This window comes from Ursus americanus, chromosome 25 (assembly GCF_024610735.1).
Source record: "Ursus americanus isolate L20-20 chromosome 25, mUrsAme1.1.p, whole genome shotgun sequence".
Lineage (NCBI taxonomy): Eukaryota > Metazoa > Chordata > Mammalia > Carnivora > Ursidae > Ursus > Ursus americanus.
Genome location: NC_142151.1, coordinates 17983047 through 18055135, shown reverse-complemented (window position 1 = coordinate 18055135; position 72089 = coordinate 17983047). Strand labels below are relative to the sequence as shown.

Below are 72089 nucleotides of genomic sequence, written 5' to 3'. Positions count from 1 at the left end.
ATTATTAGGGTAACAGAGACCAAGTCTTTGCTTAGATAAATAAAAAAACAAGTCTATCAGAGACAGAAGATTTCTTTGTACTGCAAGTTATAATAATACTTTGATTTTACACATCTCATCATCTAGTAAAATGAAAATTTAGCAATTAATCCCAGTTTGATTGTGTAATCAATATTGTCAGCCAACAATTAATACATGACATTTGGGACACCTACCGTATGTTTTGTGCTATGTTCATTATAGGACTGTAATTTGTTTTGAAAATTTATTTCTGTAACATTTTCAGTTTTGTTATATGGTACTAGAGCTGATTAAAAAAATCAGCTTCAACAAATATAGGAATAAGAATCCTTTAGCTTTGAGAAGAGGTATATTAAAACCAAGATATAGCAAGGTACAGAGGAAAATACATTGTAATTATGTATCAAATTGTAGCTTAAATTCTAGGTTCTACTTACTAAGATATTTCTCTGGGTGGCATACTTAAAATCCCCTCTGAGCCTCAGATTGCACGCCTACACACTGGGACAAATATGATCTATTATGCTTATTTATGGGTTGTTAAAATAAGCAGAAATATTTTATTTTGTGGTTTCTTTTTTTTTTAGAATTTCCAAAATATCTAAGGCATTTTGCCTTAAGAAACCATCCAGAAAACCAAATGTGGAAGTCTATGTAAATAGCTTTTTCTCTTCTCTAGAGATCAAAGTGGGTTTTTTCAGAAAATCACATCTCAATTTGCAATCCCCGTCATGAAAACAAGCTTCACTCTGCACTGAAAGGATATTGATAAGACGAACTGCTTTTCCCATCAGTTCTGCTGCTTTTCTCATGTTAGATTTGTCGAGCCAGCTCACTCCTGGACACCCCCAAGGATGTCTCAAACCTAACATGTCCAAAACTGAAGGCATTCGCTCCTTCCACCTGCTTCTCATAGTGAAATTAAACAACAGTAAATACTCAGGTAATGACAGTGCTATCGACTTAATCATTTTAAGTCCGAACTTGGTACTCATCTTCGGGTTTACTCTCTCTTTCTCATACCACCTCCCCAGACATACAATCACCAAATCCTGCTGATTTTAAAACTTTCATTGGTTAAGTATTTCTCAAAACAGTATTCCTTTGATCTCATTGCCACTCTAACTCAGACCCTTTGAGAGTGCGAAATAGCATTATAACAGGTGCGGTTTCTACTTACTTAGCTTCCCTTAGATCCTTTATTTCTCTACTTCCAAAAAATATTTTATAATACTTTTCAGAATGGAGCATTTAATAATAATACATTACTCTCTGACTTAAAAATTCTTTTTTAAAAGATATTTTTAATTTTTAAGTAATCTCTGCACCCAACGTGAGGCTTGAATTTATAAGCCCAAGATTGAAAGTCCCATGCCGTACTAACTGAGCCAACCAGACATCCCTCCTACTTTAAAATTCCTAGAACTATTGATGTCCTATGACATGGTGCTTAGCATGCCACATAAGGCCACCATAATTTCACTTCGTCTTGTGAATGAGCACCAATTTCCACCATTTCTACTCATTTTTTTGCTCTCAAGTAATACAGAGGTACTTCACTGCCCAGTAGCTGTCACCCACTTCTACCTTCAGTTCAAGCTGTTCTCTCTGTCTGTCCCCTTCTCTACTAGTATTCTATGGCTTCTGTAAAAAGTTACCACAAAGGTTGTGGCATAAAACCACATACAAGTATCTCCTACAGTTCCCCAGGTCAGAAATTCAAAACCTGTTTCACTGGGTTGAAATCAATGTGTCAGGAAAGCCCTGATCCCTCAGAATCACTAGGGAGAGAATCCATTCCTTGCTTCTTCCTGCTTCTGGTGGCTTCCAGCTTTCCTTGGCTTGTTGCCACATCAGTCCAGTTTCTGTCTCTGTGGTTACGTTGTCTTCTCTTTTGTGTCAAACACTTCTCTACTTCCTTCTTACAAGGATGCTTGTGGTCCCACTTAGGACCCACTCCAATAATCTAGGATAATCTCCTCACCTCAAGACTCTTAATTTAATTACATTTGCAAATGCTTTTTTTCCTATATAATTTAACATTTACAGGCTCCAGATTAATTAGAACTTGCTATCTTAAGGGGCCATTATTCTGCCTATTACATCTACCTGTAGAATTTAGCTAGGTTTCTCTTATCTGGTCCCCCATGGCACCCTGTGCTTACCTCAATTTACACTTGATATATAAATATTAAATATTCCTCATGAAAATGAAAACTTTTTTTTAAAGATTTTATTTATTTATTTGAGAGAGAGAGACAGCCAGGGAGAGAGGGAACACAGGCAGGGGGAGTGGGAGAGGAAGAAGCAGGCTCCCAGCGGAAGAGCCTGACATGGGGCTCGATCCCAGAACTCCGGGATCACGCCCTGAGCCGAAGGCAGACGCTTAACAACTGAGCCACCCAGGCACCCCTGAAAATGAAAACTTTTCAAAGGATGGATGATTTTATTAATTTTTCTTTCTTACTGCCAATGCCTTCTCATGATGTCTGACCAACCCATAGTAGGCTCTCAATGTGTATTTCTTGATCTATTGAAATGAAGACAGCTCTGCTCTTTTATTTTCAAAGTAGATGACTTACTCCATGGGAAAGAACAAGAAAGATCATATATGCTTATCTCACTGTCCAAAGCTCTCACAGCCAGTGTGGCTTGGTTCCTGACCCTGTCTAATGAAATAATGCAAATAAAAATACTTCACTTTTCAAATGCAGCCTTATTAATTCATTTTCTTAGGATAAAAATTCCAAGAGAAAACTGCTAATGGGGTTATATGGAGAGTACTGACTCAGAATTATATGGAACACATTAAAAAGTAATTATGTCCACATCTGTTTATTTATTAATGTGAAACGTGATCTAATCACCACCATTAATTCTTACATCTATAAATAAAACAAAATAAAGGTATACTTTGTTCAGAACAAACAACAAATGAAGAGTTAGGGCACATGACAGATACATGCTAAGGTGATTCCCCCGTGAGTCTCATCTTATGTAAGTGCAAGCATAATTTGCTTCTAACTACTAGAATATGGCACATATGGTGGAATATCAGTCCTATTATTATGTTACAAGATAAATATATATAAGAAACACACAAACACAAAGATCAGTATCTATCATCTATCTATCTATCTGCAGGGGCATATGGACAAAGCCAAGTGACAAGGAATTACGCGGTCATCCAAGAACAGAGAAAGGTCCTGGCTGATAACCACCACCACTATCAGCACCAGCACCAAACAGAGGAATCAGAATTCTACAGCCCCAGAGAGATCGGAAATAGCTTTTTTACCAGTAGGGCTTCAGAGAACGTCGCAGCCCCAGCTGACACCTGGATGGCGGTCCGGTGAGATCCTGAATCAGAAAATCCAGTTGAGCAGTGCTGCCTGGATCTGATCTATTGAAGTTCGGAGATAATAACTATGTGTTGTTTTAAGTCATCAGTTTGGGGTAATTTGTTACTCAGCAATAGCAAACTAATGTAGGACATAGCTTTTTTTGTAATACAGAATTGGCAGAAGTATAAGAAAGTCATTGCAGAATCTTACAGTAGTAAGAACCATAGAAGAAAATACTTGATATAAAGCAAAACTGGAAAAAAAAAGTATATTTACTTTAAACAAGAAAGGAAATAGAAGGATATCTTTAAAATTACGCACAGCTTTATGCTTGTGAATATAAAGGGATAGTGCTCTAATGACTCAACTTTTGAAAAAATAACCAAGGAGATGAGGTAAGAAAAAAAAAAACAGTCAAATATAAACATGTATCATAAACCTGTTGGAATAACATCATTGAGGCCAGAGCACAGGTATCAGAATTTTGCAAAAAAAGGTTGAAAAGGGAAAATCTGTTTCACATAAGAACAAATGAGCAGGGAAAGGAGGGTTGATGGTGGTGTGTTATAGTGGGAAGACTGCAGGCTTTAGGCCAACCTGCTTCACTGCTTACTCTTAGTGTAACCCTGAGCAAATTACATTTTGAAATATGCTATCAGAGAAAATAAAATTTATTCTTGGAAATTGCATTAGGGTTCTCCACAGAAATAGAAGCAATAGGACATGATATCCACCTATCTATCAAGAAATGTACATATGAATATATATATATACACACATTATGTGTATGTATACAGTTATATATAATATATAATTATACATTATATAAATAATAGATAATATATAAAACAATATATAATATATAATTATATAAAAATAATATATAATATATAAAGAAATGTGTGTATATATACAAATAATGTACAACTAGTACAGACATTATAAAAAATTGGCTTATATGATATGAGGCTGAGAAGTCGTAAGATCCATAGTCAGTGAGCTGGAGATGCAGGAAAATCAAGGGTGTAGTTCCAGTCCAAGCCCAAAGGCCTGAGAACCAGAACTGATGGCATAATTTCCAGTCCAAAGGCTAGCACAGTTGAGACCCAAGAGGAGCCAAAGAGCTGATGTTTCATTTATGATTCAGGTTTATGTGAACAGAAGTGAAGCCCAGCTATTCCAGGCTACCCCCCAAAACCTCCCACACATGATTCATCATGCTCTTTCCCTCTCCACTGCCCCAGGGCAGGATGTTTGGAAACCAGGCATTGAAGATGTTGGACGAGAATGGTTTCACTGATCAGGAACACATATTTAGTATTTTATGTGAGCAGGAAATATATTTTCTTCTTTTTGAACCATTACATGTTTTGAAGTCTATTTATAACAGTCTTTCAGAGGAATCATACTTTTTATTCATTCAATTCCATTTAATGGTAGGATTCAGCTTGAATTCTGAAAATTTAATTTTGGAATATTTATTTCTAAAGGGTAATGAAAGGAGTTGAGAAAATAAGAGTTATGTATCCTTCTCACATCTGCATTGCTCAGCCTTTTAAACTCCTCTTTCTGCAGAATGTGCACTCACTGAAGGAAACCATACATTGCTCACTCAAGCTTCCTGTTAGAGCAGCTGCGTTACAGAGGAGGACTGTTTTTGAGGACCATAGTCACTTTTGTTCTACTGACCAACTGCAAGAGATTAGGAAAGTGCTAAGAGCTAACTAAAATTTTAGTCTACTTGCAAACTTCTAACAAAAAGCTAAAGTAGTTTCAAAGAAAACTACCAGTGTCCATAGGAAGACCGACAGACAATTTTAGAGAAGAGGAAAAGGGCGAATAGCTGAGTTGTAATTATTATTAGCTACTGTGTTTCAACGATTGTAAATGTAGCAGGAAACTAAAACCTTATGAAACAATAAACACCTCAAGAATAATTTAAAAGAGTAAAATAAATATCAAATCGTTTACCTTGAAAAGATAATTGCAATTATAAGTATACATGCTGAGAAAAATTAGCAGAGGCATTCAATTATTTTGTCTCACACATGCTTTGAAAACCTTTGCAAATTGGTGAGGTATTCATTATTTTTCTTTAAAAAAAAACAGGCCCATGTAATTTAGTCAATTACTAACATTACATATTGAATAAAATTTTTCTTTAGAATATGATACTGAAATGAAAGATTATCTTTCAAAACTTGTTCTAAAAGTGATTAGAATTATAAAGGCATAACTGTCATAGGTCAATTCCATTAATGATGTCAACTGAGTTTTTAAATTGTTTGGGAATGATATAAGCCTCTTTACCTTGTTTAATTAAAATTCATGCAAACATATTTGGTAAAAATCATGTATTTATTATGTATTACAGTATAACTTAGAACAATACTGGTTCATAAAGGTGAAGTTAATTATGATAGGGATTATATATTCAAGCTCTACTGAAGAATGTATCAAACTTTATCTTTTTCTTTAAATTGAAATTAATGTGTACAATATTTCAATACAATAGCAGCAAATAAGAAAGCACTCTTAAAAATTGTGTGTGTGTGTGTATTTTTATATATATACTCAAGGTATAATCTATGAAATAAGCTATAAAGGAGAAGTTAAAGATATAGAAAAGGCCATAGGAGAGAAGACGTCATTCATTACAAATCAATCTTGTAATTTCAAAATCTGATTAATGTGAGTTTCAACCAGGAAGAAGCCATAAGATAGAGTTGAATAAATTGTTAAAGGAATAATACAAGAACAATTCCTAGAACTAGAAGCAGGGATCTCTAGATTGAGAAGGCCAAATGAGTCACAGCACAATGAATGAAAACAATGACATGCACCAGAAAATAACGTTGTAAAGTTTTAGAACACTGCTGATAGAGAAAAGCATCTGGAAGCTCCTAAAGGCAGCCAGAAATAAAGGAAGCAAGCAAGCAAGCAGGAGAGAGAGACACATTCACACCAAGAGGAAGGCGGCTGGGGCACAAAGGGGAGGAGAGGGAGAAGGAGAAATAAACTTGGGATAGTTGCACTTTGTAGACTAGGTTGGCGTTCAGTATTCAGATTGATTTGTTAAATTTTTAAGCACAGACACTCGAGAGGCTATAAGCCAAGAACTATCACCATAAATAGGTGTAGACTCTAAAAATAGTCTTCCCAGACCAAATAATGTGGGAGTAGTTTTGATACATAGCAATCTGTTTCACATACGTGTTCAGATAAATAGCCAATCCATCAAAAAGGAATCACACATAACAAAAAAAAATCTCTGTGGGCAAATGTAATGAGCAAACTGCTAGAATATAAATTGATGAACTAAGCAATTATTAGTTCTAAGATACGTATATCATAGCCCAAAAAATATTGAATAGAAGCTTGTGTATGCTAGCCACTATTCATATTAATAGAGGTTTTGTAACAATTGCAATAGCTTCAACATTTGGTTAGGTAAATGTCTGGGTTTGAATAATTTCTTTGCAAGAGATTTGGAGGATTTGTGATTGCAGAGAAGTTGCTTCTAATCTCTGGCTGAGAATGCTATCTGTGCTATTTATGTCATGATACATGGCATAAAGTGCTTTTGGAACAGAAGAGAGATAGAGCTTAGCAATCAAATGTTCTTTTTTTCTGTTAAGTTTCCCCCTAGATTGCTTACCTAACCCTAACATAATGTGGAAACACCTGAACACTCTCGATGTAGTTTAAATCTGTTAGCTGTTTGAAAACATGTGCTTTGTGAGATTAGAATACCATTTTCTTCTTTAAAAAAAAGGCTACTCTTTCATGAAAAATTTGCATATTATCACATAAAGTATCCAGAAGTAATTCCATTTTAAAAACATTTGTTTTCTGCTAGAACTTTATTTCCTTCAGTAACATGGTGTATAATTTGAGGTGAAAAAAACCCTCAATTCTGATTAAAAGAAACCATTTGTATCTAGACACTTACTTCACAATTAATACATCTACAAATTCCTATACCTTGGTCAATAATCCCTTGGGACTAACATAACCAACAATTAAAGATCAATTATGAAGTCATTAGATTGTTTACTTTGGTATATATTTTTCTTTATGTCTTTGGATTTTTTTTCTTAACAAGACTTTTCCCTCCCTACACTTTTTTGGAAGATTATCATATATATGTCAAAGACTATGTAAACTTTCCATAGTTTAACTTTCACACTAAGATTTTTATTATTCATAACTTATTTTTCTGCATGGTATGAGGTACACACATAACTTATTATTCTACGATTTTTTTCTAATAGCATCAACACAATTTAAAGATAACATGTATCAAAAATGTTCTATTCATAATACAATAAATTTCTGTGTTTTCAGTTTCTATACTCAAAAATCTATTCTATTAATGAGCACATCAATCCCATTCTAATAAAATAGTATTTAATGATTTTTTTAGTATTATTTGGTTCATGAAAGGTATTTTGTCACTCTTTTACCTAAAAATTTCTCAATTATTCTTGCATATTTTCTTTTCCCAATAGACTTTCTACATTCAATTGAACCATCTTTGTTGGTATCTTAATTGTTATTGCGTTTTACTTTTAGATTAATTTGGTAATAATGACATTAGGTGTTTGTATTTATGTTTGTTCATGTATTCAAATCTTATTTTATAAACTTCAGTAAACAGAGAATTCACCATAGAAATATTATACATTTCTCTTTTTATTTCTCTTTTTTCCTTTCTTTATGAAAAGGGCTGGGTTTCTATTATATTAGAAGTTAATAATGTACCTACCTGAAGTTTCTCAGAGGATTAAATACAGTGTACCTGGAAAACATTTAAAAATTACCTGTTATACACTGTGTTAAACATGTGTTAGTTGTTATTTTTATCATTTGGAATGACTGTTTTTCTGTTTATCTTTTACCTGGCCATTTTACTGAATGGTCTTATGTATGCTAATAATGTAGATATTATGTTAAGGAAAAATACCATTTGTAGATCCTAGCAGTTTGTCTTCCCTTTTTCATATGTGCTATTTCTTCCCCTCATTGTGTTGAAGACTACCAATTCTATGCTAAACTTAACTTAAAAAGTAAAAATACCTTTTAAAGAAGAATATTGAGTAATAATTTTATAGGTATTTATTTTTCTGATATTTGGATTTTAAAAAAATATAACCTTAGTCAATTAAGAAATCCCCCATATCTGGATTACAAAATATTTTGTTTGTTTACTTTTTAAAGATTTTATTTATTTATTTATTTGAGAGAGAGCGAGAGAGCACATGTGGGGGGGTAGAGGAGGAGAGGGAGAAGGACAAGCAGACTCCATGCTGAGTGGGAGCCTGCCATGGGGGCTCTATCCGTCAACCCTGAGATCATGACCTGAACCAAAATCAAGAGGCCAACTCTTGGGACTCCTGGTGGCACAGTCTGTTAAGCAGTTGACTCTTGATTTTAGCTCAGGTCATGATCCCAGGATCATGATCCCAGGGTTGTGGGATCAAGCCCCATGTTGAGCCCCATGTGGGCTCAGTGCTCAATGGGGAGTCTGCTCGAGATTCTGTCCCTCTCCCTTTGCTCCTCCCCCCCCATGTGTGTGCTTACTCTCTCTCAAAATAAATAAATAAGTCTTAAAAAAAAAAAAAAGACTTGGATGCTTAACTGACTAAGACACCCAGGTGGCCCTGTTTGTTTGTTTATTTTAAGTGGCTGTTAAATTTCATGAAATGCTTTTGGGAGCATGTTATTCATACATGTTTTCTCCTTTATCTTGGTAATGCATTGGAAAATTCTACCAAATTCTACCAAATTTCCCATTGTTCAATTAACTTGTCTTTCTTCAAATAAATTCTACTAGCTCATGACGTTTGGCTCTTTAAATAACTTTTCTGGATTTGATTTGCTAATATACTTAGGACCTGGGGATCTATATTAATAAATAACATTGTATTTCTATGTATTTCTTTGTTTACTCTTTGTCTATGTACACCATTCATGTCTGGTTTAGATTATGATAGACACAGAAAATGAGATGGGAAGTAGCCCATCTTTTCAAGGTTCTAGAGTAGTATAATGGAGCAAAGATATCCTTTCTCCTTAGAGATTTTTCTAATCACTCCACCCTTCTGAATCTGAAACTTTTTATGGAGAAACTCTGCATCTATTCTAACAGAAATTACAGGGAAATGAGATTAGCTGAGAAGGGCTGGTTAACCTGACCTCAGAGACACAAAAATTAAACAGATAAAATTATAGCATGAATGAACACCTGCTATGTAATTAGTTGCTTATTTTTTAATATTTAATGTCCATCTCCTATGAGCAGAATCTACAAGTACTTTGTTAACTAATATTTTTCTAGCACTGAAAATAGTGCCAATCCCATAGTAGACACTCAATAAATTTTTTTCATTCAATAAATGAATAAAGTAATAAACTAATTTTGTTTTGGTTATGAATAAATATTTATTTAGGAAAAAGTGAGAGGATTCTAGGTAGTATAAATAATATGTCATCAGAATATTAATATTTTAGCACACTTTACCTGAGGCCAAAAAAATATATAGACACTCTGTTTCTTAGAAAAGTATGTACATAATTATATTCTCTCCATCCAGGTTTATAACTTCATTCTATTCCAACACTAGGCTGCTTTTTTACTAGATTTATTTTTGGACTTCAATGGAAGTAGGGAGGAGGAGGATATGGTATAAGAATGCAGGTATTTTGATAACCATCTATACAGTGTTTCCAATATCATGCATACTGTGAAGTTAAATTTTTCCTTCCAATCGGTAGATATACTAAACTCCCTAAAGACAGCTATCAGAACTTCCTTAAGAAGAGAAGAATAGAATCTCTTGAAATAGAGGGAAAAACATTCCATAGTATAAGTCACCTGGTAAACTTCCTTTTCCAAAAAGGTTTTATTTATTTATATGAGAGTGAGAGAGCATTAGTGGGGGGTGGGGGGTGGGGGGTGGGTAGAGGGAGATGGAGAAGCAGGCTCCCCACTGAGCAGAGAACCTGAGCCAAAGGCAAACGCTTAACCTACTGAGCCACCTAGGTGCTCTGATAAACTTCCTTAGTAAAAAAATGATTACTTGTAACTTTTAATATAGGTGCATGGGTTAAAGGGAGAACATAGCTTATTTTTAATTTTTTTTATAATTTGTAATGAAAGGAAAAATTTGTTTCAGCTGTTACTTTGTTGATCTCACAATACATTCTCTTGCCTTTTCTTTCTTTACAGAGTGTATTTCTTCTTTTGGAATAGACACATCTCCCTAATCCCCAATCACTCTTTCTTTCCTCTGTTGGGTCCTGCTCATGTTTCAACCTTTACCTACTATTTGAAGACCTTTCCATCCACTGCTCTGTTTTCCCCAGCCTTTGGTTAGAGCCTTATTTTAGCCATGATCATGTTTATTGTAATTATAATTGTTTCAATTTTCATCTTAGTAGACTGTAGATTCATTAAGGCAGAAAAAGTATTTATTTAATTGTTGACCTAGTAAACCCAACATGGCTTCAATAAAAAGTGGCGTTACTCAATGTTTGTTAAATAAATGCATTTTTAAAAGCGTGTTATACATGTGCTCCACCCAGCTTAGAAATGGCACTTCTTTACCTGGGCCTCAACATTTAGTAGACAAGATTGAATTCTTGTATTTGTTGTTGTACTCTTTTCTCAACCCTCTAATTTATACATATACAAATGGGGAAAGAGGAAGGGAAGAAGGTAATACGGGGATTTGTAGTAGGGAAAATGGTTAAAAGTATGAAAGACTCATCATTTTGCATATTAAATTTGCCTCTTTATGTCATAGCAGGAGTGAATTATATCACAATACCCCTTCCAAATTTTTTTTTTTGAATTTCCTTTTTTCCTAATTATAAAGTACTACAGAAGGAAACATGGTAGGTTTCTGTTTATTGCTTTTTAAGCAACATGAAGCTGCTTGGTTTATTTTTTTCTCGGAAACCCTACTGCTGTCTATTGGCATAAAATTTAAAAGAGAGAGAGAGAGAGAGAGAGATTGCTTATTAAGAAAGACATCGTAACACCCTTTGTGTCTATATATCTCATTGAGAGCCTCACGTGACTCAAAAACATGGGCTGGGTATTTTTGTGCCCTGCTGTCAACCCTAAACTAATACATCTGAGGTAGCCATCCTCTTCCTTCTCTCATTTCTTTTCATGACTGAGTTAACTTATTCCCTTTGTCTTTCACAGAAGAAGCCCAAGAAGATATAGGCTCAGGTATTAACAGAAAAATCAAAACTGATCCAATCTAAGTAGATTTACAGGAATGTATACCCATCATCTAAAAACTTTCTTAATGAAATCATTTTTCTAGGTCTAGGGAAAGGTAAATTCTATGTACATAAAAATAGAGGATTGGGAGCTAAGCTTTCTTAGCTTAGTTAAGAAACTCTTCTGCAGAATTCCTGTGAAATTCTTAGCTATTGACTTAAGAAGACTTTATTTCTAAATAGTAACTGCAGTGCTTTGTTTTTTTTTAATGGAATATGTTTAAAAAGACTCCAGGAAAACATTTTAAAAGTTATTATTGGATGGTGGGAGTATGGGGCGGAGTTGGCCTTAGAGAAATGATAGCAGCATTAATAAAAAGTATTTTAAAAAGCACATGCTGGATCAAGTCAGTATAGCTCCAGAAGACAGGAGCAGAAAGACAAGATGAATGATGTGAAGCTTGCTGTCTTGGGTGGTGAAGGAACAGGCAAATCTGGTGAGTGGTGTTGTTTCCTATGGAGGGGTTCAGAATGGAAGAAGAGTGAGAAATATACTGACCTAATACATAGATATAGCTATATAATTATGTGTATTATTTTTCATTAGGAGTTTTCATTTTTATGAGTAAATAATGGAATTAACTGTATATTTATAGAATTTATAGACAGTTTGAGAAAGATAATTGAAGTATTAATTTATACGTTGTTTAAAATTCATAGGAATAATAGTAAATCCCTCCATCTCTGTCCCACTTACTTCTCACTTTTCTGCTCTGAGACTAAGGATGGAGAAAAGGTCATGGAGACCTGTGGGTATTTTTAAAAGATTTTTATTTTATTTATTTATTTATTTATTTATTTATTTATTGAGAGGGCATGAGCAGGGGGAGGGGCAGAGGGAGAGGGAAAAGGACAAGCAGAGTCTCTGCTGAGTGTGGAGCCCAGCGCAAGGCTCAATCCCAGGACCCCGAGATCATGACCTGTGCTGAAGTCAGACGCTTAGCAAATTGACCCACCCAGGCACCCCTGTGGATTATTTTTTAAATGCAACATTATAGAGGTGAAAAACCTTAGGATGGGCATGGCTTTATAGATACCTGGAGACTGAGCAACAGGTGCCCTGATTTTGGAAGCCATGGTTTTGTTTTATTTTACTGGATTTTGTTTTTGGTTCCATTATGATAGTCAGGATAGAGCCACCTGACCTTCCTGAACCATACACCGGGCCAGACCCAGGAGCTGCAACAAGATAAACTGACACTAGAGGTCCTTTTTCTGGTTTCCTGGATTTTGAAGTTCCAGTATCCTCACAAACAACGATAAATGCTTGATCTGTCCTTGTCACTATTAGCACGCAGCACCTTGGAGCCAGATTTAATCCAATAAAGAATATAAAGGGATGTTCTAGTTCTTGAATTTCAGACTTACTGAGAACTGCTTTGGTTACATAAGTAAGCTGCCTTACCTGTTTGCATTCATGAATTAATTGCGTAGTGATTTGAAAAGGCAGATCACTTTCTTTCTAGTCTTTTAATCTCTATGGTTGGATAGTGAAAATCTTGCTATTACTTAGACTAGAATTTAATAAAGCTTTAGGGTCTACATTAATGCTTGGTAATTTTTGAGCTGAAAGATAAAACCTTATGTACATAGCTAAGTTGTCTGTGTCCTAAAACAGAAAAGAACCTAAGTCCAGTATGTTTGTTTTGCAGCCCTTACAGTAAGGTTTCTTACCAAGCGATTCATTGGAGAATATGCCTCTAATTTTGGTAAGTCATCACTTGAGACTTTTTTCACCTTTAAAATGTCAGCATTTTAACTAAACCACAATTAAGATCACTGAGGCATTTTGATAGAATTTTCCATTGTTGCACTTTTAAGCAACTTATTTATTCAGATTCTGGTTGGAAATGCCAAAATAGGTACTTGAATTGAATGTTCTTTTGTGATAAAATGCACCTAACTTGATGTTAAGTGAGATGGATTAGAAAGTCTGTTTGTTTCAGGCTAGAATTAGAAGAATATTAAAACTGAGATTCCTCCCCCCAATATTGTAAAACATGTGAGTATGAATAATTTTGTGAACTGTAAAACAGTTCTGAAATTAAATAAACATCTGTTGAAAGATAAGGACAAATTAATTATAAAAGCACTAGAGCTACAAAATAAAGTTTATTTTAATTGTAAAACTGTGTGAAAATAACAGGAAAATTATGTCTTGATTAAAGATCATATCATAATTATCTAGGTTGCTTATCTAAGTTTCAGAGAAATTCTAGAACATGTGCCAGAGCACTTTAATAATCTTTGAATCATTTTACTAACTCTGCTCTAAATTTATTTTGATCAAAATTAGCATGACATATGGGAAATACCACAGTGGGGCATTAATAAAAAGTGAGGAATTTTGCCAGAGTTTTGAGTATATTTTTGGCTCAGCAATTAATCAATATAATGGTACTAATATCTCACCTGACTTAAGGCATGAGGGAAAAGTGTTTTTGCTTTTTGAGTTTTAAACAAGAACAGATTATATATATATATATATATATATATATATATATATATATATATGAATTGGGAAAAAGGGAATGATTTTGATTTTTTTGTTCAATAATTCCTAGAGTAATAAATAGGAAGTTATCATTGCAAGTGTGTTTTTCCATGAGAAATAATTCCCTCCACCAAAAAAATTTTTTAGTCTTCATTCATGAGGTAGCATTATTAGAGAATTTTAAAGGTAACTTTAAAGTTTTGTACTGCTTTCTACATGTATCTAATATACTATTTCAGTCCATATGACATTGTGAACATTTTACGGAAAGTGCTTGGAAACTGATCAAAGAAAGGAGAAATACATAGAAAGAGAAATTCCTATTGTTTCATTTCTCAGGTCAAAAACCTCAGTCAGAAATGTCAATATAACACAAAATAGGAGGCATGAAAAAATGTTCCAGAATGACAAAACAAAGCAAAACATAACAGAAATAAAACCACACCCAAAAATAACAGCAGCAGCAGCAACAACAAAAAGTCCCGTTAATCTTTTATAAGATACAGTTATGTAAACAAATTAAGTGGACACATTTCTGGCTGGTACATTTCCATTAAAAAAAGTAAGACTCAGAGACATTTTGAAAAGACAACCAAATGAGCAAAAGGTCATCCTTGTATGAGGACAAACTAGCAAAAAATGACTCCATCTTGTAAATGAAGACCTGAAAGGGAAAATAGTAATTCTAAAAAGTTAAGAGTTAGTGACCCCTGCTGGCAGTTTTTGAATTTAGAGTAGATATTTTTAATCTGGAACTTATATGGTTCACAGTCAGTAGTAAACCTATGAAGTTAGAAGGAACTGTCTGAAAATGTATTTTAACGTTTAATGAAACAATAACAAATTTCATTAAATGTAACCTAAGCAGATTTTAAAATTCATCCCTAACCCCCTGAAGTTAGTTCCCCAAATGCTTGCTACATCTTTTTAACTACGGAATGGGGCATGATTTTTTGTCAGTGTGCCATTTTGGAGAGAAGTAACTCTTTTATTAAATCCTGGAGGAAAAGTTACAGAAAGGTAGTCCTTTATGCATTTAACAAATATTTATTGAGCACCTACAATGTCCCAGGTACTCTTCTAGGTAGAGAAGCTATAGCAGTGAAAAAGAAGAGAATTATCCAAGCTGTCGTAAGATTTATATTCTGGAAGGAAGGGTCAATTAAAAAAATTAAGTATACGTTATGTCACATGATGATAAATGCTATGAAGAAAAAGGAAACAGCGTGGGGGAATGGCACTAATATGGTATGTGGCCATTTAAAATTGGGTAGTTAAGGTTGACTTTGTTGAGAAGGTGGAGGGGATGAAAACTGAGCCATGAAGATATCTGGAGGATTACATGCAAGGCAGGAGGAACAATTACCACAATTCTGAGGCAGGAACTTTCTGAAAAAGTTGAGGAATGGTATGGAGGATGGTGTAGCTCGAGTGCAAAGAATTTGAGGGAGAATAGTCAGAGAAGTCATGGGAGACTAGACAATGAGGGCCATTCTTAGGTATTTTAAAGGCTTTGCTTTATGCAAGTGAGATGGGGAGTCACTGGAGAGATTTGATCAGACAAGTGATATGATTCGGGTACAAGGTTCACTTTGGCTCCCGTGTTGAGAATAGAGTAGGCACAAGAAGGGAGTTAGGAGAGGGGTAAAGCAGAGAGATGAGTTAGGAGGTTTTGTAATAAAACAAAAAATAATGATGTATTCATAATGGAGATGATGAGACACAGACAAATTCAAAATATACTTTAAAGATAGAGTAAAAAAGAATTTTTAATAGGATAAATATGGGAGGTAAGAGAAAGATAGGACCAAGGATGACTTAGGGCATTTAACCTGATCAACTGGAGTTCTGGGTATGTCATTTAACGAAATGGAAAATTGTGGAAGATACGGTCTTTTCAGGGAGATCTGGGATTCAGTTTTAAGCGTGTTCAGGGTGAGATGAGATGTCTATTCTGTATCTAAAGGGATATGTGCAATAGCAGGAGTTGTTTGCATCTGAAGTTCAAGGAAGAGGTCTGGGCTACAGATATAAATTGGGTTCATCAGCAATAATTGTTCTATAAAACTCAGGATGAGATTAGCAAGGGAGCATAGATAGAGAGGAGATCCATAAACTGGACCCATGTCTGGAGAGTGAGAAGACATAGTGGGACAAATAAAAAAGATTAATACAGAGCAACAAGGAATAAAGAAAAAAACCAGGGGAGTATGTTGCCTTGAAAACCATATGAAGGAAGCATTTTAAGGAGGCAGGAGTGATTGACTATATTAACGTTACTAGGGCATGTAAGATCAAGATATAGAATTAGCCATTAAATTTAAAACCATAACCTTGATAAGAACAGTTTATTTAAGTTATTGGAGCTAAAGCCCGACTGGAGTAATTTAAAGAACTTGGGGGAGAGAAATTGAACACGGCAGGGTTATATACTTACTAAAAGGTCAACAGAGAAATGGGGCAATAGTTCAAGAGGTTGGGGGCTCTAAAGGATTGTCGTTAGACATTCAGCTGTTAGTAATGATATAGTAAAGAAGAACAATTTATGATTCAGAAGAGAGAGGTAGAGTTGGTGGGGTCATGTCTTTCAGTAGATCAGAGTAAATGGTAACTAGTTCATAATGAATGGATTGGCCTTAGATAGAAACACAGATAACCCATCCATAGTTATAGGATGGAAGGTAAGTATAAGCACAAGAGAATGTAGTAGTGGTGGTGAAGTTTATTTGTAAGAAATATATATATATACATATATATGTATATATATAATATATGTTATATATACATATATATAATATATATAACAATATATTTATATGTTATATATATAAATGCATGTATTTGACCACTAGCGTTTTAAAAAAGCCACTGTACTATTCTTCTAGAAGATAACCAGTTGAATTTTCAAGACTGTGATCCAAATATGAGTTCATTTCTTTTTTGTTCTGGTGTATTTCCTTACTGACAACGAATATATGCATATTTTGCAGAATCTATCTATAGTAAGCATTTGTATTTGGAAGGGAAGCAACTGAATCTAGAAGTATATGACCCCTGTTCTCAAGTAAGTAAAAAAAAATATATGCTTTTATTTTATTTTTTCAATCATGATTTGAAGAAGATTGGAGACGAGTAAATGAAAATAAAGTTGCCCGTCTTAAAACTGAAATTTATTCTCAATTTTAATTAAAGTTTTAAGAGATGATTTTTAATATTATACATTCCATTATCTAGCTTCTCTGTGAAGTTATAACAAAAATTATCACAGTACAAATATCTTTAAAATAACAATATTAGGCTGCATTTATATTTCTAGGCGGTCACAGTATAGCTATTAGCAGTTAATGGTTTAGGGGCACCTGGGTGGCTCAGTCAGTTAAGTGTCTGCCTTCAGCTCAGGTCATGATCCTGGGACCCTGAGCATGGGCTCCTTGTTCAGCGGGGAGTCTGCTTTTCCCTCTCCCTCTGCAACTCTCCCTGCTTGTGCTCTCGCCTCTCTCTCTCAAATAAATAAAATCTTTTTAAAAAAAGAAGTTAATAGTTTAATGGTTTAAGGCAGTTTATATTCAGTTTATATTTTCACTAAGTTGCATTTGTAACTAATCACTGTCAATAAACCATAAGTAAGGTAGATGTTTAGTACAAACTCCTGTGTCTATTCAAAGACAAAAAAGTTAAAATAGGATTATCTAAATAAGAGAAGGAATGGCCAGCTGTTCAAGACCTCAAAACAACTCCAGGAGATAGATTCATTTAGCAATGTAAAATATCCCTCAAATGTTTTTAGCTAAACCTTATCAGTGGTTCTTTTTTTTCCTAATTTAAATCTAGTACCAAAAATCAATAGATAACCCTTTTACTAATATTGATAGAAAATATTTTCTCTTTTCAGAACAAATACGTGAATGTTATTTCAAAGGGCAACTATTAGAGCTTATCCAACTTCCAAAAAATTAAAGATATTTTCTTAGAGAAAAGTTGCAAATGAGAGAGATAATAAAACTTTATTATACTTCCTCTTTATTTTAAACATTTAATCACTTTTAATTAAAGAAAGAGTGATAAGGAAGAGAGAACCAAGGAAACCACATTTTAGAAAATATCAGTCTTTGGCTTATTAACGTCTCTTTTAGGTGAAATGGGTTTTCCATTAATTAATTGTCTAGATTATGCAGGTGGACTATCCCGCCGGTTTCAAAGTGCTTGATTTATTTTCAGCCACAGAAAGCAAAATTTTCCCTCACAAGTGAGCTGCACTGGGCAGATGGGTTCGTTATTGTGTATGACATCAGTGACAGGTCGTCATTTGCTTTTGCAAAAGCACTGATCTACAGAATTCGGGAGCCACAAACCAGTCATTGTAAAAGGTAAGATATTCTTCACTCCTCTCTCCTTTCTTTTGAGTAAATCATCATATGGCTATAAGCATCATTAGGAAGAGTTTAATACAGCCTTCCAATTACAAAATTTAACAGCCCTGAACAATTCACCTTCCATTCCACAGGAGTTACACATGTAGTAAAAGGAATAAGATGAGAATACTTTATATCCCGGCTGACATAAACAGTTACTTGCTCTGAGTAAATGGCTATTTTACAAGACAGCTTCTATTGTTAACACGACACTCACTTGCAAAATAATGGCCCTCTGTACACAAGACAGGTCAGTTTCCAACCTTTCTTTTCATTCCCACAAAAATATTAAGGATACTAAATAAATCCAAATTTATTACATTTGGCATCCAATTCCTAGTCATTGGGTTGTTCAATCTATCAAAGCAAAATAGACTGAATAATCAGACCATTACAAATTCTAAGTATGCGGATACAGTTTTCTCTGTTTCATCTCATAAAATAAAGCGCTGATCAATGATTTCCCATTGTTAATTGTTCTGACATGCGTAACTATGAAGGAAGACATAGCCGTGCCTTAAACCATTCGTGTATTAGTAGATACGTTTAACCATATGAATTTCCCATTTAGCTTTCCTTATTTTTTTTTTGGTTTTAGCCTTTTGCATTTAAAATATTTATGTTTGTTCAACATGCTGATAGAAAGGATTCTTTGTGCTCTTGATTAGATTTGTTCTTAGAGTCTGAAATAACATTCTTAATCTGAGAATCAAGAAACATAGTATTAGTATTGAAAATTCATATATGTGTTTTTATATCTATTTTAAATGCCCACTATCAAGAAAGCATGGATAATAATTGATAGAGGGTATTTCCCTGGAGTCAGTTGGCGTACATTCTTGTTGATATCTGATTGACCTTACGTACCACTTTAATCTCTAGACCTAATTTTTCTGATTATAAAACTGATAGAAATATGCTAGGAGAAAAGGATGTGATTTTTACTAAGGTACCTCACAGCTCTGACTTCCTCTAATATTACAGATTTTTTTTTTGAACTCCATTGTTTTAACCATTAAATGCCTCATATTTAAACAGCATGACTTAGGTAAGGGATAGTAATAAACTTCCTTTACTATTCCTCCAAATCGAAAGAATCACTTAAGAATACTCAAATGCATAAAATGAAAACACCTATTCTTGACATTTTCAGGCAATTTTCTTAATGTACTAAGTAATTTTTCGAGTATTTCCAGTTCTAAATCTGTAGATAGACTAAAATAGCGAAAAATGTTACTGTTTTATAAAATTGCATCTGATATTTGTGACTCAGTCTGCAAAATATTTCACTTACCCTTTCCCATGAATCCTTTACAATAATTTTCTGACCTATACAGAAAAAAGATATTAATACCCTCAAAAGTCTAACACATGCAGTGCTTTTTCCCCTCACCACTCACACCATCATGTGAATAAAGCCAACTTTGAACAGAATATGAAGACAGTATCTCTTCAGATAGAGTTGAAGACTGCATTTATCCATTTTTTTCCCCTGAAGTAGATAACTTGGCAGAGTTCCGTGACATTTGAGGACTAGTTGTCTTACTATATCCTTCAAATGAAATTCTGTTTTAGAAATGTGTCACTATAACCAAGGAGAATATATTGATATTTGCTGAAGACATTATCTTAACAAAGAAATATATTTCTTCAATAAATAGAAAAATCATACAAGGTCATGAGATCATAACATTTTTCTCTAGAGTATGGTATAATGGATATTAACAAAGAACAAGCAGCAGGAGTATTGAGTAATATTTACCTATGAAAATTATATTTAAATTGTTCATTACAGTAACTATTCTGTAAAGAAATGTTAGTTAGTCCTTCTCTTTCAATTGATAAGGAAATGAAAAATAATACTCGGTAAGCATCTTTTGTTGCCTGTCACTGTGCTAGGTATTTTTATATCCATCATTTAATTTAATGTCTAGGAGAATTCTGTGTAATGAGTGCTATTTTGCCATTGTTTTACATGTAGGAAAATTGAAAGTGGGAAAAGTAACAATCATGCCTTATTAGTAAACAGAGCCATAATTCAAGAATAGGTTTGTATCAATGCAGATCTTATGCTTTAAGAGTCTTGCTGCTTCTGTGTCACACGCTAAGTTCTATCCAAAATAATCTTTGTAAGTAAATGGGAGTATGTGTCAGACACATACATATGACTATAAGGAACACACACACACACACACACACACACACACACACAGACAGTATTTTTTGGGGGGGTCCATAATTCATTTTGATATAAGCCTACTTGATGAGAAAAAAAAAGATGTGAAATAATCTTGCTAGAGCTGTGTTCTGTGTTTCAGAGCTATGGAATCAGCTGTGCTTTTGGTTGGTAACAAGCAAGATCTCTGTCATGTACGAGAGGTTGGCTGGGAAGAAGGGCAAAAGCTGGCAGTGGATAACCGATGCCAGTTCTGTGAATTGTCCGCAGCAGAGCAGTCTCTGGAGGTAGAAGTGATGTTTATCAGAATTATCAAGGACATCCTGACAAACTTCAGACTCAAAGAAAAGAGAAGACCCAGTGGATCTAAATCAATGGCTAAATTGATCAATAATGTGTTTGGAAAGAGACGGAAATCTGTTTAGCAGACGTGTAATCCTAGGGGATGTATTATGTCAGAGAGTTTCAAATATTCACATGATAATTAAATTTACCCTTTGTATGCGGTTTTTTAAAAAAATAATTCTCTTAGAGATATGAAATGACTGAACATAAGCCACAGCTGTGTTTTCAAATACATATAGTTTGCTTTTTGTTTGTTTGTGTCTTGTACACTCTACTTCACACTAAACCTTTTTCTTTCTTACACGGAACAGCACCACTGTAACTTCCCGGTGCGTTGCTCGCCAGTTTGCCTTGCCAAATAAACTCTGCTTAATAATTTTATTAAACCACCATTCCATAGGCCACAGTTGACGTTTATTTTATTTCTTTTGAATGAAATATGCAGTTATATTTCATACAGTTAATATGTCATAGTGCTGAATTTATAAATTTGTGAAAGTTCACGATTTAGTAGAAATGCATGAATTTAATTTTAAAAATGCCTTTACAGTAAGTCAGTGAGTTCTTGATATTGCTTACATCTTGATATTAGTTATTACTCACACTACTTATTTTACTTTTAACTTAGGCCTTAAGAAGTTAAATTTCTTGCCTGTAGGTGTAGTCTGTATTTGGTCTGATGATGAAAAATTCTGCCTCTCCTTGTATGCTTTGCTAAGGAGGCTAATTATTGCAGAGAAATTAAGTTATACAGCTTTTCATATAAAAAAAGATTAGTTGTTTTTAGTTCATATAGAGAGCCATACATCACAGGGAAAGGGCAAGTAAATGCTAAATGTATAACCTTGAAGACCTTCTTGCCCGGAAAGAAATATTGTATTAGATAAACATCCGGGGCCTTCTCAGATTTCTCTGAGTACAGTTCCTTTCAGAAATCAACTGTTTAACCTCTGGACTTCAGGATCACTGCTGCTGGCCTCGTTGCATTTCAAGTCATGGTCCTAGACCTCACTTGAGCCAAATCACTGATAATCAAGGTTAGGTCTCCGAGAAGTTAAACTGAGAGTACAAGCAATGCTAATATATTGGTTAACATGTATTGGCAAGAACTTGGGGGCCAAGGTGGAAGAAGATCTTGAGTAGAGGGTGGTAGGCAAATGGGAGATGGGTGACACAGAACACTAGGCTGCAAAGGGGAGAATTCGTTGACATGGCATTACTCACCATGAGCTGTGATTCCACATTATAGGGGCGACACCTAGAGCTCATCCATGTAGCTTTGTTGTTCCTTAGGAGCCTGGCCTTGATACACTAGAGTAAAAGAGTAGTGGAAATAATAAAACATTGTGTGGTAGAATACAAAATAGTTCAGAACATTCATAAAGATAGGGGGGTTAAAATTGATATGGTAGATTGGCCCAAGAACCTGCCATCTTACTGTGTTGCTTGGGACAATTCAGAGGAATTTCCTTTACTAAGGAAGTGAGGAGGCACAGACAACTTTGAGAAGCTTAGCAGTGACTGTGCTTACAGGTCCCAAATTGGCGGTGGGGATGTTGCCATCGAACTGGGCCCCTCAGTATCAGCGCAGGTGGTAGAATCCTGGAAGAGCAGAATCTGGTTGCTGGCATTTAACTTGGCTCCTGTTATCCACCCACTCAGCCCCCAAAGAAATGATGTTATGTCTGGGGCAAAGGCTCCATTTCTAATACTGGCTGGTTGGAAATTTAAAAGTGACATGCTCAGTCAGCTACACCGAGGCAAAGTCCATATTATAAGCCCAGGCATTGCTTCCATCCATGCCACTGTGACCACTATTATCCTGGATCCATTTTGTAAGCACAAGGATGGCCAAGGAAAGAGGCAGGTTGATATCTGCAGGACCGGTTATCCTGTCCATCTGGTTGCAAAGTGGCTTCTCATTGGTGTATACTCTCTGATGGGCAGTGACATGATACATAAAGATATGTACACTTTATGCCGTCTCTAAGAGATCCATTAATACACTTTTTCTCTAGTCTTTCTTGTCACTGTCTTCCAGTTTTACTTTATACTGATCTCTGACCGACTGGCAAAACCACCGGTGGCTGCCTAGAAATCTGTACCATGTGCCACCTTTCCTAACATACAAAGGGTAGACAACCAAGTGTACATCTTGAAGCCGTGGCAAATGGGATAATGAACTTCCTGGTAACCTCTGTGTAATAGGGCACAGTCCTCTTATGGTTGGCCCTAATCTCTCAAGCTTAGGAAAGCTTTCTATCAACTTGGAACATTCAGATTAACTTGCTATGTAAATGAGAAATAAACTTTTCTTGTGTAATGTTATTCTAGCAAATTCAGTAATACACTATTTTTGGTCAACCATTTACAGGGATTTTGTTAATCTTTTATATTCTCAATATTCGATGACTTTATCAGTTTAACCATTATACCTTAATGTTTTTGTTTTATTTTTTTCCTCACTATTCTTTTGGGTAGTCTCAGTTTTAGAGATTTGGTCTTCATTCTTTAAAACTATTTTCCCAGTAAGAAAGATTCTTTTGCAATGATTTTGTGTGAAAAACAACATATTAACTCATGTTATATGCACGAACTCTAATGTCAAAATGGTATGAAAATTCTTTAATAGCTTAATCCTTGCATATGTGTCTGTGATGAGTCAGAGTTCAAAATTCCTCTGTTAAGGATACTAATATTTGCATATATTTTGGAATTTCATTTATTATACCTTGATTTTTTGTCAAGATGACTTGGGATAACAAGTCTTGTTATAAGGAGTCAATGGAACATAGTAATGCAAACCGACGTTCTCATACACACACACAAAAGATAACTATATGAGGTGATATGTTAATTAACTTGATTGCAGTGTGATTGTGGTAATCATTTTACAATATATATGTATATTAAACCATCATATTACAACTTTACTTTTCATTTTATGTCAACATGGAAAGAAACCCAGTTTTACATTAAAAAAATTACATTTTAAGTGCAGTTTCTGTGAAGCAACCTTAGACATGCACGCAATTATTTTCCAGAGTGATATTTAAAAGTACTGGATTAATTTCCCCTTTTATGCTGTGACAGTTTTAAAACATGTTCACACATTTTTTGACACTTCTCCCATCAAAAGGTTAAGTCTAATTCCCCTCTCCATGATTATGGATCACCCTTGTTGACTCTCTTTTTAACAAACAGAATAAGGTGGAAGTAATGGGTAGGACTTAGGAGACCAGGTTGGGAAAGGTGCTAGAGCTCCCATCTGTTCCTGTGTCATCTGTTCTCAGCTGTCCCATCTGCGCCTCATTGGGACTGAGCTTTGGGAGCCAGGAGTCAACACGTATGATTCAGGCTGCCCTGAAGGCACCTGACTGGAGATACCACATGGGAGTAGTAACCACAGCCACCCAAGATTTGTGAGCAAATCCTCAGGTGATTCGAGCTTCTAACCTTGGACTAGCTGATGCTGAATAGAGCAGAGATGAGTCGGCCCACAGAATCTTGCCCCAGTTGCAGACTTGAGAGCATAATTAATATCGTCGTTGTTTGGGGGTTACTAAACCATTGCTTTGGGGTTGTTATGCGATAATAGATAATCAGAACAGATAACTTATTAAAACTTTTGGCAATTAAGACAATACAAAATATTTGGCTTTCTTCTAGGGGAAAAATGGTGAAAAAAGGATTCTTCCAACCAGCTTCAAAATAGTCCAGAATGTGAAGTTATCCCACCATTCGTTTTCTTGGGAATAGAATTCACATGTAAAGCAGCTTGCAAAAACTTAAAAAATAATAAATTACCGTTTTCCAAAGTGAGAAAACCACATCTGCTTACAGAGAAACAAATACATCAACATTAGACCATAGGATATTGTAGGTTGAGGATAGCAAGTGTGTCTATAAATCTCAAAGATAGTTAAGCCGTATCAGTAGGCTGAGAATTGCTATGCTGCTTCTAGTAAAAAAGATGCTGTCATTCACTTTGGATGAGCTTCAATGAGATGACACATAATGAGGGGCAACAGCTGAGGAAGGGAATGCCAAAAGGGAGGGGCCTTTAAAACGGTTTTGATTTAATACAAGGCATGCACTATTAATAAAGAGGTTGAATGATACCTGTATGTTTTATAGGTTTATAAATTGGCTGTAGTAAAATATTTTACATCTTAGATCACTAGGTATTGTTTCAGCTTATTATGGGAGATATCTGTCTAGAGTTGACTGAATTGTATTAATCTGAACCTAGTTTAATGATGCCTTAACATTTTTATGGGGGAATTTAATGTTTGCAATATCCATGTTCCTTATTTGAAAGCGTGACTTATAGGTTTCTCATCTTCCTTAAATTATGAAATCCTTCAGCTAATAAAGGAAAATGATTATAGTTTGCAAAAAAGGCAAAGTCATTTAATAATCCATATAACTGTCTATTGTAGGACTTTGCATAATAATTGTAATTTAGCTATTAAGGATTCTAAAGGCAGTTATCAGTCATACTCTACAATTCTGGGGGAATCAGGCAAAGCCCAAATTATTTAAAGTGTTTTAAATTCCCAAAGAAAAAAAAAAGACACACTATAAATTGGAAATATATTTTATAATGACAATATATTATTTCAAAGCAAAGAAGAGGGTCATCATAATTTTCAAATGTGTAAACTACCAAACGGATTGTTTTTCTTTCTTTCTTTCAGATAAAGATACAATTTAAGTTTACTTTTAATAATGGAAATGTAAATTCCTCTAAGGAGGGAATTAGCAGATTATAAAGTGTTGTTGCAGTGTGGAATTTCACCAATATTTAGTAATCCTGGCACCACTAAGGCATAAAGAATTAAGAAAAAAAAAAACACTGAAGACAAGTAAGAGATGAAATTACTTGTCATTTATATGAAAGTATGACTGTGAGTTACCGCCGTAGTATCCAGACCATTTTATAGGACTCAAGATGACTACTTAATAACTAGACACTTGGAAACATTCAAACACTTATTAAATTAGACTGGTATTTTTCCAGACATAAATTTACTTTCAAGGTAATAAGTTATTCAGTTTTGCATAATTTGGGTATAGTTCTACACACAAACACATCTGAGGGTTAAAATTCTTGGGTTGAGTTGGAGGTAGAATGTTTAATTCATTCAAACGACAATTATTTAAAAAATAACCAGTTGGTTGACTTTTATCAGAAAATTTTAAGGCTTAGACTAAAAGAGGTCTATATTTTACTTACACAACATTCTCCACAGTAGGAGAGGTTTTGAGCATAACCTGCTAAGAAGCAGTTTAAAAATTATGGAATTTGGTCATTCTAAATTACTATTTATTTTTAATAATGTCTTTTTTTAAAGCTTAACATATTTATAGAGTAAGACTAACACACGTGTGTGTTTGCGTGTATGTCTATAGATACACTACTTACATGTAAATAGCATGTATATATAGATATGTTACTGTTTAATCTGATAATAACCCATTTGGTCAGAAGGAATACAAAATATCAAGTGAATTAATGAAAATAGCAAAATAATAGAAAAAAGGATGATTAAAATATGTGAGAAAAGTTGCATTCAAAATTATAAAATTGGGGACAGATTCCAGGATAGATCCTTTTAGAAGAGGAAAAAAAATAGTGCAATTATAAAATGGGGAATGATTGGATACATATAAATGTTAGAAAAATTGGTTTGTAGCTACGAACAATGAATAGCTGCTTATCAATTTGGCATTATAGTTAAAATAAGTGGGCATGAGACAAAAATGAAATCGAACGGTTCAGGAGATAGAGAAATATAACAGATACTATGGCATAATGTTCCAATTGGTCTCAGCAAATATCAGAATTCTAAAAAGAATTAGTGGGCATCTATAAAGTATTAGAAAATTAAATCTAGGAGAAAAGTTCACAAAAGGAGAATTTTGTACCAAAAACAAAATATATGTTCTTTGGGTATCTTATTTTATAACAGTGAATAACATGTAACTTAGAAATTATATATAAAATGAAAAAAAGATATTTTGGAAAAATATATTTTCTCCTACCACATTTTCTCTTGTTAAAATAAGTATGTTAGTTTGTGACGCTCAGTATTGTAAGAATCAGGAATAGAACAGCAAATGCTTATACTACTTCTTTTTCTTTAACACCAGCCACTGTATCAATTATCTGGTAGAGAATAATCACCAAACATTGTTGATGGAAGATGATGGAAGATAAGCCCAGAACTTGGATTAATGATGTTCTTTTATTAAATATCTTTTTTTTTTAATTTTATTTATTTGACAGAGAGAGAGACAGCCAGCGAGAGAGGGAACACAAGTAGGGGGAGTGGGAGAGGAAGAAGCAGGCTCATAGCGGAAGAGCCCGATGCAGGACTCGATTCCATAACGCCAGGATCACGCCCTGAGCCGAAGGCAGACGCCCAACTGCTGTGCCACCCAGGCGCCCTTTTTATTAAATATCTTAAAGCAAATTGAGTTTCTCCTAGAAGGAAAATATAAAACAACATGGCTTTAGTAATTTTATTTTACCTTTAGAGAACCACTAGTAAGTGATATCTGTGAAAAAAACCTTAATTTAGACACATTGGCGTGTATTTTTTAATCACCAGGGTTTCACTGAGACATTGACTACTTAGGATGACTAAATCTGCCATTTCCCAATTTTCTATTTAAATTCTAATTTGAATTTGAATAATGACAGTTTATAATAGCATTGAAATTTCATATAACAGAAGTCAGTTAGCAGAAACTTGGTGTTTCACTAAGTGAACTGAGAATTGAAATGAGAGATAAAAATCATAGTTTAGGTTTGTGCTACCTTCTGGACTGAAAATGCATAATTTGCCTGGTCCAGAGAGCTACAATATATTGCCTTTTTCTTAAGAAAGCTTGTACACAGCTTTGTACAACCAGACAGCTGGCCATTTTTCTCTCCCTTCCATGAGCATGGTTTTCTGAAATAGCCACATCCCTTAACTTCTCTCACTCGGGACCCACTACCAACACCTTCTCTTTCTTTAAGCGTTCACAGCTAGAAGAATAAGAAAAGTGGGCGTGGCAAACTGTTTCTTAGTACAGTGCTTATGGGTAAAGGCAAACATAGATAGAAGTAGAGATTTGGTTGTTGGAAATGTTAGGGCAGGGGCTCAGATATTTGATTTACTATGATTCACGCGTAGTATTTGTTTAAAAGGAAAACAAAATAATTTGTGTCCTGTTATTTACTGCATATCATCTCTTCCCTGTCATATGAGGATGGCGAGTTTGGGAACCACCTCCCATAGCCAACTGAATCAATCCTAAATATGCATAGAAATTATGCTGAGATGGGCACAATAGCCAGACTTCTGGAGTTGAAACTTGAGAGAGCTACACCATTCCCTTCCCAAAATAACGATTGAGAGGATGATAAGGGTAAGACAGGTGCACCATATGTTGGCAATCCAGACCATAGAACATCTTTCTTTTTATAGGGATCAAGAGACATAAAACGAACAGATAAATCCCCCCACCATACATGGGCATTAAAAATAATGGATTTTTGAAAATGTTCCTTAAGACAAAAACATAACAATATTAATTGGAAAGGGGAAAGCATATATCTGAAAATAATTTTAAAAATGAAAAGTAGACTAGGAAGTCTAGAGCAGACTTTAAAATCTGCATTTTTGGTAACGAAGAGTCGAACTGGCATTACAGAAAGTTAGTTAAATGGCATTGATGTATAGAACAAGAAAAGATTTTTAAGAACATGAAAGACGAATGAATGTATTAAAAACATATAATATAAATATAGATATGAAAATAAGAATATAATCAAAATAATACTCACAGTAATAAATAATACAAATTCCTGGAATATAAACTCAGAAATCCACAGAAGCAATAATCCCTATTCTGGTAGTGCAAGGAGATTAAATTCTACATCTCAAATATGATTCAGTGTGTTTCAAGAAGAAAAATACATATTCTAGTCTCTCAGAAAGAAAAAGCATGTAAAAATTAATTGAAAAAATTCAGTGTGACTTAAATTTCTTTGCAATCACATGAACAGAAGTTAGTTAAGAAAAGTAAAAAGTCTAAAGAGTTTTGAGGGCAACTTTTGCAAAATTCTAGTTAAAAAGATAGCTGAATTCTAATTAAAATATGAAGACAAAAGAAAGATATTTTCAGAGATATGCAAGTACTCAGAAAAAATATACGCAATTAGTGTTACTTAAAAATTATCAAAGTTTCAATTCTAATAAATAGAGAATAATCAAAATTAAGGATGTAGGAACTAAAAGGCTATAACGTAAGAGAAATTGTAGTAGGTCTAATTACATGCATAGAATGATGTATGTGATATTATTTATCATCAATGACTAAAGTGATACTTGTAGAAATCTAGGCTATGATTAGTCAGAAAAACAAACTATTGCAAGTAGCCTTTGTTACAGCAGAGAAAAATGTAAACAATATCATCTAACAATGTGGTTAAGCTAGTTATGATATAGAAATAGTTATGGTATGTGGACTATATAATCATTTATTGAGTCTATGCTAGATACGTAGCACAGTGCTAGATGGCTTACGTATATTTTATTAAAAGATATGAAGTGCCCTGCAAAGAAGATATTATCTTATTTTACATGGCTTAGATAGTCATATCTTTCACACACCTGAACAGAATTAAAAAGATTAATCTAGATTAGAGGCCAGTTATTTCCTGAGCTGGAATTCACAAATGTAACTGGCGCTAAACAGCTCTCTCCACCACAATACCCTCCCTCAATACCACTGAAAATTATATACACATGTTAAATCATGTCTACAAATGGTTTTGAATTATATGGGGAGATGCCTATGTTTTGATAATAAATATAAAAGCAAGATACGAAAGGACAGGTAAGTATGACTTCATTTTTGTACAAATGTATCACAAAAACAGGGTTGCAAAGGAGCACACCAAATGATTATTAGCTCTTGGACGACTATCTCTTTGGGTTTTCCAAATTTCCTGTAAATGAACATGAATCACTTAATTAAAGGACAATTAAAGATTATTATTATTATTTTTAACATTTTATTTATTAATTTGACAGAGAGCATGGGAGAGCACAAGCAGGGGGAGCGGCAGGCAGAGGGAGAGGGAGAAGTAGGCTTCCCGCTGAGCAGGGAGCCTGATGCAGGACTCGATCCCAGGACCCTGATATCATGACTTGAGCTGAAGGCAGATGCTTAACTGACAGCCACCCAGGCACCCCTAAAGATTATTTTAAATTTACAAATGTTGAAAGAATTTATTGGGCTGATTTATAGTCAAAATTTTTGGATTATATAGATTATACATGCATTACAAAAACTTTACCCTTACTATTATGATTTTATAGATCTTTATTTTTTAATCTAAATCAAATCCCAAAGCTTGTTAATCACGTACATTTTCTATTTTGCAGATGGACTTCCTCCCTCCAATCTTCCACAAGAACATGTATTACATTTATGATTTGGACATAGAAGGCTATATACTTTTGTATCTTTGACCAAGATAACGTACATAAGCAAAATGCCTATATTTTAAGTGTCCAGTTCTATGAATTTTAACAGATGTATTCATCTGTGTAACTGCCATCCAATCATGATTAAGAGCATTTCCGTCATTTTGGAAACCTCCCTTGTGCTCCTTTCCAAGCAATCTGGAAATCAATTTGCCATTTTTTGCAAACATAAATGTAACTTTATAAATAATAACAAGAATATTCAATTCTTAGAAACAACAGAAAGAATATTCAGTCTTTATGCGATGAATACTCCCGTGCTGCATGACTTCAAGCTCCAAGAAAGTGGGTGACTTGTGCTGCTAGTTCAGCACCGCGTCCCCAGGACTTACCACAGAGCCTGGCACACAGCTGGAGCCTTTAACACACTCGCTGCATGAAACTGGAATGCATTTTATCTGTAGGCACTTATGTGAAAATTTTAGTAAAGATGTACATTGCTTTTTGCTGTCTTGTAGATTCCAAATTGGTGATTCTTCTGAAGTAACTCGGTGTTGAAATGGACCTCGAGAAGGTTTGTCACCAGCAGCACAGATGTTCCATCAGCATCTCTCATATGTCATCTCACTGACAGTGAATACTTTGATACCAGCTGTCAGAGGTCATAGTGACTATTTTCTCAGTCCTTCCTTTTCTTTTTTTTTTTTTAAAGATTATATTTATTTACGTGACAGAGAGACAGCCAGCGAGAGAGGGAACACAGCAGGGGGAGTGGGAGAGGAAGAAGCAGGCTCCTAGCGGAGGAGCCCGATGTGGGACTCGATCCCTGAACGCCAGGATCATGCCCTGAGCCGAAGGCAGACGCTTTAACGACTGCGCCACCCAGGCGCCCCCCTAGTCCTTCCTTTTCTATACTATGGGTGACATGATTCCTTCTTGCAGGCTCAGGTATGCCCATGGGTAGCCCCAACTATGACCTCCATCAAATAGGAATTTAAGAGACTACAAGTGTTTTGTATTACGATGTGAGAGAACCACACACACATGGAATCTGTCCTTTATCCAGAATTTGCAGTCGCTGGGGCTCCTGGGTGTCTCAGTCAGTGAAGTGCCTGCCTTCAGCTCAGGTCATGATCTCAGGGTCCCGGGATCGAGCCCCACATGCTCAGCAGGAAGTCTGTTTCTCCCTCTCCCTTCACCTGCTTGCGCGCTCTCTCAAAAATAAAATCTTTTAAAAAATTTGCAGTTGCTTATGTAACTCACTATGTCTTCCTCCTTGTGCAGCTAATGACCTTTATGTCAAGGTACTCTACTAAGGAACTAGCCAACTGTTAGGTCCTAGTATGCGTGACACCTACACCTATATTCACTTTAAAAACAAATAAAATAATGTTGACCAATAATCTATTAAGGGCCAGGCTTTATTCCAAGCTTTGAAGATAGAGCAGCAAACAAAACACAAAACTTCATACCTTCATAAAGCTTACCTTTTAGTGGGAAGACACAATGATAAACAAAATATGTAAATCAGACAGGATGCTGAATAATGATGAATGCATAAGGACTACAGCGAAAAGTAAGTCCACAGAAAAGAACAGGCGTGCTGCAGGAATGGCAGGGGGAGAAAGGGCTATTTTAAATGAGGTTTAGGTACGGAATTTTTGAGCAGATCTTTTGAACAAAGATGCGAAGATCACCTGAGAAGCATTCACGGAACAGCACCACCACCATCGCTTTCCCCTGCAGTCCAGAGCCATGTGGTTTGTTGGGGTCTGGGGCCATGTGGGCTGTGGTGGGTTGGAGGGGCTCCGTGTCACAGTCCGCAGGGATGGTAGCGGTGATGAGCGATGGCCTCCTGGGCTCGCAAAGCTCTGTCTCCACTACCGCACTGTCTCTGACCCGGGAACTGTGAGGCCAGGCTATCCTGGGCAGGGACTTAACGATAACTTTGGCCGAGTCCAGCTGCAGCTCCACAGGCGTCTGGAGGGTCACCATCACCATCTTCGTCTGCTCTTCAGTGACTAGGTTCCAGGGCTTGTGCTGCCGTGGGCTGTAGTTCTCCACCTGGTCGCGAATCTCCACGGGCCTCCGCAGGTGCACCTGCCTGCTACGTGAACTTGTTACAGTCGCAGGCAGTGCACTTGAACTTTCGCACCGCTTTGGGCCTTCCGACGTGTATACCCAGCTGCTGGCAAAAGTGGGGCCGACCCTCCAGGTGGCGGCCGACCCACCACATGCTTCGGCAATACCCGTTTTAGGAGAAGGGCTCCTTGCGGAACTCGGCCTCGCAGCCGAATGGGTATGATTGTGCTTGTTCGGGTTGGCTTGAGCACAGACGGTCTTGCCACAGAGGTGGCCCTGGAAGGGCTTCTTGCCCGTGTGCGTGCGCAGGTGCAGATTGAGATCGGTCTTCTGGGTAAAAGCGTGGCTGCAGAATTCACAGACAGACGACCTCTCACTCCTGTGCTTGACTCTCACGTGCATCTGCAGGCGATTTCTGTTCGCGGCTGGTGCCCCCAGTCCTGGCGCACGAACAGCTTCTCCACATGCTGCTTAAAAGCCTCAAGCGGCTGCAGTTCCTTCGAGACACGAAGCACTTGGCGCAGGTGGGACAGAAGGGGGGCTTGGCAGCTCGATCGTGGGCTCTGCAAGTCCTTCGTAAACTGCTCGGGGCGGGAAGAACACGTTTAGGGCATCTTTCTTCTCCCTGTGCGACGCCAGGCACAGCTACAGCTCCATCCTTCCCCGGAAGATCTCCTGGAACACGGAGCACGTTCCCAGCCGTTCATATGACTTCGGGCTTTATATTCAGAAACATAAGAGTTTCTGAAAATAACACTTCGCACACTGGGGACACTGAAAGGGTTTCTCCCCAGTTATTTTCTGTTGTGGCCTTTAAGATTATATTTGCTAAGGAAAAACTTTTTTGACAGAAAAAGGAAGACCTGATTGTCTTTCTTTCACCTGTTTCTTAAGCGCTCTGAATTAAAAGAAATTAATATGCCAAAGTGGCATATTTTGAAGTGACATTCTAATTTCCTTCAAAGGCGTATAGATATCTTCTAGGATGATAGGGGTTGGGTGCCCATTTCTATGGTACTGTGTGTGTGGGAGGGAACAGCACCTAGAGAAAGTATTTCAAGCCTAGTGAAAAAATCCTCTATGGATTTGAGAGCCGACTGGGAAGTCAGGATAGGACAGCAGTCAGAGGGAAGATGATGGCACAATGTGTGGTATAGAAGGCTTGGCCTCAGTAATTGTGAAAAATATAAAGAAATTTACGGCGTGCAGGGGACCTGCTTAGAATTACCAATGATGCTTCCTATCCTACTTCTAGCCCAGAATCGTTTATGTTTACAGTTGTTTGATAAATATCTCACTACAAAAACGCCTAATCCTTTCCCCAATTTTAGGATAGAAGATGTGTGCATGCATCTGGAATTATGAAGACAGACTGAGTGTATGCACTTTGCAAAGGCAGGCTCAAACGAGCTCACAAATGGATAAGAAAACCGTCTCGGCAGTATGCAAAGGGGGCTATGTCTCTGGACTTTTTAAATCCTTTTATTTTGTTATTATTTTTGTTTGTATTTTAAATATTAAAATTGCTTGTGTTTTTACTTCTAAATATCTAACATAAAAGTCATTATCTCACATTGCTCCTTTAAAACAGTTATAAAAGCATTTCTTGTATCACCATTAAATTTATTACATTTCAGTGATATTTCGTTCCCTGTACGATAGGAAGTTAATAGGCCTCACGAACTGTATCTAGAATACAAGTTGTACTGGTAGCATATTCCAACCTCTAAATGCCTTTCATGTCAGCATGAGAGATACCATCAGGCATTTGAAAGCTCTGGCCTATTTATAAAGATACCATCAAAACCTGCCTGATGTAGCTGACTTATGAATCAATTATCTGAACTACACCAAGTGATGTATCTATTCTGAATTTTAGAGTCATATATTTGAAGCTGAACTACAAACAGATAAACTATTCAACAGCCTATCATGATTCTTATCTTCATGTTTATATCTGTCAAATGTAGGGAGACTAAAAGCAAAATCTTCAAGATTTTACTGGGAAGCGTTTACAAAAAATAAATCACACATACAAATTCTCCCTCTCTCTAGCACACACACACACACACACACACACGCACACCCACCTGGCTATCAAATTACTTATGACCTGAGGGAAAATGAGCACAGATCAAAAAGTAAAATTTAAATAAAATCAAGTGCACGGAAAGGATTACTCTTGTTGTAAAGGGGAAAAATAACAATCGGTAAAATTTATTCTTTTAAGTTCTAGGTCTTAAATGGCTGAGTGTTGCAGTAAACAGAAATGACATTGTTGTTGTAAAAGTTACAAAGCCACTGGATGGAGAGGAAACGGTCCTGTTTCATCCCAGATGTTGCTGCAAATAAGCCAAACCTAAGAGAGATGTGTTTCCTTTCTGATTTCTTTCTAGGCGACACTTCATAAGATATATTCAATTTAAGGAGCTACACTTCATTTGTAAATATTAATTATGTCACTCTTATTGTTTTGCCCGGTAAGATTCAAATTTTGGGAAAGTTTTGCTCATGCTAAACCAAACCCATGAGAAATGGAAACATTAAGGTAACAAGGTATTAATAAAGACTGAGAAATGTAGTAACTTTACTTAATGAATTATCTTCTCAATACAAAAACCTGTGGGAAGATACCAACTTGATACCAGAAGTTCGGTTTTCTGCATAGAATTATAATAAAAGAAACTCAACAACTTACTGTTTCCTTGAAAGACAGTAACTGCCAAGGTGAGTAAAAAATAAGAGGCAGTTAGGCAAAAAATGCTGATGAAGGGCTTTGGAGTTTAATACAACATAAACCAAGATTTCTGACGTTATGTTCCCTGTAGCAGAATCTCCTGGGAGGGTAGATGTGAGGGGATGGAGTTAATTCAAAATTCAGAATCTTGGATATGGAAGAGTTGAATCGCTGTTTGTGCATCTGAAGCTGACATTACTCTGTGTGTTAACTAACTGGAAAGCAAATAAAACCTTAACAAAATGCAGAGTCCTGGGCCCCACCCTGGATTTACTAAATTAAAACCTGTGGGCATATCCTCGGAATTAGTCTTACCATATTTTTTAGTACTTCTTAGGCACACTCAAGCTTGAAAAACCTTTTTGTTAAAGGGGGAGTCAAGAAAGCTGGCATGGGAAGCAGGAGACAGGTCAGGAGTGGCCGAGGCATCACGATAAGGTGGGTAATGGTGGGTAGCCCCTGAGAAGGAGAATGATGTACACGCATGTGTGTATTTAAAAAATTATTTTACCTTCAGGGTCAAGAAGGGCAATGGGAAGAAAAGAATGATGTCTGGGAAACCGTAGTAAGGAAGTGGTTGTAGTGATCTAGTCCCGAGATGGTAGTGGGTTGCGCTCATAATAATTCAAACAATATTAAAAGCCATAGCTAACATTTACTGAACCATTATGTGCCATAGAAAGTGCTTTCTAAGCATTTTCTCACTTAAATTTTAAAACTACTCTACAAGGTAGGTGGGAACTGTTACTATCCTTATACAGACAAAAGAGAAAACCTCAACTCAGTAATTCAGTACTTTATATAATTAGTAAGTGGTAAGACAAGGATTCTGATCCACATCTCTTTGACTCACCTGCTCATATTTTTAACTGCGTGTCACTGTCTGAAAAGTGAAGCAGGGGCGCCTGGGTGGCTCAGTCAGTTAAGCATCTGCCTTTGGCTCAGGTCATGACCTCAGGGTCCTGGGATCGAGTCCCACATGGGGCTCCATGCTCAGTGGGGAACCTGCTTCTCCCTTTCCTGCTGCCCCTCCCCCCTGCTTGTCCTCTGTCTCAAAAATAAATAAGAAATCTTAAAAAAAAAAAGTGAAGCAGCAGATTAGGGAGCTACAGAGAAGGTGGAATCGATAGGATTGATGGTTGCTTATATGACAAAAGAGACAGGGTCGCCCAAGATGAGGTCTGGAATTTGAGGTGGATTGTGATGCTTTCCACTGACATAAGTGGGTACAGCAGGAAGAAAGAGAATATATTCAGTTTTGGATTTTGAGTTTACGATGCCTCTGGAACGTCCATGCAGGAAGAGGAATACATTTTGGAGTTGAGGATACAAATTTCTGTAAGACTGTAATTGGAAGAGTCAGATGCACATCGAAGAAACTCAAACTCTTAAGAAGGGATGCTAGTGCCCAGAGGCTTGAATATAGTGAGAAGGAAAGAAGGCACACTACAAGAAACCTTGGCAGCACTCACCGGCAGAGGAGGAAGTCACGAAGAGTGTTACCACAGAATATCTTCTCCAAACTGGTCTTTCTGAGAGTGGCACTAGTAATTAATACAGCGAGGTGATGGGCATTAATGGGTTCTGACCCAGGCTGGCCAGGACGTAAAGCCACCCTGCTCTAAGGAGACTAAGAAATGAGCATTTTAAAAGGCAGGAAGAAAACCAGCCAAGAGTGGTAATGTGGAATCCAGGAGCACCTACAGCATCAGTGTAAGGTTTCTGTGTGCATAAACTTATTTGCTCTCAGGAAGCCCATAATTCCAGCCACGATTCCAGTCTTCACGGCGAGTACACAATGAATGGGGAAAAATTACTTATAGAATGTTGCCTTCTCTGGCTGTCCGGTCATATTCTATAGAAGGATAAAACTTCTAACTGGATTTAAATGGCTGTTTCATGAAAATTTCATCTCTTTCTTTCTGCAGTATTCTTCATTTGCTGCGAGAATGCACAATAACGCTTCTTTTTTTTGGAGGGGGGCAGAGGGAAAGGGAGAGAGAATCTTCAAGCAGGCTCCACTCCTAGTGTGGAGCCCCACGTGGGGCTCGATCTCACAACCCTGAGATCATGATCTGAGCTGAAACCAAGAGTTGTGCTTAACCACTGAGCCACCCAGGTGCCCCACACATATTATTTTTTGAAAAATGTTACCATACCTTCATTTTGGGCATGCACTAAGGAATCATGATGAAGACAAGTCTGCCCTCTTTGTCATCTGCTATCCAGAAATGACCTCAGGTTTACACCTCCGGGAAGATTTGTACAGATCACTGACCTAATCCACAGTTATTTATTTTTGCGTTTATTTCAGAGAGTGGCTTTTTTACAATGCTGATTTCAAATTGTGGATTAAGCCTTATTTCATTTTGGTATCCTGAAATGAACTTGATGGTATGATTTTCTTGCAATTATTGGAGACAATATTCTCAGGATCAGTTTTGTCCTTTGTTAGAAGAGGAACATCATGGCCTAATAACTCTGCTCAATTTCCTCTTCTTCCATAAACATCTCCAGCTTACTCTAGCCAAATAGGCCCCTGTCCTTCCTTTTTCATTCCCTGCAGTAGTAGTGGTTATTTTTTCCTACATAGCACTTTGGGTATTTTATAACTGTCTCTTAACACAATGAAATATTCCTTGTTCGTTATGCTGGTTTGTACTCCATTGTGGATAAACTCAGGTTTTTATAAATATAAATGCAGAAAAATTAATCTTTGATATATGTATTTTTGTCCCTAATTGTCTTGTGAAGTCCATAATAGTGGAGGACATTAACATGCACTGTTTAAGAATGTAATAAACACTCAAAAAACATTTATTGAAGGGATTAAATTTCAGGACTACTCAGGTATAGCATGATACCTTGTATAAAGCAGATACAGACATTTTCAGTGGGCCCTGATAACTACTGGTAGGTAGAACAGTGCTTGATATTAAAATGCTCCACTCTTTTTTCTGCATTTTTTATTGTTATATCAGGAGATTTGCAAAAGGGACTGTACTGTCTTGGGTAATTGAGTGAAGGAGATAGATAAATTGACACTATCTGTAAATAGGAAGCATCGGAAGTACCATGTAAATATACTTTAATTATCAAAACATGTAATTGTAACAAATTCCTCTAATTTTATTTTATCCTTAGAAATATTAAAAAACATAACAAAAGACATTATAATAGGTCTACCTTTGCACAGAAGCTGATCAGAAAGTATTCTTTCAGGGTGCCTGGGTGGCTCAGTCCGTTGAACAACCAACTCTTGGTTTCAGCTTAGGTCGTGATCTCAGGATCGTGAGATCAAGCCTGGGGTCTGGCTCCACACTCAGCACTCAGCAGGGAGTCTGCTCAAGATTCTCTCTCTTGGGGCGCCTGGGTAGTGCAGTTGTTAAGCATCTGCCTTCGGCTCAGGGTGTGATCCTGGCGTTCCAGGATCGAGTCCCACATCGGGCTCCTCCGCTGGGAGCTTGCTTCTTCTCCCTCTCCCCTGCTGTGTTCCCTCTCTCGGTAGCTGTCTCTCTGTCACATAAATAAATAAAATCTTAAAAAAAAAAAAAAGATTCTCTCTCTTCCTCTCCCTCTGCCTCTCTCCCCAGTCACATGCACGTGCTCTCTGTCTTAAATAAATAAAATCTTTAAAGAAAGAAAAGAAGAAGAAGAAGAAGAAAGTATTCTTTCTGGAGCACCTGGGTGGCTCAGTCAGTTAAGCCTCCAACTCTTGATTTCGGTTTAAGTCATGATCTCAGGGTTGTGAAATCAAGCCCCATATTGGGCTCCCCACTGTGTGTGGAGCCTGCTTAAGATTCTCTCTCTCCCTCTCCCTCTGCTCCTTTCCACCTTCTCCCTCTCAAAAAAAAAAAAAGTATTCTCTCTCATATGTGTATTAAAAACAAAGTCTAAAAAAAAAAAATAAAAAATAAAAAATAAAAAAATAAAAACAAAGTCTAGAGCTGCAAAAGAAATTCAGTTAAAGATGTGTAGGAATATAATAAAAATTTAAATATTTGATTTGTAGTATGAAGTAAATGAAATTTGTGACCCTCCAGAACATATTTCTTTGGATGTAGTAAGTGTGATATCTTCAATACTTAATATTGTCTATAAATCAAAGGAAATTAAAAAGAGCAGTTACTCCATATAAAATGAGTAAAGGCCACAAAGAAGAAAATAAAAAAAACCAATGAGCAGATCAAAAATTAGTCAAGTTTATAGTAATCAAAAAAATTAAAATAAAAATACTGAAAGCTTTGGCCTCGTCTATCATGTTGGTAAATGTTAAGATGAGAGTAATATTCAGTGCCAAAACCAGGATAGCAAGCCTGGCATGTCTGACACCTTGCTGGTGCCTTGCACATGGATTAAACTTCACAGGAAACGAATTTGTCAATATGTATCAAGAGCCCATGTTGATAAATCTGTTTTTTTTTTTCTGTCTATGTGCATGGCACTGTGTAGAATTAGTACATTTTATTAAAAAATAAAATCAAATTAAAAACATAGAATCCTTTAGACAACTCTGCATTATTCATTTCTTCTGACATAATTGTTTAATTATTATTAGAGAGGGAGAGGACAAGAAAATACACGTATATTCTCTTTTTCCACATATTCAGTTCTGTGAAAGTTATACATCCTATGATTTATCTCTCAATTTTCAAATTTAGAATAGTTACAACTATGTCATAATGTAGGGTAGTTTACATTTCTACCATGTTTTCTTTCAAGTTTAAATTATTTCAGTTATGTCTTTATGTGAAAAGGAGAAGAAACTCGGATTTTCTTGTACCATTTTATGTAGCTATATTCCACTTGATTACAAAAGGTACATTTATGCAAAAAATTGTTTTTGAAGTTTAAAAAGATGTGTTTTCAAGTGGATATATACTTAAAACTATGAAGAAAGTGTTTTCTTTTTTTCCATTGTTCTGACCTGGGTCTGAATTATGGGCAGCATTTTATTCATTGTGTTTCTAATTTTTAAAAATATAGAGATAAAAAAAATAAAAATCACATTTACTTCAATGCCTCGTCCAAGCTGATTTTTTGGTAAGAGCTTTTACTCCTTCTGAGGTACTCTTTATTTCATTGACATATTTTAAGGACTAAATGCACTACTTGGAGGTTTTAAATTTCTTTTTTGTGTGTTTTAAATTTCTAATGAAATTGGAAGGAAAGAGAAATGATACATAGGGAAATCATGCCTCTTTAATTCCTTCAAGATGCGAAGAGGTACACACATAAAACGCAGTCTTTTGAAATAATATTTATATCTTCTTGCCATGAAATAGTATTTCAGGATTCATTTTACAAATTGTTTTAACTTAATGGGAGTAATAGGAAATTTTAAAGTATTCAATGAGTTATTCAACTAATATATATTGTTGATTTTATAGAGGTGCATATTTAGAATAAATATTATTTCTTATTTCAGCTTTATACATTTTTAAAAAAATTCCACAGAGTGACTTATAATATTTTACTTCATGATTTTAACCATCAATGTGACAATACTTTTTTCACCTTCATTTGGTCATTTTATTTTTATGGTATGACACTTATTTAATGAATGTTCTGTAGTTAAATATTAATGATTTTTCAATTTTGTTATAATATATATACTGCTGTTATATGTGTCATTATACACATATCTTTTCATAAAATTATCATATAAATAAGGGAACATTCTATAATAGGAAAATGTTAAATAATTGCAATGTTTTAAGATTCCTGATACCTCTTGCCAAATTACTTTCTAGAAAAGTCTTCCAACCTATACCATCTCCAGTACTACCGAAGGTATGATAGTATCTTTGCTTATCCATTATTTCTTTAGTTTTTCAGCATCTTCTCCATTTGGTCCTTAGGAGATGTTTTTCTTATGGCAAAATTCATTTTCTATATTTGAGAAAAATCATTCTGCTACAGAAGAAAAGAAAATGAGTAGAATAACCTTCATGCTAAACTGTGGTGCATGTTAGAAAGATAAAGTGGATCATATATCTGTGAATATAGAAAGGGATGGGAGAAAGCAGAAATACCTAACTAATATTCACAAGGCACTAAATATACATGAGGCACCAGGGGCACTAAATATTCATGACATACTAAATATACATGAGACATTCAATATTCTTGCAGTCTTAGTTCAGCCAACATTTGATGACTGCCATCATGGCCCCATGAGTCCTCTGTCCTTGTAAGGAACATTCAAACCTCAGCTTTTGTTCTCGTGTTCACACCATCATCACACCACGAACACTGCAAACCCCAAGAATCGGGTAGTGTCTTTTCAATTTAATTGCATTATATTCTCAGCCAGTTAAACACCCACCTCTTTCGCTTTGCTTTGTGCTGTGTGCCTTAAATTCAAGTCATTCAATTTGTTCTGTGAGCCTTTCTGTTCCCTAATCTCTGGGGTAGTTTGTCTGGTAACATACTTGTACTTGGAGGCAACCTTTGTGTGAAGACAATTTTCCACATGACTCTTTCTTACCTTTGCAACTGTACATTTAAGCATTTTTAATACATTTGAAGCATTTTTTAGGTTTTGGTTTTTGGGTTGTTTTTTGTTTGTTTGTTTTTGAGAGAGAGTGCGTATGTGGTGAGTGAGGGGTGGGGAGGGGCAGAGGGAGAAGAGAGAGAATCTTAAGCAGGCTCCTTGTCCAGTGCGGAACCTCATGCTGGGCCCAATCTCACGACCCTGAGATCATGACCTGAGCTAAAATCAAGAGTGGGACACTTAACGAATTGAGCCACCCAGGTGCCCTAATCTTTTAACAAACTTTTAAGTCTATGGTACGGTATTATTAACTAAAAGCACAATATTGGACAGCTGGTCTTTAGAACTTTTTCACCTTGGAAAAGGCACCATTTTTACGAGATTTTTTCCCCAAATATCTCACAGGAGTTCTGGGCATTAAGGAGGGCAGTAATGAGAATATTTTTTTTTTTTTAAGATTTTATTTATTTATTCGACAGAGATAGAGACAGCCAACAAGAGAGGGAACACAAGCAGGGGGAGTGGGAGAGAAAGAAGCAGGCTCATAGCGGAAGAGCCTGATGTGGGGCCCGATCCCATAACGCCGGGATCACGCCCTGAGCTGAAGGCAGACGCTTAACCGCTGTGCCACCCAGGCGCCCCGAGAATATGTTTTGAGTGGTATCAGCGGCTCTATGAGAGTAAGGAATTTTAGTATTTTGGTTGTCATACTCTTTATTCTTGGCTTTCTGTTGATGTACCAGAGTCAGCTGTTTTAAATATTGATAAAATACTTTCTTTCTCACTCTGTAGTAGTATAATGCTATCCTGGTGAACAGATAATTGTATTATATGTAGTTAAAGGTGATGGTGTTTGCAAGGAAGCTCCTTGAAAGAGTAGTTTCATTTTGGATAGATCCGTACATAAGGACGAACAAACAATTCTAGGTTCCTTCTTTGCTACTGTTGAGTTACCAGGAAGCAGGCCGAATGTGTTAGCTGTTGTTACTAGAATCGTGCCATGATATACGGGTCTTATATGAATGTTAGGAAGCACATAGGAGAAAGGACTCTCCGCTATGACAGGTGAGGATGACAAGCGATGGGTACATGGGTGGCTGTCTCAGTTTGGGAAGAATAATTCTCTGGTATTTAGACTAAAACTTTTCCTTTACTAGGCACCGAACAGTGTTCTTTCACCCTTTCAAACTGAAACAGGGACCACACACTTATATAGTAAAATTAAACTTATAAGACTCTTAGATCAAGTGAAATACTTTTATAAAAGTACTCACTGAACACAACCATAAAAGAGATGAACACCTCCTGTGGTTGCCACAAAATAAACTGTATCAACCGATAATTTAACTGTAGTCTTGAAATAAGAGTGGTTTTATTATTAGTAGAATATATATTTCTTAAAGAATTGAGAGCTTGGAATTAAAAATAGAGCAGGTGCCCTAGAACTCATTTAATCTATACATCCACTAGGTTTTAATTAAAATCTTATATACATCCTATTTGCAAAAAGTATTTTTGTGGTAGCTATTGTATGTATGTTTGCTAGTTTATGGTTTCACACATGCTAGGACCTAACAGATTCACTAGTTCCTTAGAAGGCTGTCTTGACATAAAGGTCATTAGCTGCGCAAGGAGGAAGACATAGTGAGTTACATAAGCAACTGCAAATTTTGGATAAAGAACAGATTTCATGCGTGTGTGGTTCTCTCACATAGTAATAAGAAACCCTTGGCAGTCTCTTAAATTCCTTTTGACTGAGGTCATAATTGGGGCTACCCATGCGCATACCTGAGCCAGCAAGAAGGAATCGTGTTACCTATAGTATAGAAGAGGAAGGACTGAGAAAATAAGCACCGTGACATATGACACCTGCTATCAAAGAATTCACTGTCAGTGGGAGCACATACAACCGTTGCTCATGGAACATCTCTGCTGCTGGTGTGAGATTCATCCTGAGACTCATTCCCGCACCAACTTACATTCGAGAGTCATCAATTTAGAGCCTACAGAGCACCGAAGAACAATTAATATCTTTACTAAACTTTCTCAGATAAGTTGGCCTATAAGTTCTGAAATAAAAGAACGTATATAGCATGTCACAGAGTCAGATATGTTAAAAATCCACCTACCTTTGCTAATCTCCCTGAAGTTCTAAATATTACAGAAGTCCCCAGCCCTGACTCGCCTTTCTGATTTCATCCAAAACGTCTTTTTCTCTCTCAAAACATGAATTCCAACTTTATAATATTATCTCCTGTCTCTTTTATGTGATTTTGGAGACTGATTTAATCACACACCAATGAAGCAAACTCTTCATCATCCATTATCACAAGTAACTCAATAGTGTCAGCTAGAAACTTCCATATAAAACGGAGTGAGGGGGAAAGTTTGCTCGTTGTCCATGACATACTGGTGATGTACAAATGCCTCGGCATGGTACGTTTTCTCTTCTTTTGGTTTCCTTTCTTTTTTCCTGTAATTTCCTTCTTTTTTTCCCCTTTCCTTTGTCCATTTGTCTTATGTCCTCTTTTCTTTTCTTTATTGTTTTTTTCCTGTGTGAATCACAAAAGGTTTCACAGAAACAAAATGTAAATTAGCCATCACTTAAAATAAGGTCAATAATCCTTACCACAGCCTGAAATACTTTCTAAATTGCTTTCCTGTGTCAACCTATTGGAGTTCATCTAGTTCCCGGATGCAAAGTCCCTGAGAAGGACTACTTAATTTTTGGTGTTGACTGGGGTAACAGTATATATTGTAGTCCCATAAACTCCACCAAATACACCCAAAGCACTCACACACTCCCTTTTCTCTCTGTGTGTGTCTGTTTTTCTCTTTCTTTCTCCACTCCACTTCTCTGAGTTCATTCCTGATGGATGCTTGTAAGTAAAATGGACCATATATATATAAAATGAAAGAAAAAAAGTGAAAAAATACACAAATGATCATTGGATTTCTAGAATCTAGAGAGTTGCCTCACCAGAGGGTTGTGAAGATGATGAAGCGATTTTGAGGCCCCCATTCCCTTTCTGTTCTTTGAAACTTTCCACCTTCTATTTGTCTCTGTTACTTTCACATCTAAAGCTTCGTGGGTGGAAAAATTTAGACACACCTCTTTTCAAATTAGAGCTTCACACTTACTAGATGCATGTTACCTTCCTTTGTTGCTGTTATCACACCTTGAAAATAAAAATAACAATACCTATTTCAGAGAATTAGAGGCATCAAATCAGAGACCAGGGACGTCACGTACCAGAGAGCAAACAAAAACCAGTCCACACGTGTTTCTTACATCCTCACTTACTTTTCTTTATTGGAGTATATTTTCCTGAAAGGGTCTAATATTAGAAAGCTACAGTAAAAGGAGAAGTTTTGTCTGTAAATTGCTTGTCCTGAGAGACAATTTTAAGCTTTATATGTAATAGAAAAGTATCAAATGTATTCTATATTAAGGGGGATCTTAAAATGTTTGAGCTGGTAGAATTGAGATATAATTTCTTCCAGAAAATCTTATCTGTTGGAGAGGATAATATTTGAACATTTGGTTCTATTAGTCACAAAGCATCTCTCACTATATTCTTGTCAATAAAATCATTTAAATATATGAAACATGAAAGAAAAGTGAAACATTATGGTTTCCAAACCTTCACCTGGTTGTAGATTATCAGCATCTGAATATCACAGTTTTACTTTAAACACAATGATGGTTTATAACCTGCACGAGACACCATAGGAACCATTAATCTCTATTTCTAATAAAACTTCATAACTAGTTAAGTGCAGTTGTTAAATAATTTCTTTTTATAGTAAAAGCTTTTACAATTAACAAGCCAGGCACTGATTCCCGTCCTTATCAATTTCTCTGCGATTATTATAGCTTCCGTAATAATCTGCACTCTATTAACGTGGATTTGGCTGCACTGTAAAGAGCAGCTTCATTAGCTTTGGTTTTACAAAAAGATGAGAAGAAAGTAGACTTTTAAAATCATGGAGTCTCAGAGTTACAAACTAACACCAAACCTCTCGGGCCAAAGACACAAATAATGCCGTATTTAATTTTGAACATGACTTATTTTTGTTCCAAAACTAACTTCGGGAGCTTGCATTCATTAATAATTTTTACAACTGTCTATTTCTCATTTAGAGTTCAAATTTGAACAAAGTAACACCTAAAAACTCATGCAATTACACAGCAGAAAACTTACCTAGTTATAATTAATGTTTATCATCCAGAGAAAAAAATAGTCTCGGAAGGAAAGTCCAAGAGGTAACAGTCATGCATCAGATATATTGTAAATGTGGTTGAGGCTAGACAAAAAAATGACAGTGTAAAACAATAACGATATTCTATTAATTGAACAGATGAAAGTTCAAAACACAACTAAACATCTAGAAAAGAGCATGCCTTTCCAGGAGAAGATTCAAGAAAATGCTTAACTTTATACATTGTTACACATGCATTTATAATTTCTATGGTAGGGACTTTCAGCTCTGATGGGGATAGAGTAGTTCTCGGTGGATCAGCAACCCCGTCTAGTATAGATAAACATAAATCAAATACATGTAATTAAAGAAAATAAAAATGCATAAAATAAATCTAACAGAAAAAATCTGTTCGAAGGAAGTAGACAGTTGCTGGAATAAAAAGAAGTGGAGAGAATTCTGAAGGGAGAAAAACTCAGAGATAAAGGATGGCTTCCTGAATGCTTACAACCCCCGGGCCATCTGCTAGACCATGCATTTGGGGCAGCTGGAAGTCTATTGCAAAGTCCAGAGGAAGGTTACTGAGAAAGGACGGGGAAAACAGAAGAATTATGCATGGAAATTTAGAGACTCATATACATAGCTAATTTTCTGTCAGTACATTTGCCAAATGCTGAGGCTGCGTGGAGCACAGGTCTAAATTTTGCAGAAAAATTTTGAATAGCATAAGAGAGTGTTACCATTCTCATGAGGATAGAAATTAGAGATTTTTACTGATACAGGAAAAAGCCATGGAATACATACGATTTTTAGTTAAAAGTAAAACCAAAAACGAAACAGAAACCTGGGAAGCAGTGTAAATCAGAGGTGGACTCAAACTTACTAGAAGTTCAGCCCAGCTTTGATTTATCATAATCTCTGTTAAGATTAAGATGATCAACCACTTCTCTATCTGAACTGTGAAATGAAGGAGAGAAATTTTCAATATACAGAAAATAAGACCTGAAAATAGTATACAAGCCTCTATGATATTTCAGAAACATAGTGTCGGGAGTTCAGTCTGAGGTAAAAAACAAGTCAAAAAATAGGAATATAGGGGCGCCTGGGTGGCACAGCGGTTAAGCGTCTGCCTTCGGCTCAGGGCATGATCCTGGCGTGATGGGATCGAGCCCCACATCAGGCTCCTCCGCTGGGAGCCTGCTTCTTCCTCTCCCACTCCCCCTGCTTGTGTTCCCTCTCTCGCTGGCTGTCTTTATCTCTGTCAAATAAATAAAATCTTTAAAAAAAATAGGAATATAAAGAACAAAGGAAACAGAAAATATAAATGGACACCTATGTAAATGCAGATAGACATATATAGATAGATAATAGGTAGATAGATTTAAGTAAAGTGACTAGAAGAGTCCAGCACTAAATTAGATACAGTATAAGATAATAGAACTAAATGATATGACAATAAAAAATATTTGAATATTTGCATAGGGGAAAAATTATGAACACTGAAAAAGAAAAGTGTCGTAGAAGAAGCATTACTGTTGATGAGTCCGAAAGTAGAGAACATAGAAAAGGGGGAAATCAATATCAGAACTGTTAGGATTCTAACAAAATTAAAGTATTTCATTATTGGAAAAATTAGTTACAATACATTCAAGATATACTGAAATAGTTAGTATGAATATAATGATAACTATACCTAGGAACAGCCCAGTACGAGCACTGAAATCAAAAATAACAAAAAATAAAAGCAGGCAGAGAAACAGAATCGCATTTCCTTCAAAGCAGCAACAAGGAAGCTGATGGCTGACCTTTCCATGGGTGTGATGAGAGTCAGAGGAAATTGAATTAAATCTGCAAAGTGCTGAAAGGAATTAGCTCTCACCCTAGCAATCATCTATATGCAGTGAAAATATTGTTCAAAAGAAAAGGTGAAATAGTGTTTTTGGTAAATTAAAAACTGAGGGATAGTTCACAAGTTTAGAAAAACCAAAATTGAGACAAATTGTCACTAGCTAATCTGTAACAAAAGAAATACTAAGTGAAGTTGTTCTGGCAAAAGAACTTTCCAGCAGAAAATGGAGTTCTGCGAGAAGGAATAAGAGCCCCCAGAAAGGGCACATATAAGGGCAAATACAAATGAATATTGATTGAATACCGATTTCCAAAACAACACAATGTCTTATGAATTTTAAATCTCCATGAAATATGATAAAAAATGGTAAATGAAGTTGAAGTTTCCTACGGTCTAGTATTACCAAAGAAGTGAAAAATGAAATAAAATAATTGTATCAGACTATGGAGTGTTAAATATAAAATATTTTTAGAATCTGTAGTGACCACTAAACAGGAAGTAAATAAGATTAATAAATTAGAAACTAGCAAGATAAATCTAAGTAATAAAAAGTTTTGATTTACACATAGAAAGCAAGAAAAGAGAGAGAAAATCATAAGACAATTGAATTAAATGCTATAACATTTTCGACGTATTTAAAAACCCAAATACATCATTACGTAGGTTTCATGTAATTGTACCAAAAGTAAAAGACTTAGATAGCCAGACGTCCTAAACAAAAGACAACTGCAACCTGCTTGTAAGAGATATCTATTGAATGCAAGAACACAGAGAGATTCTTACAGGATCGAAAGCAACAAAACATGCGAACACTAATCAGAAGAAAGCCAAACACCTGACAAGAAGGACTCAAGGCAAGAAGGCCTTAAACTGTTACATACTTATAACACACTTTCAAAATATGAAGAATAAAAGTTGGCAGAAAAACAAAAAACCAAAAAGAGACAGACAAATGCGTAATCTTAATGGAAGACTGCAATAAGCAAACAAAAATGAGAAAATATATAGAAGACTTTAATGTAATTAAGAAAATCAACCTGTTAGACCTATAGATAGTATGTGGGTTCTTTTCAAGAGCATATATAGTACTTCCCCAAGTTAACCATGCACTGTCATTAAAATTAAAATGATTTTTATTACTTAGGGCATGGGCTCTGATTGTAGTGAAATTTAAGAGATAATCAGAAAATTCTCAATTGCTCAGAAGCAAAACAAAATACCATAAATGACTGAGAGGTCAATGAAGGAAATGTAATGGAAATTGGAAAAAAGTTAAAGAAAATGGAATGGTGACATGATTCTTTAAATAACTCTAACATCACACAAGCAGGGAGGAACACTTCCTACGTTTCTGGGGTCAGTTAAGACTGACAAAGGAACTGAAAAGAAGAAAATTACTGACCAATGTTGCTGAGCAAAGTAAATGCAAAAAAAAAAAAAAAAAATCTCAGCAAAAGAAGAGCAATAGAATTTAGAAGTATCTATGTATATATTTGAAGTCTGTAAGTGCATGTATATGTATTTATACACACTGTATGAATGCTTACTTAAAATTTACTACATATGTGATACACACACACATATATGAAAAACTAACAAACTAAGGTTTATTTTAGGATTGAAAGGTTGGTTTAACATTAGAAAAGATAACCCATACAATTCACCACGTTTTAAAAAAGGACAAAACTCATTCAATCAACTTGATAGTTATAGAAAAGAGAGTTGACAAAATTCAGTATACTTACTACAGTGTACTGTCCCCAGAAAACACCCACAAGAAAACTTTTAACAAATCAGGAATAGAAGGGTATTTCCTTAACCTGAAAGGAAATGTCTACAAACGGTTCCTACAAAACAGAAACATGTATTTGATGCCGACTTCGTGAAAGGAATGGCCCTTCCTCTTGTGTTACTGAATATTGATTTGAACCATGTCTGTACACAAATAGCCATGAAACACGAATGCTACTAGCAGCCTTATTCTCCATACTACAAACCTGGGCTCATTTCCAAAGTTCAAACGTCCTAGAATGTATAAATTCTGGTCTATTCATTCAGTGGAATAGTGTACCGTAACAACCACAAATAACCACACTTACCCACAATGACATGAAGGGATCTCACAAATAGAATCTGAGGGAATGAAACATAGCACGAAAGTGTGCACATATGTTACACACTTATATGCTGTTGTGAGCAAGTAGAGAGTATCCCCTTGGGTGACGTAGCTGGAAGACAATAGAAGGAGTTTTGGGGGTTTCGATAATCAATTTGGTTTTTTTATCTGGGTGCTGGTTACATTATGGTTTCATTTCGGAAAATTCATCAAGCTGTTTGCTGTTCCACTATATACACTTTCCATGTGACTGTTTATTTAAATTGAGTTTATTTAAAATAACATAAAATAAAGATTCTGAGGGAATAGAGCATAAAAATCCAAATGCATCAGATTTATAGGCTAATTTCGTATTGTAAAGGCATAACAGGAAAGACGACCAGCACACTTATTTTCTGTAATTATTCTCCATAAAAAGAAACTGCTGCTTTTGATCCTATCTATGTATATGCATATGCATATGTGTATGTATATGGATATCTCTTTCTGTTGCACAGATCATTCCTCATTTCTGTGAAAAAAATGCCATTCTAATCATAATTCAGGTTTAGATCTGAAACCTATTTACTCCAGCAAGATGGGTGATGCTGCTTGTGAATTTCAAACTATTTAATATTAGCCTCATTGCGTTTCTCAATAGCTGGCCTTGAAACATAAGGCAATGTTTTCTTCTGCCAGTGTTCACAACAGACGTTATACAAAATTAATTAAAGAAATTTTAAGGAATTTTCATCCCAAACCATCCTGTTCCTTATTCCTTTTCAATGCAATGTCCTAACATAGTATATACTAGAAAGTGCTTAAAGTGTATACACACACACACACACACACACACACGTGTGTATGTATGTTCAGCAATAGAAAGCATTTTTCATCTGTAATCTAATTGTAAATAATTTATATGTAAAAGCAGCCATTAATGTAGCTCTTTATCTTTTTGGAATAATGTGAACAATACTAGACTTTCAAAAATACGATGACTAATGTTCTATGCTTTAATCAAAACATATATTTTGACAGTTATTAACCTACCATACAAAATTTGAACCTAATAAAATATTTTAAGCATGTGTAAAAAAAGTTTAATGACAATGAAATGTTTTTCATCTAAAGCTTCTCCTTAAGAACAATGAAAGCTAACCATGTAATAAATCTATTTTACCAGTCCTATGCTATTTTTTGCCCTTTTTCACATTTCATTAAATTTCTCTATGTATATCATGAATAAATACATATAATACTTATTAATACATTTTCACATAAATAAATTAAAAATTATATTCAAGGATATGTCATATTTTTTTCTAAAGTACTTTTATAATAACTTTTAAAAATGAGTGGAATAGTGTAAAATTTTGTTATGTCTTCTGTAATAAATTATGATTAGCACTTCTATTTATATGTTATTAAATTATACCAAAGATATATGATTTCTGAATATTAATAGAGCATTCAAGATAAAGAGAGGTAGAATAATATGATGACATATTATGAAGGGTAATCCTACGTATTTTTCCCATACCAGCTTGTTCATAAGAAATGTTTACTGATAAAATAAAGTAGAAGTCACCTTCAGAGAAAATTCCAGTATTTAACACTATTTGTATATGGCAAGAAAATTCTCATAAAAATGTTAATGCCATTGAGCTAAAAAAAATTAATGTACTTATTCATACAGGTAGGGGTTAATAGATTTTTAAGGATTTTTGAACTCTTTCATGGAGACAAAAGTAGAGATGCATTTAAGGGTTTTAAACAGGATGCTAAAATGGTAGGTTGGCATTTCTGAAGATTTTTCTTAGACAAGGTAACAGATGGATTGAAGATCTATTATGACTGAACTATAATGCCCTTCAATGATAATATTGATTTGATAGATTAAATTTATGTCTGTGGAAAAAAGTATTAAAAGTAGTAAATGATATGTTTATGCATTGGAAGACTGAACATAATCAAGATGTCCATTCTCTTTTATTGGTTCATAGCCTAAAAGTTTCTATCAAAACTTAAGCAAGTTTTGTGGGTTCGTTTTTTTTTTTGTTTGTTTGTTTGTTTGTTTTGTTTTGGTTTGGTTTGGTTTGGTTTTGGTAGACACAGGCAAGCTTTTTCTGTAAATTTATATTGAAAGAGAAGCTCTACAATAGCCAAAACAATTTTGAGAAAGAGGAATAAAATGGGAAGAGTGACTCTCCTTGAAGTTGAGGCTTAGTATATACTACTTAGAGTAAGGAAGACAAGGTGGTATTGGCAGAGAGAGACATAGAGGTCAATGCAACCTAACAGAGAACTCCGAATAGACCATATAATATGTTCAGCTGGTTTTTGATGAAGATGCAAAAGCAATTCAATGGAGGAAAGAGCCTTTTCAACAAATTATTCTGGAGCAAGTAGGCATCCATAAGAAAAGAACAGAACTTCCACATAAATCTCATACCTATACAAAAATTAACTCAAAATGGATCATGGGGGTGCCTGGGTGGCTCAGTTGATTGAGGGTCTGACTCTTGATCTCAGCTCAGGGCTTGATCTCAGGGTCCTGAGTTCAAGCCCCATGCTGGACATGGAGCCTACTTTAACAAAAAATGGATCATAAACTTAAATGTACAATAAAAAACAGGAAATTTTCTAAAAAAAAAAAATTAGGAAAAAATCTTTGGGACCTATGACGAGGCAAAGAGTTCTTAAACATGTTACCAAGCACACAATCCATAAAAAGGAACTCCAGTAAATCGGATCTCAGTAAAATTAAAAAGTTTTGCTCTGCAAAAATCCTGTTAGAAGAATGAAAGGACAAAAGAATATACTTGCAAGTCACATATTTGACAAAAAATGCCTTTTAACTATACTGTATAAAGAATTCTTAAATGTCAACATTAAAAAAACAAATATCTAATTATAAAATGGGCAAAAAGTATAGACAGATATTTCACAGCGAGAATATACATATGGAACATAAACATTTGAAAATATGTTCATCATTGGCCATTAGAAAAAGGCAAAATAAAATCACTTAGTATTCACAAGACAGAGAACAGGAGAAGAAAGAGTTGCACAAGAGAACTCTTAAAAGGTCTCTAGAGGTAGTCAGCAGAGCACTGTTTGATGCACATGTGTGGGGAAACTGTCCACAGAGAGGACAGAAGCATATGAAAGTATTAAAGAGTACATGGTGCTCACACAAGGACAGGAATAGTGCTTAGTCCCATCAGCCAGACTAGAAAATCTCATAATTCACAGGATTTTGATAGAGTGTGGAGATGGGTCTTGCCTTAGTAGTGGTGAATAATTCACCCTAAACTAAATACTGCTCTAGTCTTGCCAAGCAAACTTAAAGGCAAGGCACAAAAAGATCAAACTATTTCTGAGTAACAGTGCATACCAGCGTGAAACGCAAGAATATTTGTAAGAATAATAATAATAATAAAAAAATTCAACGCCCAGCAAGGTAAAATCCAAAATGTGTGGCGTCCAATTAAAGATGATCAAGCATGGGGGCGCCTGGGTGGCACAGCGGTTAAGCGTCTGCCTTCGGCTCAGGGCGTTGTGGGATCGAGCCCCACATCGGGCTCCTCCGCTGGGAGCCTGCTTCTTCCTCTCCCACTCCCCCTGCTTGTGTTCCCTCTCTCACTGGCTGTCTCTATCTCTGTCAAAAAAAAAAAAAAAAAAAAAAAAGATGATCAAGCATGCAAAGATTTGGGAAAATATAACCATTAAAAGGGAAAACAAACAAACGAACAATCAAAACTGACTGAGAACTGACATACATGTTAGATTTAGTAGAAAAGGATATAAAAACAGTTGGGTTAAAATAGTTAACTGGAGACATAGAAGAAATAATAAAAAGACCCAAATAGAATTTCTGAGATGACATATACATAAAGCGTAATTGACAGCAGGTCTGACATTGAAGGAGAAAAGGATTAGAGAACTTGAAGACACAGCTATAGAAACTTTCCAAAATGAAACACTCAGAAGGAAATAATTAACAGGTCAAAGTGTAAAAGTGAAGTTTGGACAACTTCAAGTACCCTAAAAAATGCATAATGGTGATCCCCAAAAGAAAGGAGGGAACAGGGAGGCAGAAAAAACATTTGAGAAATAATGGCTGCAAATTTTCCAAATTTGATAAAATATATAAATTCATGTTTTCCAAGGAACTCCATAAATTTTAAGCACAGAAACATAAAGAAAATTACACCAAAGTACATAATCAAATTGCTCAAAATGAGTGATAGAGAATCTTTTAAAAAATATTTCATTTATTTGTTTTGGGGGGGAGTGGCAAAGGGAGAGGGAAAGAGAATCTCAGCAGACTTTGTGCTCAGCACACAGGGGGCTTGATTCCCATGACCCTGAGATCCAAAGCCAAGAGCAGAAGTTCAACCGACTGCACCACCCAGGTGCCCCAAGTGTTAGAGAACCTTAAAAGCAGCCAGAAGGGAAAAAAAATACTACTTACAGAAAACAGAGATAAAGATGACAGATTTCGCACAGGAAACAGCACAAGCAAGAAGAAATTGAAGCAACATCTTTAAAATACTGAAAGAAAAAAATACACTGCCGACATAAAATTCTATATCCAGCAAAAATAAATTTTACAAAGGAAAACAAAATAAAGTCTGTCAGACATAAAATAACGAGCACATCTGTCAATCAGAAAGAAAATGATACCAGGTGGAAATGTGGGTCTACACAAAGGAGTAAAAAGCACTAGAAATAACTACATGGCTAAACACTTTTTTTTTTATCATTTAAATCTCTTTAAAAAGTAATTGTATAGATGAAAATAACAGCAATGTGTTCTTGGGTTTATAATATATGCAACATTAAAATATATAACGACAGTATCCCAAAGTCCAGGAGAAGAGAAATGGAAGTATACTGAGGTGAAATCCTTACGCTACACTTTGATAATATAAAAACACATGACGGCGGACGGCATTCAGTTAGAGGTGGACTCTATAAACCCTACACTAATCAAGAAAATAACAAAAGAAACAGACAAAATGGAATCATAAAAAATACTAGTTCATCCAAAGACAGAGAAAGAAGAAAAGAAAAAGAATGGTTGAGGCAAAAAGAAAATAAAGAGCAAGGTCATATAAATTTGCACATATATAGTTACATTAAATTTTAATTATCTAAATATTTTAGTTAAAAGTTAAAGATTGCCAGATTACATAAAATAGCAAGACCCAGTTTTATCTTGGAAAAAATAATCCGCATGTTAAAAAAAAAAAAGACACGCATAGGTTACAAGTTAAAACGGTAGAAAAGGGAATAGGATACTTGCAGTAATTAAAGGAGACTTCGGTTATTATATTAATGGCAGACCATTATCATTTAGAACACATTCATATACGCATAATACATACATACCCCCACCCACATACACACAGATTTTATACCTTTATAACAGAGGCAAGAGTTTTTAAAACAATGTTTTGTATGCTTCTGCTTTTCTTGGGCCAGAAAAGTTCTTTTTCTTTTTTTTTAAGATTTTATTTATTTATTTGAGAGAGAGAGAGTGCTCGCAGGAGCAGGGGGGAGGATGGGGGAGGGTGCAGAGGGAGAGGGAGAAGCAGATTCCCTGCTCAGCAGGGAGCCAGAGGTGGGACTCGATCCCAGGACCCTGGGGTCATGACCTGAGCCAAAGGCACACACTTAACAGACTGAGTCACCCAGGCACCCTGAGAAGTTCTTTTGGGGTTCCGAAATCTTGGCTTTGGTTATGGTGGACGAAGGTTTGGAGAACCAAAAGCCCACAGTTTATAATACCAGCCACTAGGCAGAGAAAAGAGTAAGAACGTGAGGTCAGAGCAGTTTTCCTACCACTAGAAAAGGGGATACTGATACATTTAGCTTGTGGCGAAGAAACACATCACAGGGGAAAGAGGTAGGGTGTCTTTGGAGGGGAGAGGGAAGTGTGCTGGCACAGCAATTAGGGAAGATCTAAGAGCTAATTGCAAAGTTGTAACAAGACAGAGATGCCCCCTGAGTGCTACAACTAAAAGTTTAAAGTGACAAAAGAAACAGTAAGTGCATAATAAGTAAGTAAAAAGAAACTTAGTCTGAAGTAAAAGTATAATCAGTAGGATTATGTTTGGGATATTAATGAGGAGGTGACTCTAAGCCTCAGTAAACTTTAAATATTTAAATTAAGCTTACAGAGGTCCAGAAGCACTTTCATGCTAAAAATCAGAGTTCCTGAAAAATCAATCACTGTGAACATTTTCCATCAGGAAGCTTATTTAAAATAAGTATATGTGGGGGGAAAATGGCACTTGCTTTCACTGAGGGAGTGTTATTTTAGGAAGTTTTCTATGTGGTTAGATGTTTCACATACGCAATAATAATTACAGTTATTATAGTAACATAATAGTGAACACTTGGAATCACCAATGAGGCACTGGGGTAGTTAATTTACATGTTTTCCGTTTTATTCTTCCCCACATGTGTCAAGGGAAGTGGTGTTTTTTTTTTTAAAGATTTTTTTTATTTTTTATTTATTTGAAGAGATAGTGACAGCCAGCGAGAGAGGGAACACAAGCAGGGGGAGTGGGAGAGGAAGAAGCAGGGTCCCAGCAGAGAAGCCTGATGTGGGGCTTGATCCCAGAACGTCAGGATCACGCCCTGAGCCGAAGGCAGGTGCTTAACGACTGCGCCACCCAGGCGCCCCAAGGGAAGTATTTTTATCTCCATTCCACATATGAAGAAACTGCTACTCAGTAACATATCTAAATGGTTTGACTAGAAAGTGGCAAATTAGACTCCGACTATTCCAACTCCAAGACCTCACCTTTTTAACAGGGTGACAGATCATGAGCCTGTAACTAATAAAACTGAAACAAAATAGCATAGTCAAAACGATAGTTTCCTGTATGAACAGTATGAACTTTTGCACGTGCCGCTGAAGGCAAAACTCATCTAATCGAGATTCCAGGGACTGCATATGGGTAGTGAGAGTTCCATCTAGAATTTCTGAGATTTAAATTCGACCATCAGGCGAACCTTAATTTCAATCTGCTACAATTTTCTCCTCCTCCAGCTGAAACAAACGGATTCTCACCAGCTGGTTCTTCCCAGGTCCCATTTCTCTCATGTTTATACTCAGTATCAACTTTCCTTTGCTGATAGTCGGACCCTGATTCCTGGGTCCTCTTCTGAGCATAAGGGCCCCCTGTCTGGTTCCACAGGCCCCTCTCTATATGGGTCATTTGAAATCGAGGGAGGGTCATTTGGTTGCAAAGAGCAGAGACTCATTCAAGCTGCTTAAATAAACAGGTGATTTATCATTAGAAGCCACGTGGGCAGAATTGGGACTAAGAATTCCTTCAGTACGTGAAGCCTCTCTGGACACCAGCTTCACTCTGTCTCATCCGCAAGGAGAGAGAGTACAGGCTGTGAGTGAAGATGGTTTCACTTCAATCCTCAGTGGAATGACCTACGAGCTACGTGCTCTCGGAAAATTGTTTCGTTTTGCTCTTCCGTAAAATACAGATCATGATAGCATCTACACCTTGGGCGTGTGACGATTAAACGATTATAGCCTGTGTGCAGCTATTCTATTTTGGCTGGACCACAGTGCGCCTTAAGTATGTGTGAACTTCGCTACTACTTTGCATAAACTTCACAGTCACTTTTTAAAAAAATTTTTTTTGTTGAGGTGATATTCACATAATATAAATTTAGCCATTAAAAATGTACATTCTCCCCATTACACAGCCATCACCCTATCCAGTTCCAAAAACCTCCCCAAGAGAAAACCCCATACCCATTAAGCAATCTATCTTCACCCTCCCTTCCCTCCAGAGCCATTAAAAAAAAAATTGTCGTAGAAAATACAACATACGAGTAACATAAAATTTACATCTTAACTATTTTAAGTGTACCTTTCAGTAGTGTTAACTGTTTGCATTGTTGTTCGACACGTCTTTAGAATTTTTTCATCTTGTAAAACTGAAACTCAATACCCATCGAACAACAATTCCCCATTTCCCCCTTCCCCAGCTCTTGGCAACCACTATTCTACTTTCTGTTTCTAGAAGTTTCACTATTTTTGATACCTCATGTAAGTGGAATCATACAGGATCTATTTTTGGGACTAGCTTATTCCACGTGGCATAATATCCTCCAGGTGCACCCATGTTGAAGCATCTGGCAGGATTTTCTTCTTTTTCTAAGTCTGAATAGTATCCTATTGCATATATATACCACGTTTTCTTTATCCATTCACCTGCCAGTGGACATCCAAGCTGCTACCAGCTCTTGGCTTTTGTGACTAATGCTACCATGAACATGGGTGCGCTTACAGTCACTTTTGACTTTTGACTTTATCTGCAAGTTTTCGTTGTTCTTCTCCTCCTATGACACACCTGCATGCTGTTTTTCCCAATTCTTAATATCTTTCTCTACCTCATAGATTTTGCTTATAATAATAACAATGGTTTTTAAATTAATCAGTATCAGTCTGATTTCATTAGATGGCATTATGAAGTATCAAATTTTTGTCGCAGTTTTATTACCCTTGTGTAGCAGTTACGATGGTTTCAGTAGCAAGATCTAGGAAAATGCAATTCAAACTGGGATTTGTTCACATGACCGAAGATCATGGAGCAGAAGCTCATGAATGAGGCTTTTCTGTGAATCTCAGCTTTGTCCTCCGATTTGAACTGGCTTTGTCCTCATGGTAAGAAGAGGGCTCCTGGTAATCCATGGATAAAGGCTTTCTCCTTCACAGAGAAAGAGAAAGGCTTTCTCCTCTTCTTTATCAACAACAAATCTTGAATTTTCCTTTGACTGGTTTGAAGGAGGACGATTGTTTATGGCTAACGCGACCACCCTTAACACAAGTCACTGCAGCTGAGGGGTTATGACATGCACCAAATGTCCTGGCCTAGTCAGGGGGCACCCTTTGGATATTCAGGGCCTTATTAAGAAGAGAGAGAAAGGGAAAATGGATGCTGGAGAAGCAACCGAGGAGAGCCTCTCTGCTTGAGATTTTTCTCCTCTAAGGATAGCTACTAATGTCCTGTTGCTGTCATCTTGTTCCATCGGTGCAACTATCCTGAGTCCCAGTACCTCATACCCTTATTTCAGTTCATAGTTCTTCAGGAACTATGTATTCAGAATGCTCTGATATTATACAGGAAAGAAATACCTTATGTGTAAGTATAAAATAGCGTGGCTGGCTCAGTGGGTTAAGCGTCTGCCTTTGGGTCAGGTCATGATCCCAGGGCTCTGGGATTGAGCCCCATGTTGGGCTCCATGCTTGGCAGGGAGCCTGCTTCTCCCTCTCCCCCTGCCTGCTGCTCCCTCTGCTTGTGCTCTCTCTCTCTCTGTCTGTCAAATAAATAAATAAATAAATAAATAAATAAATAAATAAATAAATAAAATAATTTTTTAAGGGACTGGAGGCAATTCATAGACGAAGTAATATTGCCTCCACCTTGGGCATTTCTGATACTTCCCAAGAACATCTTCATAGGAAAGCAAGGATTTCTCTCCCTCCTGGGATCCAAACTCAGGTACAAAATTGATCCTCGTGTATTTAGGAAGGGACACATGAGGTTTGCATATATACTTCAGAAAAGTGAATATACTCAGGTGTGAAAATTAAACTCTAATAAAGCTCTGGGTTATACTCACCTCTGTGAGTACTTTGAGCTAAATAATAAATTCTAAACATGCTTAGTGTTATTATTCTCAATTTGTACAACAAGATACCAAGGCTCAGAGTTAGAACTCCTGCTATAAGAAAAGAAAAGGAAAAAAAACAAAAACAAAAACAAAAAACAAAACAAAACAAAACAAAAACAAAAACCCACTTAGCTTGCAATAAATGAAGCCGTAATTAGAACCTGTCTTCCTGATGTCAAGTTCTCTTATTGCATGTTTCAGAGGAGTTTCACTCTTGGTTGTCTCTCTGTATCATGTTCCACAGTGGAATTGTATTTATAGTCCTTCTGTGCCTTACTTGAACCTGTAGATTACCAATGGGGGAGATATTTTTTATTTTGGTTGTTGGAAACTCCCACACTTGCTGGGCATGGACACATTCTCATCATCAGCTATTTTGCATGTCTGTCGTCAGTATGCTAACAGAGCATATCAGAAACTAGTTTTTAAAATATTATTGTAGAGAAGATGGCTTAACTAGCTCTTGACATCCTTCAACAAGTTAAATCATATGATAAGCATCAATCACTAGAAAACAACTAATTACAGAATTTTAAGTTAGTAAGAACTCGAAGTGAATTTTCCTAACCAGCATTTGTAGCTGGAAAAATGAATTCCTGGTTTCAAGTCACAGTTCTCAACTCTGACATTTTAATGCAATGTCAACTTTCATAAGAGAACACAGCACGAATGTGGCAATCTCTGAACTCAGATTGCTCTCCTTGGGCATAGTTTCATTATTACACTCCATAAGAAAGACTAATTTTCTTGCTGGTAAGTTAGGAGACATTTTGAAAATATCTTCTATGGAATAGAAATAGATTTTACATGGTTTTATTTGAGCCGATCTTGTATATGATGATTTTGTTTCTGATTTTGTTGTGTACCTGCGGTATGTGGACACCTGCGTCTGCGAGCCTCTATTTTTGTGCCTTTTCCAGGACTTTATTGTATCGTAAATATCATATTGCTGATTAACTCCAGTCCTAACTTACTATTTATTACATCTAGGATCCAAGCCCATCAAACCTTTCCAACCTATTCTTCCCTTATTGATCATCTTTTCCTTATTTACTAATGGGTTCTTTTTCACTCTTGTAGCTTCAGTGACCTCATTCCATTAAACTACTTGTTTTTCAACTTGAGACAGCAGCAGATAATTAGAGAATATTTGAAGTGAAATGTGCTGGTCTTCTCCAGTTTGATCGAGACTTACACATGTGCATACCAGTACATACAGTGAAAAACATATGGCCACTGAGCAAGATATAGCTTTAATTAGAGAGAATATTAATCAGATGTTCTACAATCCTTGTGTAAATGCACATGATTAAATACCTATAAAATCGTTATTCCGCATATGCAGGTGTATGCACGATTCGTTGCTTATTTGAACTGAACTTTTTAAAAAAAGATTTTATTTACTTTTATTTATTTATTCATTTATTTTTAAAGAGAGCAAGAATGAGCAGTGGGGAGGCCTAGAGGAAGAGAGAGAGAGAGAGAGAGAGCAGATTCCCTGCTGAGCAAGAAGCCTCATGCAGGGCTCAATCCCAGGACCCTGAGATCATGACTTGAGACGAGGGCAGACGGTTAACCCTACTAAGCCACCCAGGCATCCCCTGGATTGAACTTTTATATAACGCTTAAATTATTCAAAATTTTTCTATTTCGCAACTTCCCTAATTCAAAATATATCTGAGAATTAGAAGTACAATGAAGAAATCATATATATATATATATATATATATATATATATATATATATATATATATATATATATATGTGTGTGTGTATATATATCCCCAATTCATTAATAGAAAAGTGTGCCCTCCCAACTAAGCCTATTCTTTAGATGAACTCAATGTTGCCGGGTAGCTGCCATTAGTTTGAATGGTACATTGAAGAAAAACCCAAACAATAAGAGTTGGACACTATCTGGGAGAAATTTTTTCTGTGATTTGGGCACGTAAAAGTTACACAAATAGAATGAAAGTGTAATTAATTTTAGAAAAAAACCCACTAGTTGGGCCAAGGAAACCACCACTGTGTTCTAAAACGCTTTTAGATTGTTCAAGTCTTAAAAGCTATTCAGGCTTCCCAATTTTTGTAAGTCAGAATCAGGTTGCAAAAATCTAAGCGACACCTCGTTCAGGTGTGGCTAAGAAGAGAAAGGACCACAAAGAGCCCATTAGCCAGAAGAGCTGGGGGCTCTGCGAATTTCTATCAGAGAGTGAACTCAGATCTACTCAGGCAACTTTCTCTGGTGATCCCAATGGTATTAGCGCTAGGATCTGCTTCTGAACATGATGGAGAAATCCACGCATCGCCAAGTGATTTTAGACTTTGAGCTACATAGGACTTCAGGTTTTCTCCTTAAAAAAGGAGAGTCGCTTGTTCCATATGTGGGAAGGAATGTAGGGATGGATATTTGATTATTAGAGGTCAGGCTTGGGCAGAGAATGCTAGTAGCTGTCCATTACATATGTAAATATATTTCTTCACAGGCACGTAACTAGCCTGTATTTCCCAGTTTCTCTCCCACAGGTAGTTGTGGCCATGGGACTGAACTCTCGCTCATTTCTAGTGGAAATGCTGGACCACTCGGAGGTCTGACGCGCCCTCCCCTTTCTGGCTGACTGAAATGATGATGCCCAGGAATCTTGGAAGTCCCTCACTGAAGAACTAAAGAAGGCATTAGCTTGGGTTCCTGAAGAACTATGTAGAGATCACTGCCCTGAAGTATTACTTATGAAAGAAAACAAACCATTTGGTCTTGAAATAATAAATTTGGTCTTTAAATAAACTACCTGTAATTTTTCAGTCCACTTAATTTTGTAACATATTGAGAGCGTATTGTCCTATTTTGCTGGCAAAAAAATGGGGCTTGTGCCTGTAATAGAGTACCACGATCTGTAGGATTAAACTCAATGTTAAATGTGATCAATCCTTTCTAAAACATCCCGGGTTATTTGTCTGAAAATAAAAATGAGCAAATTTTGCTTCTTCTCTGGTCCCATTAAAATGTGAAAAATGATTCATTTTTCAAAGCAGTAGCTGTATAAGAATTTGAAGAACTTGGAAAACAAGCTATTTTCCACAGTCTGAAGCTCAACAGGGATAGAGCACATTTCAATATTTCTAATTAAACTGGCAGAATAGGTGATGATAACATCTGGGGGTTTTGTGGTAATAAAACCTATTGATGTTGCTGACCTGAATATTTCTTATCTGTGAAAGACAACAATTGAAGATAAGCCGAGGTAAAAAAAGAGGAAAATGGGAATAAAGTCACCACTAAATAGCTAATTCTATAATTTCAACATGAACTCTCTCCTAGAAAATTTTTTTAAAGAAACTTTTATTTAATAAACATTAGGTCAGTTAGTCAATATGAGTTTTTCACATCGTTTAAGAGATATTTGAATATAGGGGCGCCTGGGTGGCTCAGTCGGTTAAGCGTCTGCCTTCAGCTCAGATCATGATCCCAGGGTCCTGGGATCCAGTCCCAAGTCTGGCTCCCTGCTCAGTGGGGGTTATCTCAGTCTGTAACTCCCTCTTCCTGCCGCTCCTCCTGCTTGTGCATGCTCTCTCTCTCTCTGATAAATAAATAAATAAAATCTCTAAAAGAGAGAGAGAGATTTGAATATAGATATAAAAGCTGTTACAAAAATCTCTTCATCTCTCAATAATATATCAGGTAAAAATATATTCTCCTTAATAGAATTCAAATTTGAAGTCACAAGTCCATTTGCACCCACTAGAAAAATTTTTTTGTTTTTAGTGTTTGTAAAAATAAAAATAAGAGCATATGTGAATGGATATCTAGACAGCACACTGTTAACTTCGTGTGTGGTAAGAACAAATAAGTCCCCTTGTAGCTATCCCTTAACGTTTGACCAAAAAAAACCCCACAAAAAACAAACAAAAAAAACAAAAACACACTAAAAGAAGTAAATTTGGCTATAAAAAAAAACATGGTTTGCAATATTTGAAATTACAGGAGATTTTTGCAATATAGAAATAAGTGTTTCTTTAAAGACAGTCTTTTTTTCTTTTTTCTTTTTGGCAGTCTTATTTCTAAGCAGAGGGTTGACGCTGTAATCACCAACTTCTGTAGTTTGACTAGAAGATGGCAGCAGTGTCAACAGATGTGTCGCCACAAAACAAACACACTAAGAGTTGGTCCTTTTAAGCGGCTCAGAAGTAAATTAAGCATGAACGACATAATGCTACTTAACTTGTAATTGTGACAAACTGAACCAAAAATTATATCCAGGCTGGGCAAGCAGCACGTGTTCTACCTTCTCTCTAATTACGCTGCTTATTTTCTCATTTTAATAGTCTTTTATGAGGGAGGTATTCCATTTAGTATTTGCGTTTCTTTTTGTTTCTCTAAGGTCTGCATTTGGTTTTCCAAAGTATTCGATTTGGACATAATACTGTCTTACCTTTGGACCTTCTGGGGGCATTGCCGCAAGGAGGACGAGTGTTTGAATTCATGCAAAGATGAGTGCGTGTGTCTGCCGCTAGGGGGCGAGCAAACACAGTTCTGTGGGAGTTGGCGAAGGCAGGAAGGAGCTAAGGTGGATGGAGAGTCTACTTTGCGTGGACCTTGAGGTTTGCCATTTTTGCATATGTTATATGCAATTATGTAATTCCTACAAAGGCTTTGAAGGTAGGGTTTTGTTTTTTTTTTAATTTCACGATAAATAGCCTTTCTGATGCTTCGAAATGCTGTGATTGGCCCCTGGGACAATAGCACTAGAAAGCTTGCATTTCACACACCAACACACACCGCCCAAAGATCCTCAGGGTGAGCCCGGCCAGAAATGGGCAGAGGAGGGGGCAAGAACACCAGGCCGAGAGCCCGGCTGACTAGAGCTCTTCTGTGGTATCTCCAGCTGGAGGTCATGTGATCCCTAGAAGTCAGAGCTGGAGAGGAGCAGGGGTGGAGATAAAGATACAATTGTGACAAATGCAGAGACATTTTTTTCTAATTGAGAATCTGGACACATTTAGCTTCTGTTACACCTCCACGTTTTTTATGGTTGTCCTATTATTGTCTTCTTTTAACAAACATTATCCACATGTAGTTTGGGGCTGTATAAGGTGGCATCTTTCCTAGTTTTTCTGGGTGGAATTCCATTTTAAGTGAGGTCATCTATCAAATAGTATCATCACCTACTAACAAGGCCTAAATGAATAGAGGTCAGTTTGGCAGGAAAACGTCCTAAAACGTTTTGTATTAGCATACCAGAGAGTTATTCTCTTAGTTTTAATGAACGGAGGGTATAAGGATGTATCTGACACCTTAGAGTTGAGATACGATGACTGCCTCAATAGCTGACTTACTTTTCCCTGTATTGTACCATGCTGGGCTACAAAGACTTTTCGAGCTATTGATTATAACCAGAATTATTTTTATTATGCATAAATTACAGAAAAACCCTAATATGAGTGCCATTCCTTAGAGTTCAAAAGCAGATTGATACTTAGCTACCTGGAATATATATAAATTCTGATCTCTTGTTTTTATATATTAAAAATAGAACATCTGCTTTCAGAGAATACATATGTGACATCAATATTATAGAACATTATAGAGGCAAAGTTTTAAGAAAATATGCATAGTATTTGCAATACAATACTCTTAACTTGCATAAGGGAAAAGTTTAATTAGATACAGAAAAAATAAAGAATGTTTTGCTATTTTCTTGTCTCTCTAGACATCTGGAATGTGCATATCAAATTCTGTTACAAAAAATATTTAATTTAGTGAAGAATTCCTCCACAAGCAGGACACACACAGACATTTTAAAGAGAACCCCCCCCAAAAAGGTAAAACTGAGCCAATTTCAGTCTCTCTTATTTCAAGCAATATTTAATGCAAAAATACCTTCAGTATAGTAAAATATTGTGAGGAATGTCTATTATTCACTGTATAAGATTCAGTTGACATATTATCAGTTCCATTTCCTGTCTTCATTTCCTGTTATATAATAGCCCTGACACTTAAATACAGTGTAATCTTAAAAAAAAAAAAAGAACAGTCTTTAAATCAACTTTATTTTGGAGATTTATTGCTGTTGTTGTGATAATCACATCCTCATAGTCATGATGCCTGTTTGAATATTACGAGATATCTGCAGCATGAAAGGTAAATAATCTTGCTCAGCATGGGTTCCCCTCCCTTGTGGTCTTCCTTATGTATTTCCAGGACTAACTCGTAGCAAGAGTTCTGGATGGAATTTGGGTTCTACTGATCAGGTGCGCTCAGGTAAGTCTTGAATTCAGAGCTAATCTAAGTGGAGAGAGGGGCCCCACCATGATTACGGTTAGTGGAAGAGAGCCTGGGTCCAGCCATTCTGGTCGAGCCTCTTGCCTGGATAACGGCAGGTGGTACGTTCCCCAAACCAACAGGCGCAGTGGTCCTTCTGTGATCTCCAGATCCCAGCTCACGTTTTGTGATCATGAAGTCAGAATTTAGGGGATTGGTGTCCTCCTCTCGTTTCCTGATTTTGTCACAGGCAGTTTAGTGGTCATTTCTATGGTATGATCCTCGAATTAGTCAAGACTGCCCAAACACTGATTTGGTAGCATTGAATTTCTTTTAAGTAACTTTTTGGATGAAATAGCTAGGGTACTTTCTGTTAGTTACAACTGGACCCCGACTGATATTGTCTTCACAAAATGATTCTGTGATAAAATGAGAAAAACCTAAGAATTTCTGAAGACTTTTCAAAAATTACATGGTAGAAGAGTAAGAGAGGGAGATTGAGAGAATCCCAATATACTGTATCTGGACTGGAGTAGAACAAGAGAGTAAATCTGAGACTACTCAAAGGCAAGGCTAATTAAACCTTGGTGGTCTAATTTCAACTACCCAGAAAGGCAAACTCTCTGCCTACTTACTATGTTTTGAAACGTATTATGACAAAAACATCTGTGATTTTCTTCTCTACAAAAGGAGACTACTGTTCTAAACAGTCTTTCTTTGTGTGTGTGTGTGTGTGTGTGTGTTTTAATGTTTGCAGTAGTGTCTGGTTGGCTCAGTTGGTTAAGTGTCCGACTCTTGGTTTTGGCTCAGGTCATGATCTCAGGGTTGTAGGATCAAGCCCCCACTGGGGCTCCGCACTGGGCACAGAGCCTGTTTGGGAGTCTCTCTCTCCCTCTCCCGCTGCCCCTCCCCCCATCTCTCTCTCTCTTTCTCCCTCCCTCCCTTCCTCTCTGAAAAAAAAAAATTGTTTGCAAAAGTATAACTTTAAATTTAATATTCCTCATCTCAGCACCATAGATTTGCAAATTCCTTCAGGTGGTCTGATGCTCTGAAATTAAATGCAAAATGTTGTCTATGTAAATATGTAACGTTTTCAAGTGACTATGTAGATGATCTCCAGATTTTCAAAAAGTTCCATCATCCAAAGGCCAAGAAACAAAAGGAATCCTATAGACCATACATGAAAATCATTCCTTTTACATTATAGTTACACTCCTATATGCATGAAAAAATTCCTATGTTCATGTGATATTGTATTTAATTTTTATCATAATTTTGTATAAAGTGTTCAGGATAATTCTTTGGTTCATCAGCACCATATATGAAATAAAAAGAAAGTCATTGGTTCACTCAAATGGCAATTTGTCTTAAAATGTGGGCAACTTATAGAATTATTTTCTATGATTTGCAATAATGGATTGTAATTATTTTTTATTAATAGTTCAGATAAAAACAGTTGCTACATGATGGAATAACATGGATAAGTCTCATGCTGAGTACATAGGGTGTGATTCCATTTATGTACGGTTCAAAAGGAGGCAAAAAAAAAGAAGACTATGTTTCTTTTGGAATGAAGAGAGCTTTTCAAGGGGTTCAGGAGGGGGCGTTCCCTGGCATCAGTAATGTTCTATATCTTAAATTAGTTGTTGATTATATGGCTATGTTCTCTTGATTAATTTCACTGCACACTAATGATATATGCATTCTTTGTGTTTTACTTCAATGCAATATCTTTTATAAATTCCTAAATAAGAAGTTCATTTCCTATTTAGATGCTCCAAAAATGTCACCCAACACTATGTTTGTATTAACTACCTGGTCAAGTACTATGGCTTCCCCATTCTTTCACCATGTTTTCCCTCCTGCCTTAAGCTGATCTAATATTCTGCCAGACATGTCCTTTTGAGGTCACACCCAGTATTCTAAGGTAAGAGGTCCCTTACTGTGTTTCCTCTGGACATTAGCTTAAGGAAGCCTGTGGCCTTGCTTGTGAACCAGGTGGGAAGTGGGAGGTAACAATGTTCTTATCTGATCTTCTATTTATTTGATCTTTTATTTCCTGTATTTGTCATTTGATCTTTCATTTATTCAGTATCATCCTCTTCATTTCCAAGACTCAAGAAAATTCTATGAAGTAGATTTTATACTTGTCTCCTTAGTATTTTATTGTCATATATCCCAGAGACAGGAAGAGACCTACCTTGGAAATTTTAGTCTCACATGGTCTACTCCCTTAATGTTTGAGTATTCAAAATTAGAATTTCAGATGCTTCTTTTCTCTAGAGATCCATATCTACATTTGAGAAAAGCTGCTGCCTGATGAAGTGGTGTATATTCTTAGAATGATAACAGGTCTAAAAAGCTACATTCCTATATGTGAAAAATAGTACTTGGACTACACATCATTTTTGCAGTCAATAATGACTTTTACAAATCTTTTAAATTTAATGATACGTATAAACAACTATTATTTCAAAACAGGATTGAAAGAAATACATATATCTAGGTACAATGAGACCCCTTGTATTTATTTAAAGATTATATTTATTTATTTGATGGTATATATTTGAGAGAAAAAGAGAGTGAGCACAAACAGAGGGGAGGGAGAGAGGAAGAGGGAGAGGCAGGCTCCAAGCTGAGCAGGGAGCCAGACAGACATGGGGCTCGATGCCAGGGCCGTGGGATCCCCCAGAGGGACCCCTGAGCCAAAGGCAGACAGTTAACCGACTGAGCCACCCAGGCTCCCACAAGACCCCTTTTAAATACATATTTAGAAACAATCACAAAATTTTCAACTATACCTTATCCTACTCTAGGGTTTTTTTCTTCCCCTAAGATGATAGCAATTTAATTAAAACTGTATTTGAATATAGAGAATCTTATCTGTAGGAACTGCCAATATAATTATACCAAATATATACCAAAATCCTGTCAGGTAAGTGCTCTCCATTTATCTTCTACCCATTGCAACCACACTAGTTGCTCATTTTACATTATCAACCAACGGTGAATGACTTAAGCTCATTTGCTTTTCTTCTCATGACTAGTCAGGATAATTAACAATCCCAAGTAAACTCTAAGGCACATCCTTCCTTTTTATGAAAATGTGATTTCGAATTCAAGTTAATTTGGGAAACCCTGCAACCCATAACTGACTTTCGAATACTCGCAAGTCACATTGGTGTACTGGAAGTTCCAAGAAGTTTTTCAGAAATAACACTTGATTAACTTTCATCAAACATTTTAAAAATGTCTCTGCCATAGACATCTTGCTTCGTGTAACACTGAAGACCCTACTTATGGGCTCTGCAGAATACAGTGGAATAACTAATAGAGATCACTGAGGGATCACTACTCACTTCTGCTATTTCCCCAACACTGTACAGTGGGTGCAGAGTTCAGGACTTCATGCCATTGCGTATTTCCTCACGCGGCTTTCTGATCTTATGCTTTTTCTTTCACCTTAAGGCAAAGAAGAAAGTCTCACCTTTTATAGTATGTGGAAAAGTCTTGCATAAATCTTCCCCCTGCACCATAGTATCCAATTTCTCTGATAACTAATATTTATGATGTTGAAATAAGAGTTTCTCCTTATTAATTTTAAAATGTAGACAAATGTATACCTTAGAAATTTTTCTAGTTTTCTTTTCTACTGATATTTTGATGGAAATTCCTCCTTCCTCCAGGTACACATCTAAGCTTTCCAATGTGTATCAAAGTATAAACATTGTAGAAATAGGATATTCTTTTTAAAAATATTTACACTCTTATTTATGTTTCTTCTAGGGGTGAATAGAAAAATGATAGAGTATGTGGGCAAGCAGTTAACTACTCACCAGTCAGAAAGAGCAGAAGGCAGTAGAATTAGGGAGAAAAATATAAGCTGTTCAGTATACTCCAAATAAAACAATGACCTTCATGCTGCCTCACCCAAGGGAGTTTATTCACATTATTCTGTATGTTCACGTAACAATAATGCAAATGGCACTCCCTAGACTTGTCAGTGTGTTGGAAATATTCATAATCTTTCAAAGGAAATAGTATAGTAAGTATAATTGTAATAATTCACAGGAAATAGCCATAATCTTTTGGGATAGTGTCAAAGAGGAATTTCATAGAGTGCAGTGGTTAAGACTATGTACCCAGAACTTGGTTCTGAGAGTTCTTGGTTGGTAGAGTCACTCTCTCTGCTTCACTTTTCTGATCTGAGAAATGATAATAGTAATGATATTTAAATAATTTTATGCTAAGAAAAGAATTTGATATTATGAATATTACTTTTATTAGTTCCAAATGCTTTCTGTGGTTACTGAGGCTTAGAACATATTTGGAATTGTAGGATGACTTGATAGCCATTATGTATTCAGAATCAAACAACAAATACATGGTGCTCACAATGTGTTTTGTAAAGTTCTGAGAATTTAAAACACCATTGTGCTCACAGTGCCAACGTCTCTGCTCCCACACAGTTCACACACTAGTTGGAAGTAGGTAGACCATCAATAAGCTGGATGGGGTAACAGAATTAAGACCCAAATTAAAGAAAGTGTCCGCCATCTGAGAATCTGAGAAAACAACAACTCTAAAGAAATATCTGATGTCATAATAGAAAGATAGAAAAAGAGGGTATGTGGGCAAGTATTTAACTGCTTTTAGTCAGAGAAAGTAGAAAATAATTAACTGGTGTATTTGAGAATCAGGACGTCCAGTGTAGCTGGGCACTAATGCCCTTAATGAAATGATGTCATTAGTGAGTAGAACAGACATGATTCTACCTTTATGGATGTCATTGACTAGTATAATATTAACATTTTAATTTTAGGAAGTTTCATTGGGTTGAAAAAATCCCAAATGAAGCTAATGCATTGGCCTGTGGAGTATTAAATTAAAGATTAAAATATGGTCTGGTAGGGAAAAATTAAAACAGGTGTTGCTTATGACATATAATTTCTTCAAATGTGTTTTCTCATCCACAAGAGGGGGATAGTCACATTGTCCTGCTTCTCAGGGTTATTGGGAGGATTGAATCTAATGATATATCAAGAACATTTCACGAAACAGAAAATGGTAAGCCATTGGAAGTTATTGTTACAAATGCTTTTTTTTCTATATACAAATATAGAAAATACATTTTCTTTCTTTTCTTTTTTTTTTAAATATTTTATTTATTTATTTGACAGAGAGAGAGACAGCCAGCGAGAGAGGGAACACAAGCAGGGGGAGTGGGAGAGGAAGAAGCAGGCTCCCAGCGGAGGAGCCTGATGTGGGGCTCGATCCCATAATGCCGGGATCACGCTCAGGGCAGACGCTTAACCTCTGTGCCACCCAGGCGCCCCAGAAAATACATTTTCTATAAATGCATTGTTACAAATACATTTTTTCTATAACGTAGTTTACTACCTCATCTCTTTCTAGTCTATTACTATGTCATTGAGGCCTATTCCATTATACTTTTTAAAATTAAAAGCAATCCCTAGCAGTCTCCTTCCACCTTACATGATTTTTCTATTTTTTCCGTAGCGTTTACACACAGTACCTTCAACAAAATACAGTGAAGGTAGAAATTCTTGTCTATATTACCCTCCATATCTAGAAGAGTCTGTGGCATGAAGCCAGTAGTCAATAAATATTCATTGTAAGGATGAATCATCATTAACTTCATTGTAAGATTTTTTTTTTTCATTGTTCGTTAACATATGTTAAAAGAGACAAGGAAGACAGAATTATTCCCAAGGTCAAAAGCAGACAAGGCAGAGAGGAAGGAGGAATGGCCCAGGGAACACTCTTCTCTGGATCTCCTCTCTCTGTCAATTACACATGATTGTATCTTTTTACCCTACTTACGATCAGTTAAGGGGATGCAACTGATACGGAGTATGAAAACTCTTTGAAATTACCCAGCTGATACAAATATAAGGACCATTGCCATAAATAAAGATAACTAAGCTAAAATTAAAAGTAGATACCTAGATATCTGTGTTAAGCAGGAGTCCCTGTCTTTAGTAATTCTCTACTTAACCTAAGTTAGTCTCAGCACAATTTAACTTCATATGTTGCTTAAGAGAAAAACAAA

The 72089-nt window shown here is 36.1% G+C and overlaps 1 protein-coding gene and 1 pseudogene across 1 annotated transcript; one reads left to right on the top strand and one right to left on the bottom strand.

Annotated features, from left to right (window-relative positions):
• The first annotated feature begins 11957 nt into the window (after nt 1-11957).
• Nucleotides 11958-25215, top strand: RERGL (RERG like). The gene is made up of 5 exons (XM_045781470.2): nt 11958-12097; nt 13313-13369; nt 17145-17218; nt 18373-18521; nt 20885-25215. Exons 1-5 carry the CDS (start codon nt 12046-12048, stop codon nt 21165-21167), a joined length of 615 nt encoding a protein of 204 aa, XP_045637426.1. The 5' UTR covers nt 11958-12045; the 3' UTR covers nt 21168-25215.
• A 6995-nt stretch (nt 25216-32210) lies between these two features.
• LOC123781765 (uncharacterized) lies at nt 32211-64208 on the bottom strand (annotated as a pseudogene).
• Nucleotides 64209-72089: the final 7881 nt, after the last annotated feature.

Coding starts and splice junctions, on each gene's coding strand:
- RERGL (XM_045781470.2), top strand. CDS start 12,046: ATGAATGATGTGAAGCTTGCTGTCTTGGGTGGTGAAGGAACAGGCAAA. Junction 13,370..17,144: donor AGAATATGCCTCTAATTTTG/GTAAGTCATCAC, acceptor CATATTTTGCAG/AATCTATCTATAGTAAGCAT. Junction 17,219..18,372: donor TATATGACCCCTGTTCTCAA/GTAAGTAAAAAA, acceptor ATTTATTTTCAG/CCACAGAAAGCAAAATTTTC.